This window comes from Ochotona curzoniae, unplaced genomic scaffold, assembly GCF_017591425.1.
Source record: "Ochotona curzoniae isolate NIBS_2020 unplaced genomic scaffold, NIBS_Ocur_1.0 scaffold_461, whole genome shotgun sequence".
NCBI lineage: Eukaryota > Metazoa > Chordata > Mammalia > Lagomorpha > Ochotonidae > Ochotona > Ochotona curzoniae.
The window spans coordinates 225,436-297,524 of NW_024467120.1; the positions used below are offsets into that span (position 1 = coordinate 225,436).

Sequence of the window (72,089 nt, forward strand, 5' to 3'; positions counted from 1 at the left end):
GAGGAACACACACATAATTAGAGCATCATTTACAATAAACACACAGCATCTCTTTCCTAAGGACCTCCTACAACCAAGCAGGTTCCTTTGAATCACTTTTTATCTATTTCTTCTTTTTTTAAATAATCTTACTTAGTTGATTCTGGTACGAAGGGTCAAGGGCTACAGGAAAGTGGGTAATACCATTGTTTCCACACTAATATCATTTTTCCCCCTGTATCTGGGGTCAAGGGAGAAAAAAAGGAAAGCCCCACCCAGACTCCCATCCATCCAAGGTCCCCCGTGTGAGGCATGCTCCGAGGATCCTGCTCAAGCAGTTTTGACAGTTCAACAGCTCCGATTTTTTGCAAATCTCACCATTCCAATTGCAAGGAATCCTATTCAGAATGCATTGGCTGACATAGTCTCCTCATGGTTGGGGTTCTGAGATCAGCAGTTCAGTTGGAGGGATCTCCAAAGAAACTTCATCTGAGATGATCCCAAACCTGATTCTTGTGTTAGTTTGCCAGTACAGGGTCCAGCACAGTCCGTCGCCCCAATCAGCCTATGCATATGCTGGTTGTACCAATTGTTGGGTCAGTTCTGTTCCCAGCCCTGTCTTCCACTATCTATTTCTTTCCTTCCCTCTACTTGGGTTTTGTCTTTTATTCTTCATGTTTTCATTTCATTTTATATCATCTTGCTTCATTTTATTTCATGTCCTCTCTCACAGTTGTGCTGCTACATGAGGCATCTTAACATAGTAGGTGAGTGAGCAAAAGTCCAAGACTAGCGTTGAGGCCTGTGGATGAGCATCCTCAGCAGGGCAATGGACCAAGGACACAGGACTGTGTGGTTTAAGAAAGCCGTGAGACAGTTACACACTGACATCTGTATGAGTCACCTTTTTTGCTTCCTGATCCTTAAGCATTGTGTGGTTATCATTAATGTGGAATGAAGCTATCCGTTATCCGTGTTTGTAGTGCATAAGCTGCTATAATTTTACTCTCCAGGCAGTTCAACACAAGATTCAGGCAGTAAGCTTTCTAGATGAACCTCCTTCCTCAAACACAGTGCTTCCCTCAAGCCACATGCTTCCATAGTTTTCATCTTGTATCTGCCTCATTTCTTATTGACTCAGTTGTGTGCTACATCCCCTCCAACCCTGGTCCTGCCTCGGTGGTCATGGTACCTACCTCAAACTATTCTCATTTATGCTGCATAAGTTAATACACTAGAAAACCTCCTGTTAATGTCCGTTTTTATTTTCTTAAATGCGTTTTTAAAACTTTCTCATTTGTTTTTACAGATAATGAATAATACTCTATCAGAAGTATTATCCCATACTTCTCAAATATTTTCTCTCATTCTCTTGGCTTAGGCTTCACATTGTTGATGGTTTTCTTTACAATCAATGCAGAAAAAAATTTCACTTCATTTACTCCCATTTGATTATTTGTTTTTATTGCTGGTACTTCCATTTTGTGTGTGTGGTTTTGCTTTGTTTTGTTTTTAATAAGCTTTTGACTATACTCATGTATTGTAGAGTATCTCCAAAGTTTTTGCTAGTACTATGGTGCAATCACATCATGGGTGTACATCCTTGATCCATTCAGAGTTGATATTGTCTAACGTTTAAGGTAGGGGTTTTCTTTTTATACTTTCCCAACAAATTGATTTTTTCCAGAATAAATTTTGAATACTTGGTCCTTTTTACATGGATAGAGTCTGGTTTCTAGTAAAGGAAAAAATCAGTTGGGAGTAGATATGTAGTTTCATTACTGGGATTTCTATTCTGCTCCATAGATTCTTAGGTTTGATTTTCTGCCAACACCAGGCTGTTTTGATTTCAACTGCCATTTAGTACTTCTTGAAGTCTAGTGTAATAATATATGCAGCTTCATTTTTGTTGCTTACAATTGCTTTAGATACTTAGGATCTATTGCAGTCACACATGAATTTTATCATCATTTTCTATTTCTGTAGCTTGGAAGAACATCATAGAATTTAAAGTAACATCTCATTGAATTTGCAAATTGCTTTAGGTCATGTGTGCATTTGGTGATATTATTTGAATCAATCCATACACCTGGTAATTTTTCCTTTATTTAAAATTGTCTTCTATTTCTTTCCTGATGGTTTTGTAATTTTCATGTTAGTGATCCCTCACATTCTTCACTAAATTTACCTCAAGGTATTTAATTTTTTTTTTTTTTTTTTTTTTTTTTTTGCAGCTGGTGTGAATGAGACTGATCCCCCACGTTCTTTCTCAGCATGTAATTGTTGGTACATACAAATTGCTATTTTCATATGTTGACTATTTTTTCCTGAACCTTTACCAAAATTTCTTATGAGTTCTCTCCTATGAGTCTCTTAGAGTTGTGGTTCCATTATGTACTGAATCATCTCACCTGCAAACAGGAATGGCCTTACTTCCTGTTTTCCTGTTTGTATCCTTCTGATTTGTTTTCTTGCCTGTGGGTCTGTTCATAAATTTCAGGTCTATATTGAATTGCAGAGGTGAGAGTGGTTATACTTGTCTGGACCTCTATCTTAGTGGAAATGTTTGCAACTTTCCCCAATTTCACTTGCTTGTGTTTTTTTTTTTATTTGAAGAATGTTCTTTATGCACTCAATTTGCTTATGAAGTTTTCATGAAACAATGGTATGTTTCACCAAATGGTTTCTTTTCACAGTTGTGATAATTATTTATTTTTCCACAAGTCATTAATATGACTTATGTATGTTGAAGCATACATGCATTCCAGTGATAAATTCCACTAGGTACAGATGAATGACATACTTTAAATGTATTTCCGATTTATTTTATCTAGCATTTTGTTGATGGCTTTTACATCTATGTTCATCAATACTATTGTTCTATAGTTTGCTTTTGTATCATATCTTGGCTGGGGGATGAAGCTGGCATCACAGAATGAGATTGGGAATTATCCATCTATTTGAATATGTTTTGATAATATAAGATTTGGAGTTAGTTCCTCTTGAAAAGATTGATAGATTCAACAGTGGAATTTGGCATTGTGGTTTTCTCTATCAGGAGATTCTTTTTTTTTTTCTTTTTTAATTTGTCCTGCCACACTTTTTAAAAATTTATATTTACTTCTTTTAAAATTTTTACCGTCATTCTATGATACAGTTCTATAGGCCCTGGGATCTCCCTATCCCATTCCCAAGTTCCCTCTTTCCCCACCAAATTCCCCTGTATTATTACTATCACGTAGTCCTTCATAAACAGTCACATGTTCATCATTGCAGGCATGGACAATGACAGAGTCCAGCATCGTATTGCCAAGATAACAGTTTCATTAATACTCCATGTTTAATGTGGAAGTAGAGATGCACACTGCACTGCATACTCACATCTGAACATGATAGTCTCTATTATACAGTCACCACACATCCCTTAAATGAAAGTACACAATAACATGAAGAAAAGAACATGAAGAAAAGTAGAAATTTACAATGCCTAAAGTGGCTGATGAAGTGGAGGTTCCACTCTGCCCGTCCGGCCTGCCAGTATCAGGAGATTCTTTATTAATGATTCCATCCCTATCCTAGCTATTATTCCATTTATATCTTCTATGTTACCAAGCCTCAATTTTAGTAAATTGTGTATGTCAATAGATGCATCTAATTCTTTTACATTTTTCAATCTATGTTTGTAGTAATTTCTGATGATTATTCATATACCTATTCTGTCTGCTATGATACTTAAAAATGTAACATAACTCAGAACCAGAATACAAAATGCAATTTGACAATGGTTATCAGAGTAAAAGATTCCAAAACTTATCACAGGGCAGCTATAATTTAAACAGCCTGGTACTGAGACTAGCCATAAAATTCAGTGAAACAGAATGAACAAAAGACTATCAAGAGGCAACAATCAAATGGAAGAAATATTTGTAAATTATGTAACTTACACAAAATTAATATGCAGTATTTCAGGTAGGATGGAGTTGGTCCAAAGAGAGGAGCAAGAAGCCTCTTCTGAGACTCCCATGTGGGTGCAGGTTCCCAAAGTTGTGGTACCTTTACTACCCATCACTGCTTTGCCATTAACAAGTAGGGAGCTGGATGGGAACTGTAGCAGCCAGGACAGGAACTGATGCCTTATTGAGACAGTGGTGTGTTCAAGGTAAAGGTTTAGTGACTGATCCATTGCATCATGTCTTTTTTTCTATGTTTACAAACCAAGCATTATATAAATCTATGCGTCTGAGATTACCTGCAGATAGTAACAACATCTGTTAGCCAACGTATTCATGATTGTTTTTTGTTATTTAATTAGTAGGCAATCTATACTGAGTGAATGACTCTATAATAACAAAGGCCTATTGTGCTGTTTCTCCATGGTCTTTATGGCTCCCAAACCTAGATGCCATTAATCCAAACATCTATCCAGACTGATGGTGGGACTTTTACCTGAGGCAAGCATGCTTCTAACATAATGTTTTTCCCATAAAATATTGTGAGAAGTTTGTGTTTGTCAATAAGGTGAGATCACTTACTAGAATGACTGCAAATCAGGGTTAGTGAAGCCTGTACAAAACTAGTGCTAAAGATAAGAAGTCCTCATATCAGTGGATTAATGAGCAAAGAAAATGTAATACAGATACACTGTGGAATATTATTCAGCCATTAAAAATGAAATTCTGTCCTTTACAACAAACTGATACAACTAGAAACCACTATACTTAATGAAATACACCAGTATTCAAGAGCAAATAGCAAGCATGTTTTCTCTCATCTGTGGTGACTAATACACAGAATATAAAACCACAATATACAGGAGCAAGATTGATACTTCAAGAATTATAGTTTATAGCCTTGTCTATGCTCTTGAGAAAAAACAGGGTTTTCTTGCTTTCCTATATTCTCACTGCATTATTTACTTAATGTAATGTTAATCTTCACATTTTTTATGATTGCTCAAAAATAGCTTTGTGACAGCACAAATGAGTATGACAGTTCTATTTTTATTTATATCATAATGGTGGCTAATCACAAACCAAATTATTATCACATCACAATGTTTTATGACAACAAAATGGCTGTTTCTGAGAGAAAGTGTTACTGCTGGCACAGTGTGTGCTTCATAGCCTCATGAATAATTTTCATGAGACTCTAGTAGTATTATGGTATCAAAATTTGCCATGATATAACAGCAGTATTTATTTATTTTTCTGTAATCAAATTTATTTTCTGTTTAAATTTCATTTGCTTTGTTTTAGTGTAATTTAAACCAGAGACTGCCAAGTAAACTAGGTATTTTGCGTTCACCACATATACCCTCAAATCTCAACAGTTGTTAGAAAACCATTAAAACTCAGGTGCTGGGCTGGTGCTTCCGTGTGTGCCCAGGTGCCCAACACGACAGATGCCAGTGAGAGTTAAGTTCACTACAAGGAGAGGGCTGGACTCCTTACTTCGCGAAATGAGCCATCATGCCCCTCATCCCCAGAGTGATGGTAATGGACCTAACTTACAGCGGGAGCTCGTCCCAAGGATACGCAGCTCGGGGAAGATGGACTGCCCAGCGGAGGACAACAGGGTCTCAGGATGTGGCAGTGACCCTGAGGTCTGAGGACAGAGTGGGAGGGATCTGACTACAGGGCAGGGCGTGTTGCAGGAACAGGGGAGGTTACAGGGGAAGGTCTCTGCCCTGAAGGCTTCAACGCCATTATTCTACTGAAGCTTCCAGGATAGACAGGATTAGACAGAACTGAGACAAAACGCAGACAGAGAAAGCTAATACAAATCTTACCTAGGTGTTCTACCTGCCTTAAAAAAAAAAAAAAAAAAGAAAGAAACAAAAAGAAAAAAGTGGCAGTGAGCAGTGGCTTCCAGCAAGCATCTGGGGCAGCTAGGGTGGCAGCCCAGGGGTGGAGGTGTGTCTAGGCAGGGTCCCTCTCTCCAAGCAGGACACCTCCCAGCTGCAGAGGGCTGCCACACACCCCATCCTGTGAGGACCCGGAGCATTTGCATAGTTTCCAAGGCACAGCTCCAGGACACATGTGTTTCAGGGACAAGACTCACCCAAGTGCCCTACTTCTAATGTTTCTGCACCATGACAATGAATTCCCTCCTTGATTTGTTTGCCTAGCAGGAGCCTGCCAATTGTCTAGTGTTAATGTAAATCACAAACTATTATCTCCGTTTTTGCTAGGTTTTGTGTACAAAAACACTTGAAATTTAAAATACAAAACTCCAATTAAAACTGGAAATTCTTTTTAAAAGGATTTCCCTCTTCAGGAAAACAAGTAAAAAGTGGCCTGTAACTTTACTCCTTACTTAATAGACTTTTTTTGTTTGTGTGTGTGTGTTGGTCACCAGCTTATAGGCCCACATCTGGGGACAGTCAGGCTTGTTGGCCAGTTCCTTTTTCCAGTTGGGTCCCAAAAGACCTCTTAGTCTTCACTGACTGGAATAAAGCCAATCTTCATCAGCTTTGTAGTCTGCTGGTTCAACTTGACTTAGATCTGCAATATCTATGTGGACAATTTCCACTACCTTCCATGTGTTTGGTTCTAAACCATGTACATTTTCTAATGTTCCCAAGTCTGGGTTGTGCCATGCTTCAATTTTAATGGAGAAATCATCTTCCATATATTCATTCGTTACAATATTTCTGTAGTAGGGGTAGGCATTCCAGACTTTTTTTGTGAAACGCCAAGGACCCTTCGGGAGCAATCATCTTCATGAAGGCAGGAACTTTGCTCTTCAGGTGGCAAATTTTGCGAGTGTACTGCCCCATTTCACCATCTTTCTCGTACGGCTCATTTCTTAGCACTTCAATTCCTTCTCCATCGCCAGTCTCATTATCCCTAGCTTCTGCCACAGAGTAAAGCTGTCGAACCTGATAGGCTCCAGTTCGCCTGTTGCGCAGTACTGGAAAGGGACTCCAACATCAGCATCAGAGAGTTTTTTCATATCAGGACTTCACCTCTAGATTTTAAACTAATTCTTTAATGAGCACCATCTTCCTGGAAACCCCACCCCCAACAGCTGCCGCTGCCACTGCTGCTGCTACAGCACAGCAGTATTTATGATATCAGAGTGGTGGTCGATCACATGCTGATTGCTTATTACATCAAAATGTTTTGTCACAAAAAAATGGTAGCCTATTACATAAAAATTTGATTACACCAATCAATGGTTTGTTGGTAATATCACAACTGATTACTAGCTCGTTTTTAAAATATTCATTTATCCTTCTATAGTCCAAAGTTAAACTGAGATGAGAAAGCAGAGATCTTCCATGTGTTGATTCACTTCCCGAATGGTGAGATTGGCCAGAACTGGACCAGACCAATGCCAGGAGCCAGGAGTTTCATCAGGTAATTGCTTTATCTGCTACACCACAATACCAGCCCTGATCATTTGCTCTTAAAGATAGTTTCATGATATCAGACTTGTTGGTTATAACATTAAAGTGGACTATGACAGAGAATTCTCAGATTTATGACATCACAATATATTTCGAAGGCTCCATGTGGCATCATGATATTTGATTGTATAATTTTATGATTGTGTCATCAGAATTCTGAGATTATAATGCCAGTATGCTGGTTTATTACAAATCAGATGAGTGTATCACCATCTTTTCTTTTCTTTTTAAAATTTCCTTTTATGACACAGTTTCAAAGGCTCTGGGATTCCCTCAACCACTCCAAAAAGCCCTCCCCCCATATTGAATTCCATCATATTGTTCATATTGTTACAGTAGTTCAGCTCATATCCAGTCATGATTCTTCATTGCAGGCATGGACTATAGAGAGTCCAGCATCTTATTGTCCACATAAATTCAGCAGTTTCATTGGGAGACCATCCCTGGTCTGAAAGCAGGGCTGGCAGAATATCATTCCCTCCAATAGTCACTATACAACTTCAGCAACAATTTGCAACATCATGAAGTTAATTGACATGGAGTTAAGTGACCAAAATGTTAGAGAATACAAGTTCTTCACCACATCCTGTGTCTACTTCATTGACTTTCCAATTTTAGTTCATACACATCTGGCTGTAATACACCTTAAAATGATTATAGGATACTATTCAGCTGTCTCGTGTCTATTGGCATTTTTATATTTAGCTGCTTATAGTATTCAAGCATGATTTTTACTGAACGTAGCAAGTTTCAGGATAGTCCAAACAGGCTTATAACTCAAACATGTCATATATTAACAATTGAGCAGCAGAAAAGTTTTAGGAGGAATGTGCAGAGAAATCTTGAATAACTTAGTGAGGAATAACTAATCTCTTTTTGTTCTACTTAGTAAGGTGTATGTGAGTCCAAGCTGACTGTTTCCTGTCTGGTTTTAAGCTTTTCTTATTGGTCTCGGTCTATATGATCTAACTTTGGGGACTCCAGAGAGACCCTGATAGTAATTGCAAGAGAGGGTGGGGATCAAATGTTGGAACTAAGTAAGGACCAGGGAAAGCTCCTCTTTCTACTCCCGGTGTTAAGTTGACTTTTCTTCTGTTTCTGAGGAATGCTCAGAGCTTCTGGCTATTGTTCTGATGACATTAGATCCTGTGAGGAAGGATCTGGTCATCTTCCATTCCATGTGGGAGATCCAATAGGGAATGGATGACCTCAGAGTTCATGGTCTACAAGGGCACACCAATTCCCTGTGGTGTCCTTGGCTGTTGGGATACAGTCCTTGGTGCCCATACTGATAGTTCTTAGTGAGGATCTGGGAGTCTCCAGGATTGGGATACAAGCCTCCTCATGTCCTCCACTTCACTCTGGGGTCCCACCCTACTCCGGGCATATGAACACCTGCTAAGAGGCTCTCAGGATCACTCTTGGATTCCCCCTGCATGTCTCTATAGTTTTTGCTAGTGTCTAATACAGATTTGAGTCTGTTGCCTTTTACTTACCAGTTACAATCTTGATAGGTTATACTTAACATCTTCCTCACACACTCTGACAAAGTGGAAGATTTCTCTGCTCTCCCGACCCATTATGGAATCACAGGATATTAAAAGCATATCATGCTTTTCACTTCTTTGATGTAGATCATAAGCAGTGTGTCTCTCACTGATTGTTGGTTCATATATATTATTCCATGTGACACAGACTGAGGTTGCAATAATACAATTCACAGGTACTGTTTTTTAGATTGACATCATTTCATCTTAAATTAAGGCAAACATATGGTATCTAACTTTTGGAATTGGCGCATTTTCCTTAGCATATTGGTTTAAAATTGGGCCTATTTGGCCACAAATAAATGCAGTTTTTTGAATAGCTGAGTATTATTCCATGGAGTATATGAACCATAGCTTTCTTATCTAATCTTCTGTTGCTGGGCATTTTGGTTGCTTCCATGTTTTTGCAATTATTGATTGCGCTGCTATGGACATAGGGGTGCAGCGTGTTTCCAACATTTTCTTCCAATAAGTTTGAAGGTTTCTGGATGTAGGTTTAGGTCTTTTATCCATTTAGATTTGATCTTAGTGTATGGTGAAAGATGTGGGTCTAACTTCTTGTTTATGCAGGCTACCAACCCGTTGTCCCAACAGCATTTATGGAAGAGACCTTCCCATTGCCTGGGACTGTCATTTTTTTTTTCCCAAAGATTATTTGGGGGTATCTATGTGGGTTCCCTTCAGTTGCTTCTATTTTACTCCATTGATTATACTTTCTGTCTTTGTGCCAGTACCAAGATGACTAATTACCACCACCCTGTAAGATGTCCAGAGGTCAGGAATTGTTGTCTCCCCTGTTAACTTCCTGTTCGTTAGGATGGTTGTAACTATTCATGGTATTTTTGTGTGTGTGCGTGTGTGTTTCCAGATGAATCCTTGTATCATTTTTTTCCAGTTCTATGAAGATTGTTTTGGGTAATTTGATTGAAATTATGTTGAATGTATATGTTGCTTTTGGTAGCATGGACATTTTGATGATACTGATTTTATATATCCAGGAACATGGTATGCATATCCATCTTTTGAAGTCTTCTTCAATTTCTATTTTATGGTTTTTTGTAGTTTTCTTCAAAGAGGTCTTCTACACTTTTAGTTCAATTTATTCCTAGACACTTCATTTTCTTCTCTGTTATGTTGAACGGTACCTTGCTGGTTAGATCTTTTTCCATCTTAGGGCTGTTTGCATACTCTATGGCTGTTGGGTTTTGTGCATTTATTTTGTACCCTGCCATTCTACCAAATTCTCGTATGAGTTCTAGCAGTCTCTTGATTCTTCTATGTATAGAATCAGGTCATCTGTGAATAGTCAAAGCTTGACTTCTTCGTTTCCCATTTGAATTCCTTTGATTTCTTTTTCTTGTCTTATGGCCTTTCTGAGCACTTCTAGTACTATGTTGAGTAGCAGTGGAGATAGTGGACACCTTTGTCTTATTCCATATCTCAGTGGAAAGGGTTCCAATATTTCTCCATTCAGTGTGATGCTGGTGTTGGGTTTTCATATGTTGCTTTGATTATGTTGTGGATTGTTCCTTCTATGCCTACCTTGGTTTGAGTTTTTAATATGAGATGGGTTTAAATTCTGTCAAAAGCTTTTTCTGCATCTATTGACACTTTTAAAAGATTTTCGTTCTTCAATTTTTCGATGTGGTGTATTACATTTATGGATTTATTAATGTTAATCCTACTTGATCCAGATGAATGATCTGTCTGATGTTTTTTTGATTTCTATTGGCGAGGATTTTGTTGAGAATCTTTGCATCAATGTTCATCGGGGATATTGGTCTACAGTTTTCCTTCTGTGTTAGTTCTCTATCTGGTTTTCGAATTAAGGTATGTTGGCTCCACAGAATGAGTTTGGAGGGGTCGCTTGCTTTTCTATTGCCTCAAAGAGTTTGTAGAGGATTGGGGTTAACTCTGCTAGGAATGTTTTGTAGAAATCTACAGTGAAACCATCTGGGGCTGGGCTTTTCTTTGTTGGAAGGTCTTTAATCATTGAATCAATCTGTAACCCCGGTATAGGCTTGTCCAGGTCTCCTGTTGCCTCTGGGCTAAATTTTGGTCCGTGGAGGGAGTCCAAAACCTTTCCATTTTCTGGTGGTCTTCTGATTTGTTGGAGTAGAGTTGTGTGTAGTAATTTCTAATTATTTTCTTATTGCTTGCAGTGTCTGTTGTTAGGCTGCCTTTTGCATCTTTGATGCTATTAAATCTCGTTTTTTTCTTTTTTTTTATTTCCTTGTCAATAAAGAGTGTGGGGTGTCTATTTTGTTTCTCTTCTCAAAAAAAAAAAAAAACAACATTGTGATATGTTTTGTGTATTTTTTGTTTATTTTGATTCCTATGTGGTTTATCTTTTCCCCTGTTTTGATGATTTTCTGGTTCCTATTGCATTTGTGCCATTTTGCTGCTGTTTTTTTCCAATTTCTGTAAGTGTGTGTTTTCAATTCCTGTAATTTGTATCTTTCTTGGGACTTGACATAAAATTAATTGCTATGAACTTACTGTGTAACACTGCTTTGGCAGTGTCCCACAGTTTTGGAATGTTGTATTTGAGTTTTCATAAAATTTTTTATCTTATTCTTAATTTCTTCTCTGACCCATTGTTTATTAAACAACATATTGTTCAACCTGCAAGTGTTTGCATACTTCCTGGGACATTTTGATTTATTGATTTCTAGTTTCACTCCTTCGTGGTCTAAGAAAGTGCATGATATAATTCCAATTTTTTGAAGTTAGTGAGACTTGCTTTGTGTCCTATCATGTGGTCGATTCTGGAGAAGGTGCCATGCACTCCTGTAAAAAATGTATATTCTGTGTTCATAGGATGGAAGGTTCTGTAAATGTCTACTCAGTCCATTTGTTCTATTATTTGTGTGAGTTCTGTAGGTTCTCTGTTGTGTTTCTGTTTTGTTTATCTTGTTTTGGTGTTAATGGTATGTTGAGGTATCCTAGAATGATTGTCTTTGTCTCCCCTTAAGTCTGTCAGTAATTGCTTCATGTAGCTGGGTGCACTTGTGTTCTGTGTGTAGATGTTTATAATAGTAATCACTTCCTGATGATGGCTCCCTTCAATAATATAAAATGTCCTTCTCTGTCACTTTCGATGTTTGTCACGTTGAAGTGTATATTATCTGAAATTAGAACAGGTACACCAATGTATTTTTCTCATACATTGGCGTGAAATATCTCTTTCCATCACTTCACTTTCAGTGTGTTAGCATCTTTTTTGGTTAGACGTGTCTCTTGCAGCAACAGATAATTTTGTCCTGCTTGTTAATCCATTCTGTTAATCTGTCTTTTGATTGATGATTTTAGGCCATATGTGTTTGAGTTAATTTTGAGAGGTTGCGATTTTGACTTGTATTGTGTGTGTGTGTTTGTGTGTGTTTTCGCGTGTTGGTATCTCTGTCTTTTCTTATGTGGCCTTTGGTGGGGATGTCTTCTAATTTGCCATCTTTGATTATGGATTGTTCTTTCTTTTCTTTCTTTCTTTCTTTCTTCCTTGCTTTGTTGCTTTCTTTCCTCCTTTCCTTCCTTCCTTCCCTCCTTCCTTTTTTCCCTTTTTTATTTCTGGATTTAAAACATTTCTAAGGAGATTTTTTTTTTTAGAACTGGTTTGATGCTGGCATAATCTTTTAGTTTCTCTCTGCTATGGAAGTAGTTAATTTCATTCTCAAACACAGGCAAGTTCTTTGCTGGCTACATTATTCTTGCTTGGCAGGTCTTTTCAGGATTTGGAAGATTTTACTCCATTCTCTCCTTGCTCGGAGGGTTTATTCTGAGAAGCCAGCATTGATTGTGACTGGTTTTCCTCTAAATGTAATCTTGTCTTCTCTTCGTAATTGTTTCATAATTCTTTCCTTGTATTCGTTGGAGGGGAACTTCAGCACAGCATATCTGAGTGAGGATCTCTTTTTGTCAAATTGGTTCTCTGTCCTTCCTGAATTCGGGCTGGATTCATGTTCCCAGTATTTTGGAAGTTCTCCTCTATAATTTCATTGAGCACCTATTCCACACCTGTCTCTCCACTCCTTCAAGAAGGCTTATGATTCTGGTATTTGACTTTTTCATGTTGTCTTCCATTTCCTTTATGGTCTTGTTGGGTTTGTTCAAGTTTTTCTCCAGGTGTTTGATGTTCTGTGTGTTTTCATTCTGGCTGTCTTCCATTTCAGAGATTCTGTCTTCTGCTGTATTCATTCTGTTAGTTAAGGTTTCAACTTTGTGCTGCAAATTAAGGATCTCATTTTGGAATAGTTTTGTTTTTGTGATGATGTCATTTTTGGATTCCTTGAGCTCCATCGTTCTTCATTGTCTCTGAAGAGTTTTATTATTATTTTTCTGACTTCCCTATCTGATTGTTTGTCAGTTTCTTCATCTGTCATCTCCACAATTGACCGCCAGCCATTTGGTGACTTTTCAGGGTGGCACTGGCTTCTTGCTCTTAATAATTTCTTTCCCTGTGACATGGCCCCTTGCCTTTGTGTTGTCTTGTTGCCTGTGGTATTTGTCTCTGCTGTGTTGCTGGGGTATTTGAGAAAAGAAAAAAAAAAAAAAAAATCAAAGTCAGCAATAACTCAGGGTACCCACAAGGTGGCAGCAGAGGCCTAGGCTTGGAAGTAAACTCTTCCAGAGTGCCACCTTGTGGGTGATTCGAGTTACTGTCGACCTTTATTTATTTATTTATTTTTTTCCTGGTGCCTGCTCTTTTGCTGGCAGAGCTTGGTTCTTGTCAGTCTTGTTCACTCCCGCAACTCTGTGACCCTGTGGGCATCTCAGTCGTGGGTGATATGAGAAGTAGGTGTTAGGTTTCCCTTTTTGTGAATTTCCTTGGACTCCGGATTGGTGCAGGCCAGTGTGGCAGGATTCTAATTCCCATGTTCACCTGGTGGCTTTGATTCTTTCTGCACAATGGCTTTCTCTCCTCCAGCCAGACTGCCTAACTCCACATCTGCCGCATAGCCCTCATTTCAGACACCCTTTGCCTTGTTTTTTTCCCCAGGGTTCAATCCCCCTCTTTGCTTGCTACGGGCGGTCACTTCCCTGTCTTAGCGACTCACTGAAATTCGTTCCCTGAATTTCGCTCACCGAATTTTGTTTGAGTCTCCGTAGCCCAAGGAGCCGTCCTTCACTCTCTCAGGTTGCAGCTCACACTGGTTCACGTCTGTTTCAGTGCTGGGTGCCGTCTTTCTCAGTCCTGGTGACCCTCGAGCATTTCCCCCGTGTTCCTTGGGATTCTCTTCCTCTTGCCCTCACTTCTGTCAACTCCCGTCCTCCACTTCCCTAACTCTTGGTCACATCAGTCTGCCACCGTCGGCCATCTTAACGTCTCAGCACATTTTCCTAACTACAATTGTGGTTTATGAACTCAAAAGTAATAATCTCATAATTCACAATGGATTGTATGATTCCATATTTGAGTATTACATCTCAATGGTAGTCTTATAACTAATTGATGATGACATCAAAATATTCTTATAAAATTAATGGTTTATGTATTCAAAGCTGAACATGACAGCATAGTGGTTGGTTTCTGACATTCCATTGATAATGATTATACAAGGGAAGTTTAGGGAAATCAGAAAAGGGTTTCTGTGATCATTGCGGAATGTTTATTACATAATAGTGGCTAATAATATAACATGACTATAACAGCACTATGGTGTTATGAAAATAAAATGAATTGTGGATCAGGAAAACTATTTTGTTGAAATTTCAGCTGATTTGTGACTTAACCAGGACAAATTTATAGCAGATTATGCTTTTTCTCGTACTACAATCTACTATGACCTGACAATGATGATTCATGAAATGGCAGTTAACAAAAAATTTTGATTATAACATCAATTGCTGTTTCATATTGTCTTGATTAGATCAACATTGGATCAAATTTATTATATCAGAATGTTAGTTTGTCTTGAAACATTGTCTACATTGCTATGATGCTTTTTGTGACAATAATGTTACGTTCAGGATACCAGAACTGTGTATTGTCTCACAATTGACTGTGACTTTTCAATGTTTCTTTTTCTGAAAATAAATGACTATTTCAGACATCAAAATTGATTAGGCAGACACAATATTGTTTTTGACATCACAGTTTGTTATTCTTGCAGAATGTTAGGTTTCTGAAGTCATAATGATTGTACGACTTCACATATTTTATGATAGAACAATGATAGCTTTGTGACAGCATGAATGATTTATGACAATTTTGTTGTTATTTTATATCATAATGGTGGCTAATCACAAACCAATTTTATTATGACATCACAATGTTTTATGACAATAAAATGGCTGTTTCTGACAGCAAAAGTGTTATCGATGGCACAGTGTTTGCTTCATTGGTTCACAATTGAGTTTGATGAGACTCTAGTAGCATTGCTGTGACATTACAGCAGTATTTATGATATCAGAGTGGTGGTTGATCACATGCCAACTGTTTATGACATCATAATGTTTTATGACAGAACACTTGTAGCTTATTGCATAGAAATTTGATTATACCAATTGATGGTTTGTTGGTAATATCACAAATGATTAATACCTCCTTTCAAAAATTATTTATTCTCCTGTCAGCCAGAGTTAGACTGAGAGGGAAAAACAGAGATCTTCCATGTTTTGATTTACTTTTCAAATGGAGATATTTGACAGAGGTGGTCTACACCAACCACAGGATCCAGGAGTTTATTCAGCTGATGGTTTTACCTGCTACAACACAATACCAGTCCTGATAATTTGCTCTTAAAGGTAGGTTCATGACATCACACTTGTTGGTTATAACATCAAAATGGATCAATACAGAAAGTCGTGGTGTTTATTTTGACGGCTCAATTTTGTAACACCGTGGTTAATAATAGCATAGTTCATTTATATCACAATGCTGAGTTATGACATCACAACTCAACATTATGTGGTGCTTGCCTAATATCAGAATTGTTTATGACAGCACAGTGGTTGATTTATGATATCACAATTGAGTATTATCTCTTAATGGTAGTTTTATGTTATCCCAATTGTTGATTTATGACTTTATAATTGATTGAGATGGCACATTTGGTTTGTTGCTTCACCATAAACTATAATATCACAATGGATGTTTTATGATGTCACAGCGAATTTTCATACTACCCAACTGTGACGCCAGACTTTCACTAAAATTTTAAAACATTGAAATTGTTATTTATTGCATAAAATTGATTATAATGGCACCATGCTAATTTTATGCTATTTCAACAAATTCTGATACCATGAAGGGACACTTTTGAAGACACAAGGGATTGTATGCATATAAATTGTAACTTCATTATGTAAGTTTATGATATAGGAATGGTGGCTTAATAATTCAATTGTGTTCATGATACTACAGTTTTCTTCAAATCATATTTTGTTTGTGATATTTCCATTATTCTTTATAATTCACAAGTGACTGTGACATCAGTGATTTGTCACTAACTGATGGATTATGAAATAAAAATTTTTCATAATAATATCATTTATGACCTAATATTGATGATGTCACAATGATAGGTGAGGCTACAATTGATTTAGGAATTTGCAATTTATTGATATCAAAATAGTGCATTTTTATACCAATTGTCATTTATTACTTACCATTTGGGTATGACTTCACAATGATTATTATAGCATGCATGGATATATCATATGTAGACAGAAAAGACTTTTTTTTTCGCTTCTTGCCAAGGAGCTACTGGTATATTATGAATGATTCCAGTGAGCCAGAGTAACAATTTTAAGTCATTACCCATAAGTACCAAATGATGGGAATAATAAATTAGGCTTACCATGACAAATATTTCATGGCCAAATGGGAGAGGTTTTTTTCCCTGGGTGTATAAACAAGTGTCACCTCAGAGAAACTTGCTACCTAATGCATCAATTAAACATGAATTGGTACACAAACATCTCTCTCATTTTTTTTTAACTTCCTTAGATAAAGACACAGACACGTTTCTATATTGTACCTCCAGGCATTTTCAGCAAGATAGGCACCAAATTTATGAGGGCAGAGCTAAGACTGGGGAAGATTATCCAGCTTCACTACCATTTAAAGTAGGGAATTTTAGGTTATATTGGCATACAAAGTGAGCTAATGAGGAACGCATGAATAGGAGAATGACGGTTACAGTTGTAAGTCATGACACAAGTAGGAGAACACCAGCCATTCTATAATAGAAGTCATGAGGATGGAGTTGTGGTGAAGTGAATTAAGCTGTCACTTGCATTGTTGGCTTCCATAGGGACACTGGCTTGGATCATTTCTGATGGAGAACTTTGTTAATGCAGCCGAGAAAGCAGCAGAACACAACGCAAGTGCTTGGGTCTCTGCACCAACGCTGGAGACTGAGATGATGTTCCTGGACCTGGCTTCATCTTGGCCCTTTCCAATCCATTGTGGGCCTTTGTGGAGTATGTCAGAGGATGGAACATACTCTAAGTATGCCTTTCAAATAAATAAAACTAATATTTTAAAAAGGGATAGAAGGGCTGGCATGAAAGCCTAGTGGCTAAATCCTTGCCTTGCACAGGCTGGGAACCCATAAGTATTCTGGTTCAGGTCCCAGCTGATCCACTTTTCTTCCAGATTGCTACCTGGGAAAGCAGCAGAGGATGGCCCAAAGCCTTGGGAAACCTCACATCTGGGAGACGTGTAAGAAGCTTCTAGCTCTTAACTTTGGATCAGCTCAGAGCCAGCTTTTTCACCCACATTGGGAGTGAACCATTACAATGGAAGATCTCTCCAGCTATCCATAAAATCTGACTTGTTCAATAAAAATAAATAAAACCATTTTTTTTTTGCAAAAGGGGGGGGTGGGCAATAGAAGGCATTGGTACCACAGCAATCCTCTCACTGGTATCAAAAGCATATGTAAGAGGGATATGTATCTGTGATAAAAGGAGGCACCAGAATCCATCTGGTTAGGTGCTATCCTGGATCTCAGAGTTGTGTCAAAAGTGAGCTGTCATTTTCAGGACCTGAAACTGTGGTTCAAGGTTTTGTTATTGAATGATTGATCATACCTTATGACTTATAATCTTATAAGTCATATTATGACATAATCATGATGAAATTGATGAGATTAATGAGACCTTAATGGTAGGCTTATGACATCAGAATCATACCACATATGAAATGAGCATGATATAAAATGTTTTGTTACAATACACTGGTTTCTTGCATCAAAATTTATTGTGATGGTACAATGGTTGGCTTATGATATCACAATTTTTTTAGGGTTACAATCGCTGGTTTATGACACCAGAATTGATTTTGTTGACACAAGGAATAGTCAGCACATTTATCATCACAATTAATCATGATACCATTAAGATAAGTTCATAATATAAGCATGTTTTCTGATGGCAGAATGATTGATCTATAACTTCAAAACTAACTATGACAGCTCAACTTTACATTGTAATAATTGTGATTTATCCTGAATCAATGGACTATGATCTTACAAAACTTATATCAAAAATTTTACAGCACAGTCATTGCTTCATTACATCACATGCTGTTATTAAATTACCCTAGAAAATTTATGTCAGAACTGTGGTTTAACCCAAATAAGTTGAGTATGACATCAAAAAGATTATATGAGATTCAGTGTTGGTTTATGAAACCAAACATTGATTTTGAAGGCACAGTTGTATATTTCTGTTATCACATTGATTATGGTGGAAAAAACAGCAAGTTTCTCATATCTGAAATGTGGTTTATCATGTACCATTGTTTTACAGCATAATGAGTTTTTTGAGAGTTAGAATAATGATCTGTAAACTCAACATTCATTATGACAGTAAAATGGTGGTTGTTGACATCAAATTAATTTTGATGGCATAATTACAAATTTATGAAACTAGATAAATCACTTATGGCATTATGAATCTTCATATGTCTATTATTCAACTATAATTTGACTTATGGCACCAAATTGATTATGATGGCAAAACGGTGAGTTTCAGACTTGAAAAATTAATGATGAAAGTATGATACCAGTTTTGTAACACCACAGTTACTGATGATATCACAATCTTCACTTGTGATATCAGACTTGTTTCTATCACATGCTAATTAATGACAGTTTTATTATTATTATTATTTTTATTGGAAAGGCGGATATACAGAGAGGGGAGACAGAGAGGAAGATCTTCCGTCCGATGATTCACTCCCCAAGTGAGCGCAATGGCCGATGCTATGCCAATCCAAAGCCAGGAGCCTCTTCCGGGTCTCCCACGAGGGTGCAGGGTCCCAAAGCTTTGGGCCGTCCTTGACTGCTTTCCTGGGCCACAGGCAGGGAGCTGGAAGGGAAGCAGGGCTGCCAGGATAGAACCGGCGCCCATATGGGATCCCAGGCGTGCAAGGCGAGGACCTTAACCACTTGCGCCAGCACGCTGGGCCCGACAGTTTTTTTTGACATTACAAAATTTAGTCATGTCATTAAAACTGAGTTACAATCATAATGGTAAGATTTAATTATTATGCTTTTATGATACAGTTCCATAGGTGCTCCATCCTCCACACCAAGATTCTTATCTCCCATTGATTTCACCTTTATTATTATCATGTAGAGTTCTTCATGAGTAGTCATAAGTACATCATTTTACTATTTATAAGTATCCTGTCATTTTTAGGTCAGGATTTTGTTTCTTTCATCTTCAGGCTACTACTCAATTATCCCAACAACATTTGTTGAAGAGAGCATATTTTTATTGTCATTTTATTAACTTTTTTCTGTTTTCTTATTAATTTCTTTAGTGGCACATAGGTCATACAGTACAGAATATTACTAAGTGAATAAAGAAAAGCTCCCAATCTCTCTCATTCAGTATGATGCTGATTTGGGGTTTTACATAAGTTGGAGCTTATGGAACTGTCATTGCTCCACCAGCAGCCAGGTGGGTAGGGGAGTTCACCCAGAGATCAGGTGATCTCACGCAAAGAACTGCCAACCCTACTGATATGTTTGACCTCAACTGGAGCAGAGATGGAGTAGCAGGCCCCAAGAAGATGATATAGGAACAGGGTGGATTTCACAGGGCAGACTCCTACCATTGCCACATCAGGTGCCATTTTATGTAGAGAGGCAAAGGTATGGATGGAATGGAAGGACAACAGCAAGCTGCACATGTGCTAAGCTGGGTGTGGTTTTATTTCCAGGTCAATATGTTACATTAAACCCCAGGAAAAATAGTACCAACTTGCATTTTACAGGTTCCATGCAAAACAGTTCGAGACAGTCTGCAAACATAATGGCCAGCAAATCCATAACTACACCTACACCACATTAGGCACCATTTTATGTAGTACAGCAAAGACTGTGGGACTGGAGGGATAGCAGTGAGCTGAGCATGCACTAAGCTTGCAGCAAACTCACAGCTCTTTGAAATGCTCATGTCCCATAGAAAACAATATGGATGTGGTATCGTATAGATTGAACTGAAAATATGTTGGAGTGATCCTCAGATCTAATACACCAAGATCAGGACCATGAAGAGCCAAGTTATTTAAAACACATGGAAACTCTCTAGTCCTGGGGACTGCTCAAACCAGAAGGGGCCGAAAGCCTGGACAAGCAATGGTGAAGTCACAGAAAGAGATCACAATAGGCTGAGAGTGGTGGGCCAAAAGCTGGTCAAATGAAGATTGTGGTGGAAACCTAGCACAAGAGTTCAGGCCTGAAATGCACTGGATGGAGTGGCGCAGGTGACTACAAATGAAGAAATGGGTACCAAACTCAATCAGTGGGTGACATAGCTTAGAAACCTGTCCTAAGTAGAAGCATAAGCTAACCAGAGGTGCAATGATTAACAGCAAAAGAAGAGACAGCAGCACAATCAATATTATTAATCTTTTGCCCAAAAAGGAGAAAAAGCCTTTACCAAAATCAGCATTAATTAATGCATACATTGAGGAATGGGGGCATTTTTTGAGAAGCACATATAAGAAATATAGGAATATATCTCACAAGAAACAGTAACACAAGAATGACATCTAGCAGAATTGTTAGAAATGAAGGAAAGAACTGAGCAACTTAAAAATTCACTTAATAATCTCAATAATAGAATGAGGCAGAAGAAAGTAGCTCAGATTTTGAACATATTTCTTGCCATAATGGATAAACAATAAAAATTGGAAATATGGCCCAGTATGGTGGCCTAGCTGCTAAAGTCCTTGCCTTGAACCTGCTGGGATCCCATATGGGCACTGGTTCTAATTCTGGCAGTTCCACTTCCCTTCCAGCTCCCTGCTTGCAGCCTGGGAGAGCAGTTGAGGTCTGCCCAATGCCTTGGGATCCTGCACCTGAATGGAAGACCTGGGGGAATTTCCTGGATCCTGACTTCAGATGAGCTGAGCACCAGCCATTGTAGTCACTTAGGGAGTGAATCATTGGATGGAAGATCTTCCTCTCTGATCCTTCTCTTCTATGTATTCTGACTTTACAATAAAGCTAAATAAATCTTAAAGGAAACATTGCAAGTGGAGCTTGGTGAAGCTAAAAAAAATTATTTAATGATTTTGTGATACTACTAAAAAACCAAATATAAGAGTTCTGGGAGTTCCAGAAGGTTCAGAAGGAGAATCTGGGTTTAAAAATATATTCAACAAAATAATAAATGAAAATGTCCCTAATCAGTAGAAGGAATTGGGAACCAGAATACATGAGGGGGAAAAGAACTCCCAACAGAGTTAAACAAAACAATCTTCATCATCACGCTATTGTCAGTTGAACATAAGCAACAGATGCTTCAATGTGCAAATGAACAAAATTCAAATCACATATAGAAGAATGACAATCAGTCTCACAGCTGACTGCTCACAGGAAACTCTACAGGCCAGAAGAGAATGAAGTGAGATACTCCATTCTAAAAGGAATAACTTATCAGCCAGGAATAACATACCCAGCAAAATTTCCTTTGTGTTTGAAAATGAAATAAAATTCTTTATCAGAAATAAAAGCTCAAAGAATCCACCTCTTCCAGAGTTGTTCTGAAAATAATACTTAAAGATATTTTTTTTTCTTGACAGAGAAAGGGAATAATCCCACCAAAGCCAACAGCAAATATGGAGCACATTCCAATAAAATAACAGAAGACTAAATCAAACAATGAACAATCCAACACTAAATTGAAAGGACCGGAATACAACCTGTCTATATTAATCCTGAATGTAAATGCATTAAATTCATCAATCAAACATCATAATTTATAAAATGGATTTTACAAACCCATCTATCTCTTGCCTATAAGAGACACATTTCACCAACAAAGATTGGCAAAAACTGGGGCTGGTGCATTAGCCTAGCGGTGGATGTCCTCTCCTTGCACATGTCAGGTTTCCATAGGAGAGCTGGTTCCAATCCCAGCAGCTGCACTGCGCATACAGCTTCCTGCTTATGGCCTGAGAAATCAATAGAGGATGGCCAACATCTTGGGATCTTGCATACACATGACAAACCCAAAAAGAGCTCCTGACTCTTGGCTTTAGATCAGAGCAGCTCTACCTATTGCAGCTGTTAGGGGAGTGTATCAATGGACACAAAACCTTCCTCTCTATTTAGCCTCCTTTCTGTTTATCTGAATTTCCCCTAAAATGAAATAATTACTTAAAAAATGATCATTGGAATCTGAAAAGGAAAAGATGTAAAATGTTATTCAATCATGATGTAACTGAAAAAAGAGGTAGCTTTTCCACTCTTATATGAAATAATATAGACATTGATCTTTAAGAGATTAAATGAGACAAACATCTACATAATGATCAGAGGTTCTATTCAGCAAGAAGTGATCACCGTAATAAATGTATATGCACCAAATGCCATGGCACCTAAAGAAACAAATACCAATGAATTTTAAGGGAGAAATAGACTCCATTACAACAATAATAGGGCAAGTAGATGTCCAAATTACAGCAGTTGACAGATTAATGAGACTGAAACTCAGCAAGAAAAACTAGAACTCACTCAACACTAGAGCTAATGGGCTTAATTAATATCTACAAAACCTTTCATTACAAACAGAATACACTTTGTTTTCTCTCAGAACATGGAACATTTTCAGGATTGACCATATTAAATGCCACAGAACAAGCTTCAGCAAGTTTAAAAAAAAAAGAACAACAACATCCAAAAGAACTGAAATTACAGCACGCATCTTTTCAAACCATCATGCTATAAAGCTTGAATACAAAAAGTCCAAATACCACAGAAGACATGTGAATATCTAGAGACTGAATAAGATGCTTTTATATTTTAAAAAAAAAAAGGGCATAACAGAGGGGAAATTTAAAAATGCTTGAAACAACTGAAGGCATCAACACAACATATCAAAACTTGTGGAACGTGATCAAGGCAATGTTCACCGAAAAGTTCATCTCAACCAATGCTTATGCTAATAAATTAGAAAAGCACCAAGTAAATGAGCGTACCATACATTTGAAGGAGCTAGAAAAGCAACAGCAAAGCAATCCCAAGATTATCAGGAAAAAGGAAATAACCAAAAAAAAAAAAAACCGGCAATAATGCAAAATAGAGATCAAAAAACAATGTGTAAGATCAATGTATCAAAGAGCTGGTTCTTTGAAAATGTCAACAAAATAGATACCCAACTAGCCCAAATAATAAAAAAAGAGGAGGGAGATGATACAATCAATAGAATCACAGACAAAAAAAAGGAAATGTAAAAACAGATTCCTTGGACATGTATGGAATTATGAACAAGTATTACAAACAACTATATGCCAATAAATCAGAAGGCTTTCAAGAGATGGATAGATATTTGTATACATGTGATCTACCAAAGTGAATCAAGAAGCAATAATGTAAATATACACAACAAGATTGACATTGAATAAGTAATTAAAGCCCTTCCAACCAAAAAAACACTTGAGCATATAGAATTACCACAGAATGCTCCCTATTATTTCAAAAAGAACTTACCCAAATTCTACACAAGCTATTCCAAACAATGAAACTTTAGGCAATCTTTCCAAACTCTTTCTCTGAAACCAATATCACTTTAATATCAAAGCCAGCTAGAGACACAACAGAAAAAGAAAACTACAGACAAATATCCCTGATGAATACAACTGCAAAGATTATCAACAATATTCTAGCAAACAGGTTGTAGTATAGACTTACATTTAGTCTGGAGGATGGCAGAGATTGGGGCAAGCAAGGACCCCAGGAACAGCATTTGAAGGTCTTCCATGCATAACGCCACTGTACTTGAAGGGTTGGATCATGAAACCCACCAGTGAGAATCAGAACAGGGAATGGGTAATGTGAGGCTTGTCCATGACACTAACCAGCACATGAGGGAATTAGGTCTGGGGCCAAATCTGTTGGGGAGCAAATTGTCCAACTCATGGGGAAGAGCAATTTCCACTGGCACATGAAGATCTGTGGTTGGCAACAGGTCTGGTAGCAGAGCTAAGGAAATGAACCACCTGGGTTAAGATTCTTGCTGGTGAGTATGGAGATCCAGAATGGGGATAGCAAGCTGGTCTGGACATGGCTGCAAGACCCTATTTCTTCAGCATCATCCCAGCTACACGATTGCATTTGTGAAATATCCCAGCATCTAGGTCTTCCCATCACCATTGTCTATGGAGTGCCACTTCTCACAGGAACAGGATTCCCTAGCACATCTAGTATGGAATAAATGCTGTAAATGTATTTCAGGTTACTTTGCGGTCTTGAAAAATTTGCTACAGAATTACTACAATGGCTCCTTTCCCTGCCTCCACCTCCTGTGACAGCGTCTCAGATACAACAGACTGGAAAGTACCAACAAGCTTTTTGGAATGATGTTATGAACTCCATTTTCAAAACCTTTGAAACGATGTTAAGTTATACCTGGAATACATGTAAACCATGGTACTAAGTGAATTATCACTTGGCTGAACTCTCAGAGTCTGAAGTGTGAGTCATTGTTTGCGCGGGACTTTTTCAACTCCCTGGATGACATCAGACAGCATTGGTCTTTCTTTGTCTCCTTGATCTCATATAACATTCTACCTGCCAGCATCATGCCTGCTTCTTCAGTGACAGAACGCCATGCTCTGTAGTGCTAAATTGTATGTAACTGTGCATCTGCAACACATTTTGTTTATTCATTTGTTTGCTCATGGAAGCTGAGGTCAATTCCATGGCTTGACTTTTTGGGAAAACACTTGCATTGACTGTGGGAGTGCAGACAGGTCTACATGCTGGCACTTGCCGGCAGAGAATCATCCAGTTCAGTCACCATGCTGGACCCAGGAGTTTTCATTTTACTTTCATGAGGGAGCATTATCCTGTGTGCTATAAAAACTGTTCTAATTTGCATTCCCACCTAACATGCCCAAGAATTCACATTCATTCATAGTAACAGAACTTGCTATAATTTCTCTTTTGATAATAGTGAATTTTATATGACATACTAGCATAAAAACAAAATAACGGTGGATATTATGGCATGGCTTGTTAAGATGACATTAGGGATGACTATCTCATGTACAAGTTCATGTTTTTGATCACTGGACACTTTGATTTGCTTTCTTGTTAATGTTTCTCAGAAGAAACATGTAATGCCTCAAGTACTTTTTTTTCTCCTAGGCATATGACTGAGTTGGATGGAATTTTGCGCTACTAGCACCGGTCTTTCCCACTTTGCCTGATATGGGCATTCAGTGAGTCAAATGGCATACTGAAGATAACACTCTTTCTCCCTGTCCTTTAGCCTTTCATATATATAATGCACAAATAACTACATAATAGGTATACATACATAAACACATAAAATTTAAACAAGCAGAAACATATACAAGAGTTAAGGAGACATGGTGTTTTTGTACTTTAAAGCATTTCTACCCTCCCCTGTCAAAGAGGTGTGAGAGACGTCAGAAAAGTGTTGATTATAACACCAAGACAATGGGAGTGCATTACCTAATTATATCAATTTTTACATATTTGTAAACTTTCAGCCAAAGTTTATAAATTTGACATCTCAGTCATTCAACAGTGTAAAAGCAAATTTCTTTTTCTTTAAAAAAGAAAATTTTTTAGTTTTTTTTCATGTAAGTGATAGGCAGAGCTTCGACCCAGGCAGAAGCTAGAAGCCAGATACTCGTTTGGATCTCCCACCTGGATGTCAGGGGCACCAGCACTTGGGCCATCATCTCCTGTCTCCGAGAATCCATTAGTAGAAAACCGTCCTACAAGCAGAGGAGCCAAGACCTGCATCAGCATGCTGATGGAAACTGCAGGCACACCGAGTGGTGGCTTCATGCACCATTTTAGACAAAATAATTCCGCACAATTTTCATTTGAGAATATTTTGTTCATTTGGGTGAAACTGGTGTCTGCTTTCTATCACAGGCTGATGTGCTCACTGGTAAGCTTCTTGGATCGTATGAGTCTTCTGAGTCTCTCATACATAAACTCCATGAGGGCTCTGTATTTGGTTTACTCACACTCACAGTTCTATTAATCACACAAATGACCAAAGAACATTGTCCATGTCTACTTTTATAGCAGATGCACACTTTTCACACAGACAGCATTTTGAGTAGACAGTTCATACAGCATTCAATCACACTTATGATGTCACCATCCAGACCAGAGCCTTTGGCCAGAGCTGCAATACCAGAGGCCTGGGGGCTGGTGCCGTTCTGCTGACCTCTTTGTTGTTCTGATTCTTGGGGCTCAGGGTCTCACTTCCTTAGCTTTCCTTAATCCTAGTGATGGGCCATATATATCAGGCTGTAGGCAGAGTTCTTTGGGTGTTGAGCAATTGAGAGCACACAACCAGTGATGACAGTGATTTGCCAACAGGCTCCCTGTCACAAAGCAGGGCAGCATGCAGAGAGATTTCAAACATCTGGCCTCTGTGTCTTCAAGAGATATTGGACTTGTCACTGCAGAACCCAGATGAGGAGTAGGAAAACAGCAGACCCTGTGTCTGAATCCTGCACCGGGGTTTGTCACTTTAAATCCAATCAACCATGTAGTCACATACATGCCTCTTGCATCAACGAGAACCTCAGTAAGGGCCACAATATTTCTTGCAGCCAGTGTTGGACCCTGGCACGTTTCTGCTCTGAGGACCAGGCAAGACTCCAGACTTACTCTCTGTAAGGAAGAGACAAGTTAAAGGTCAGAAAGAAACCTGGAAACCTGAGCATGGATTAGTGTGGGATAGGAGATAGTCGGGGCCAGCAAAGGAAAACCCTGCTGGTAGTGAAGGAGCCACCTTGGTGTTACAGGTGGTGATTGAGGGGACCCCTGATTTCGAGTTGTAGGAGGATGAGGACTGGCATTTTTGGCTATTAAAAAGAAAAACACCAATCATCCCCACAAAGTATCAAACCAATTACATCCCTCCTGTTAGGCAAGTAGAATAGCAACCACACGGGAGAAACCACACATATTAGCGATTCTCCTCTCAGTCTTTCTGTTAAGGGAATCTTGTGCACCAACTACACAGTCACATCGTATTAAAGGACATCCCAAACTTAACAGCCCTGCAGAAAAGAACTGTAAAGACTGAGGGAGCAGATCAGACTGGTCAAAACCATTGGAAAATACACACTCATGCACATGGGTGTGTTTTCGTCTGAAGGCACTGATGTTGTGCACATGTGCCTGTGACATATACCTGTGGAAGCTAATGGTGGAAAAATAGATTTCCTTTGGGAAAAACTAATAATCTTTGCAAAAACTTGACGTGCACTGCTTGAATAACCAGCGTAACATTTTAGAAAAGAAGATTTTAATTTTGACTGTCTAGGAGCTTGGGACTGGATATTTGGAATCAGGACAGGAAAGATGGAGATGTGGTCAAATGCCCTCTGTCAGCCCCTTAGGTGACCTGTGAGTCTTTCTGGGCAGCTCCAGCTTCACCAGCATGGTACAGGATGCAACCTCCGTATATCACTTTGACACATAGGATGGTGACCAAGGACAAGGAAAAAGCTTGTGCTGGCAGGACATGTGGTTTGTGGAGACTGTGAGTGTACAGATTTCACAAAATGTGAACCTGAGTGGTGTGGATGAGATCCTGATGAATTGAAGACTATGTCTAGACATGTACACACATTTGTTAGATGAATCCAAGAATGAGTACATAGCCAGTCTGAGGACAAAACCATGGCAAGACTTTGTATTATATCCAAACAAAAGCAAATGTTTATGTGAGTTTTGCTGTGTTAGACTGTACTGTAGCACAAATTCCACCATTTAAAATTTTAAGTATTCAAACGTATTGTGCACATTTAGAATGTGCAACTGTCACCCTTGTGTATTTGCAGAACATTCTCATTAGCCCAAACAAAATGTTCTGTTCATTAAATATTGCCTGCAAATCTTACTCTTATTTCAGTACCCTGTAATCTCTCCCCTACTGTTTCCTCCATGAATTTTCCTATTTTAGGCACCTTATGTAAATGAAATCGTGAAAACATTGTAATTTACAAAGCAAAACCTGGGTTTTGTTTCTTACCCTCAACTGAACTTCAGAATATAGCTTAAGTGCTCTAAATTGGTTTCATCTGTGGAATAAATAGGGATACTAAGAAGCTAAATCATAAAATTACAAAAACATTAGTAAAATTTTGGTGCACTGTGAGCATCAAGTACTGAAACATTATTGGTGTGTGTTAATCAGTGCAATGTTTTTTTCTTTTCTCTATAGAAACTGCTCTTGATGGCAAGTATATTGGTTCAGTGGGTGAGTTCTCGCCTTGCATGCATCAGGATCCAGGTTGGGGACTACTTCAGAGTCATATACATCTGGTTATTACTTGCCTTAACAATAGTAGCCACATTAAAAGACACTGGAGAGGAGAAGCCCTAGATATTGGGCGATTCAACAAATATTATCAAGCAGTTCTGAAGGTGCTGAAGATGTGAGCGCACACTCTCATAAAATGGCTAGAAAGCTTGGAAGTCTCAGTAAAACGGGAAGATAAGAAGACTAAGTAGGGGTCCAGAACAACAGCCTAGTGGCTAAGGTCCTTGCCTTCCATGTGCTGGGATGGCATATGGGCCCTAGGTTATATCCGGGCTATTCCACTTCACCTCTAGCTCCCTGCTTGTAGCCCGGGAAAGAATTCAAGATTGTCTCAAAGGCCTTGGAATCCTATACCCAAATGGGAGATGCAGAAATAGCTCCTGGCTGCTGGTTCAAATCAGCTCAGCTCTGTGGCCACTTGGGCAGTGAACCAGCAGACAGAAGGCTTTTCTCTGTATTTCCTCTTCTCTCTCTAAATTAGCTTTTACAGTAAAAAGTAAGTCTTTACAAACATATTTTAAAACATTGAGCAATGAAATTGATACCAAAACAAACCAACAGGCAAAAGGAGACAAAACCTGATATGGACAGAGCCAGTGAACTTGAATAGAAAACAGTGACCAGTTACAAATAAATAAAAAACAAACATGAGTTTTTACAATTGAACAGAACCTCAGAAATCAATGGAAAAATATAACAAAACATCGAAACTTCTCATCTTTGGAAAAGCAGCAGAAGAGAGGCAAGAGTGGTGAAAATTATTTCCAAGGATTCATGAGTAAAAATGTTTCTATGTTTACCAAGAACATAGCATCCTGTGTACTCAAGACTTGAAACAAACTTCAAGCAAGGTAAACTCATAGAAATTACACATATCACAACAAAAGGGCTAAGGAGAAAGCACTTGAATAGATCTTGAAAACAGCCAGAAAACAATCAGACCTTTTCCAGCACCTACACTTTTCCAGCATCTGCTTTTTGGTGCTCTCAACTTGCCCTTGCCTTTTTCCTCTCAATGAATTGATCCTCACTCAAGGGAAGACAGTCAGTTTTTGAATGATTTTGTTTCCACCTAGCTCTAGGCATCCCTAAAACTGGATAACATGATCCAGATGAATAAGAAAGAATGGATAGCACACAGCAGCTGGTGAAGTATCTCAAGTGATAAAGCAAAGTTATCATATGGGAGGTGGAGGGTGTCGATGCCCACATTAACCACAGTGCTTTCCTTTTTAAAAAAAAAAAAAAAAAAAAAAAAAAAAAAAAAGCTCACCAGCTTGAATAAATTGAGGAGGCACCCATATGAATGAACTTTTAAGTTTTTAGAAAACCAAAGAGAGAATAACAAAGAGTTGGAGATGGCCTCACACAAGCACATCACAGAGGGCACATTTTATGCCTCTTCTTTCTTACTTCAGAATAACAGGAAAAAGTATAGGACACACTAGATTGTTCTTTTGTTTCCTGGCTCTTTGAGTAGCTAGGTCAACTTCACCCAGTCCTGTAGACCTAGCTTTCTGGTCATGGAGCAGAAAAGCAAAGCACTAAGCAGCAAGTGGTCCCACGGAAACTGACAGAGTGCAGCCAGAAAAAGGAACTCCATGTGAACTCCTGGGGCTGATCCTGCCCTGTGAACATATGTTTCTGATCCAGCACAACACACTTCAGACTCTGAGAGTTCAGCCAAGTGATAATTCTCTTAGTACCGCAGTTTGCATGTATTCCAGGTATAACCTAACATCATTGCAAAGGTTTTCAAAATGGAGTTCATAACATCATTCCAAAAAAGCTTGTTGGTATTTTCCAGTCTGGCATATCTGAGAGGTGGAGGCAGGGAAAGGAGTCATTGTAGTAATTCTGTAGCAAATTTTTCAAGACCTCATAGTAACCTGAAATACATTTAGAGCATTTATTCCATACTAGATGTGCTAGGGAATCCTGTTCCTGTGAGAAGTGGCACTCCATAGACAACGGTGATGAAAAGACCTAGATGCTGGGATATTTCACAAATGCAATCGAGTAGCTGAGATGATGCTGAAGAAATGGGGTCTTGCTTTGTTGAAATGGCTAGAAAATGAGGAAGCCTCAGCAGAGGAATGGAAGGCAGATGGAGGACCAAGCAGTACTTTTGATTGAAAACAAAATTAAACCAGATCAAACAAACCCAAACAATCAAAAGCACTTGTTGGTCTCAGTGCTCAACTTGAAAGGTGATAGAGGAACTCAGTGAACAGTGAACTTAAATAGAAAACAATCACAAATACAGAAAGAAATAGCAAACTGGTTCTTCAAACTGAGCAGACGTTCTAGGTTAATAGGAAAGACAGACTAAAATTCACACCTTTTTTGGATCAGATGGAGAGAAAAAATGGTATTGGGTTAAATTATTTGAAGAATCAATGACTAAAACTTTCTAGTTCTGAGGAAAGAATATCTTATGATTTGAGAATTTAAGTTTTCTTAGTAATAAAATGAAAGAAATTTAACATGTGACATGTTAACAATTCAGCTTCTAGAGTAAAATGAGGAGGATAATTTTAATGATGGTGTTTTTGTGTCAGAAAGCACTGAGATACCAAAAGAAATGTAATGACATTCTTAAATGTTGTAAGAAAAGAGCTGTCCAGCCAGAATTTACTTGCAGGATAATTTTATGACATCCCAGTGGTTGATTTAGTTTATCATAATTGATTAAGGTGGCACATTTACTTGATTGCTTCACAATAAATTATAATATCGCAATGGGTGTTTTATGTGTCACTATGAATTTTCATATTACCCAATTGACAATGGCACTAGTTTTTTAGGTTTATATCAGAATGATCATCAATATCAAACAAGTGACTTAGACCTCATATGATTTCATGAAAATCTAATGCTGGTATCAGAAAAAAAATACTGTACTAGCTTTGAGATTCCACAGGGTAATAGTTAATTTCAAAATTCCATATTCCACCCAGAGGAAGATTTGTAAAATCAGATGGGTGGTTTGTCACAAATCAATTGAGTCTGAAATCAAATTGTTTTATCCAAATTCCATTGTTATTTATAAGTTTATAATTGAATATATCACAATATCATGTTTACAAGGTGACCATGGAATATATGATTACACAATTATCATATCATAGTATTATGTTTACACTATTAATATGGTGAGTAAAAACAATGAAGTAATTATGAAATAATGTTTTATGGCAACACAACAGTAGCATATGAAATCAAAACTCGTTATTTTGGCACAACAGTCTATCATACTGCAGTTGATTATGAAGGCACAGTGATAGGTTTACAACATCACAATTGATCAAGGCATCACTGTAGTATGTTGATATCAGAATGATTGTTTTTCACAAAGCATTTATGACATCACTAAAAGTCTAAATACATTAAAATTGTGATTTATGGTATGAAATTGATTATAATTGATTATAATGTCACCATGCCAATTTTATGCAATTCCAACAAATTATGACATGTAATTATCATATCATGATGGGACACTTTGGAAGAAATGTTTTTGAAGAAATTGTAACATCACTATAAGTTTATGATATCAGAATGGTGGCTTAATACTTCAATTGTGTTCATGATATCACAGTTTACTGTGAATAATATTTGGTTTATAATATTTCCATTAATCTTTATAACATCACAAGTGACTGTGACATCACAGTGGTTTGCCAAAATTTGATGGATTATGAAATAAAAATTCTCATAATAGTAGTCATTTATTATTTAATTGATGATATCACAGTCATAGATGTTATAATTGATTTATGAATTTGCAATTTATCATATCAAAATAGCACATTTATACCAAATTGTGATTTATCACTTACCAATTGGTTATGATTTCACAATGACTATTGCAGCATACATGGATATATCATATATAGATATAAAGATAGTTTTTCCCTTCTTGCTAAGGAGCTTCCGGTATATGAAGGACTGATTCCAATAAGCCAGAATAACAATTTCAAGGTAGTAGCTCATAGTACCAAATGATAGGAAGAACAGACAAGTCTTTCCATGAGAAATATTTCTTGGCCAGATGGGAGAGGCTCCTCTCCCTGGGAGTATAACCAAGTGTCATCTCACAGAAACATATTACTTAATTTATCATTTAATGACATGAATTGGTATATAAACCAATCACTCTCTTTTTTTCTTCATTAGATGAAGACATAAGCATGATGCTAAACGGTACCTACAGACATTTTCAGCAAATATAGGCACCAAATTTATGAGGGCAGAGCCAAGACTGGATAAAATTATCCATCTAGGCTACCATTTAGAGTAGGAAACCTTCGATTAAATAGGCATACAATGTGAGCTTATGAGGAAAGACGAATACTAGAGCTATAGCTACAGTTATAAGTCAGGACATGACCAGGAAATGAATACTAGTCATTCTATAATACAAGTCATGAGGATGGAGTTGTGGTGTAGTGAATTAAGCTCACTTGCATTTTTGGCTTCCACATGGGCACTGGTTTGGATTGCTTTGGTGCCACTTTTGATTGAGCATTTTGCTAATGCAGCTGAGAAAGCAGCAGAAGACAGCACAAGTGCTTGGGTCTCTGCATCAATGCTGGAGACTGAAATAATGCTCCTGGACCTGGCTTCAGCCTGGCCATTTCCAATCCATTATAGACTTTTGGGTAGTGTGTCAGAGGATGCAAGATACTCTCAGTATGCCTTTCTATATTTATATATATATATATATAAGTCTCTCTTTCTCTCTCTTTATATATATGCTTGTATTTATGTATCTATAGATATATACATAGATATATAAATACAGATATAGACATATTTATTTTAATTTCTTTTTCAATTATTATCATCATTCTGTGATAGTTACATAGGCCCCATGATATTCCCTGCCCCCACCCCCAAACAATTCCCTTATATTGTTACTTTAGCATAGCTCCTAAGTATGCCTTTCAAATAAATAAAGTAAATATTTATTTAAAAAAGGGATAGTAGGGCTGGTGTGGAAGCCTAGTGGCTAATCCTTGCCTTCCATGAGCTAGGATCCCATATGGGCCCTGTTTCATGCCTACTTCCTTTCTAGCTTGCTGCTTGTGACCTGGGAAAGCAGCAGAAGATGGCCCGGAGTCTTGGGAACCCTCATGCATGTGGGAGACACAGAAGAAGCTTCTGGCTCCTGTCTTTGAATCAGCTCAGCTCTAGCTGTTTCAGCCACTAAGGGAGAGAACCATTAGAATGAAAGATCTTTTTGTCTCTATCTCTCCATAAAATCTGACTATTTCAATAAAAATAAAGAAAAACTTTTTTTTTTAACAAAAAAGTGGTTGGGGGATACATGTCTTATCTAAGAAGGGAATGCATCTGTGATTAAATGAAAAAGGCACTAGAATTCATCTACCGGTTTGGAGGTGTCCTGGACCTCAGAGTTGTGTCAGAAGTGAGTTGTCATTTTCAGGACCTGATATTGTGGCTCAAGGTTTTGTTATTGAATGATGGATCCATATGTTATGACCTATAATCTTGCTAAGGTTTCTTTTAGAGGGTTTTTAATGAAACTTCAAATATTAAAGGATTTAATCAGGAAGGCATTTCCTGTACCAGAGTGGGTATAGATTTTGGAGTTTGGCCCATGTTTAGTAGGTCAAATAGTCAACCGAGGCTGATGGAACTCAGCTCTTTTTCAGGTTGGCACAAGACTCATTGCTTCTTACCTGACATGAAGGTTCAATGGCTAAATCTTCACCTTTGAAGAGCCAAGATTGCATATGGGTCCCTGTTTGTGCTGCTATTGCTCCATTTCACACCAAGCTCCTTGCTTGCAGACAGGAACAACAGCAGAGTTTGGCTCAAAGCCTTGGAACCTTGTGCCAAATTTGGGAGACCTGGAAACAGCACCTGGCTCTTGGCCCCTGGCTCCTCACTTTGGATTGCTTCAGCTCCAGCCATAGGGGCTATTTGGGGCGTAACCTAGTGGACAAAAGACTTTTCACCCTGTCTCTCCTTTACTCTGTATATCTGCCTTTCCAATAAAAACAAACATTAAAGAAAAAAGACGTCTTATATTTCAGGGCAGCATGATGGCTCAACTAGATAATCTGCGTGTAAGTGCTGGCTGCTCTTTCAACTCTGGGCAGACCCACTTCCAATCCAATCTCCTGACCTAGCAAAGTATTGGATGATGACTCAAGTACATGGGCTCATGCACACACTTGGGAGTCGTAGAGGAAAGCTCCTGCCTTTGAATCAGCTCAGGTCAGACAGGTGTGAACATTTGGGGAGTAAAACGATGGTATGTTTTCTGCATCTTCGTTCTTAAATCTGTATTTTCAACTAACCCTGTTACTGGATCTTTTTATTACGTATTTATCTTTGCAAAATAATGCTAGACTGTCTACTACTATCTGTACCTGCAATGTCGGGATACACTTAAATAGCAGAAAGATGAACTTTTAACTGCATAGGAAGGACCATACTATTGTGATTATATAAGGGGAAATAGTGGAAATTGAAGAGCGGGTAAGGGAAATCGCAGAGATTATGGAGTTATATTGTACAATTAATATATATATGTAATATTTGATGAGATAGATGAAATCAATAAGATCTTCATGGTAGGCTTATGACATCAGAATCACACCATATTGTTGTGGGCTAAGGACTTGATAAGCACTCTTTGGCCTGAGCAGGAACAGGAACTCGGCTTGTGTCTAAAAACACCTAGGCTAATTGGATTCATCTCTATCCAATTTCTTGGCTAAATTAGGACTTGAGGAATGAGTACATAAGGAGAAATGAAGGAGCAATACAGAAAGAATTTGCAGAGACTTCTACCATCACTGGTCTCCTGTCAGTGTTTCATTGCCAGACCCTCTCCCTGTTCATGTTACTGGCTCTGCTGCTTACAACACCACACATGAATTGCACATGATATGAAAATGTGTCATAGAATACAATGGTGATTCTTGGCATCAAAATTTATTGTGATAGCACAATGGTTGTCTCATATGATATCACAATTTTGTATAGCATAACAATGGCTGGTTTATGACATTGCAAACTGATTTTGATGGCACAGTAGTATATTTATGTCACCATGCTGATAATGATGGCAAAAATAGTATGATTCTGATATCAGCAATTTGGTTTATCATGTACTATTTTATTACGATACCACAATGATGCTTTTTTGGATTAAAATAATGGTCTATAAACTCAACATTGATTATGACATTAAAACGGTAGTTTTGACATTAAATTAACTTTGATAGTATGATGACAAATTTATGAAACTAGAATGATGGTAAATGATATATCAATTGCTTATGACATTAAAATTCTCCATGTCTATTATTCAATTATAATTTGGGTTATGACATCAAAATTAATTATGATGGCAAAATGGTGAGATTCTGAGTTGAAAACCAATCATGAAATTACAATATCAGTTTTATAACAACACAGTTATTGATGATATCACAATGCTTGATTTGTGATATCAGACTTGTGGCTTATCACATGCTAATTAGTAATGGCGTCATATTTTTGACATTAAAAAATGTAGTCATGACATTAAAACTGACTTACAATCATAATGATTAGATATAATTAGTATTGTTTTATGATACAGTTCCATAGGCTCTTGAATTTCCTCTCCTCCCCAAGATTCCATTTTCCCATTGATATCCGCTGTATTATGACTATGTAGTGTCCTTCATGAGCAATCATAAGTCCAATGTTTTTCTCTTTAAGTGTATCCTGATATTTTAGGTATATACAATGGCAGACAGAACAGCCTCCTATTTTTAAGATACATATAATGGTTTCATGGGGAGTCCACCATTGATTTGGAAATAGTGATGTATACTACATTGCATCTCCACATGTGGATATGATAGTATCTATTACACACTTACTATACATTCTCTTAAATAAACAGTCAAAGAACAAAATCAACAACTCTTAAAAAATAGAGTATTTATGGCAACATTAAGATAAACAACATGATACAGAATGATATATGTGTCTCTGAAGAAATAAAAAAGAAAGTAAAAAACCTTCTTGAAGAAAATGATGCTACTTTATGAACTATGTACCACTAAAGAAATTAATAAGATAAAAAAAAGTTTTTGAAGAAATGAGAAGAAAAACAAAAAGGTTAATAGCTATAAAATGTAACAAAACCATGTTAAAAGGGACATTCATAACATCAGGTGTTTAAAAGCAATCAAAATATCTTAAATAAATGATCTAATGCATATCAAGGACTTAATAAAAAAAGGAATAATGAACAGGAAACAAAAAGTGATAAAATTCGGGCCTGGTGGTGTAACCTAGTGGCTAAAGTCCTCGCACTGAACGCGCCAGGATCCCATATGGGCGCTGGTTCTATCCCGGCAGCCCCATTTCCCATCCAGTTCCCCGCATGTGGCCTGGGAAAGCAGTCCAGGATAGCTCAAAGCCTAGGGACCAGCACCCACATGGGATACTTGGAGGAAGTTTCTGGCTCCTAGCTCCAGATTGGCACAGTATCAGACATTGCATTCACTTGGGGAGTGAATCTTCGGACGGAAGATCTTCTCTGTCTCTCCTTCTTTCTGTATATCTGATTTTGTAATAAAAATAAATGAATAATTCTTTAAAAAAAAGAAGTGATAAAATGCAATAAAAATAAATTGAATTGAAATTACAAACTATAAATTGAATAAAGACAAGGCAATTTTAAAAAAAGCTGAGTGAAACAGTCTTTTATTCATATTAGCAATGAAAAGTAAAATAATCAATTACAATTAGAGATAAAAAATAAATGACTCAAATTCCTGCTCTTCACATGAATCAAGACACTATTGGTCCAAGCACTGGGAGAAACTGTAATATTTTGTTGTCTAAGTATTTTTTTTTTGAGTCAACTTTTATTCTGTAATGTCAAAGCATTCTGTTGATTTTCTTTGATTCCTGATACTCTGGGCTGCATTACGTCCTTCAATTCTGAGATTTACTTTCTTATTCTTTTTAAAATATTTTCTATGGATGTCATCTTTAATTAGTGCACACATAGGATATTTGTCTTTCTGAGATTGGTTCATTTTATTTAGCATAATGGTCTCCAGTTGGGACCATTTGATTGCAAATGGTAAAATTTCATTCTATTTGATAGCTGAGTGGTATTCCAGAGAATAGATGCACCCTAGTTTCTTTATCTAGTCTTCCTTTACTGGGCATCTATGCTATGTCCTTGTTTTTACAATTGTTGATTTACTGCATTGACTATAGCAGTGCCTGTTGCTTTCTTGTTTGTGTATACCAGTTCTTTTGGATATATTCCAGGAGTAGGAGTGTTAGGTCATATGGTAAGTGAATATTCAGTTGCCAGAATATTCTCCATACTGATTTCCATGGTGTCTACATGACTCTACAGTGCACCAGCAGTGAAGTATGGCACCTTTTAAGCACAATCTCACCAGTAGATGTTGGTAGATTTCTCTATGTCTGCCATTCTCACTGCAGTTGAATGGAACTTCAGGGTGGTTTTTAGTTTTATTTAGCTCATTGTTAGGGAGCTTGAGCATTTTGTTCGTATATCTGTTAGCGATTTGGATTTGTTTCTTTGAAAAGTGTCCGCTCATTGCTAAACCCATTTTAGAACTGATTGTTTATCTTGTCACTGTGTTTCTAGAATTCTTGTTATATCCTGGATATTAGCCCCCTATCTGTTGTGTAGAGTGCAACGATTTTATCCCACAATGTTGGTTGCTTTTTTACTTTGTTGATTGCTTCCTTTGTTGTGCATAAAGATTTTAGTTTGATGTAATCCCACTTGTTTATGTTTGACTTATCTACCTGTGGTTTTGATGATTTTTCTAGGAAGTCTTTGCCTATGCCTATATCTTCTATAATATTTTCTGCATTTTCGTTTAATACTTTGATTGTGTCTGGGTGTAGGCTTATATTCTTTATCCATTTAGATTTGATCTTCTTGTACAGTGAAATGTCAGGGTCTCTTTTCTTTCATCCTAGGACTGATATCTTATTGTCCCAACAACATTTGTTGAAGAGAGCATATTTTTTTCTAAAGCTTTCTTGTCAAAAATTAAATGACTACACATGTGTGGGTTGTCTTCTTGTTCTATCCTGCTACATTGATCTTCTGCTCTGTTTCTAAACCACTGCCAGGCCTTTTTTGAGTGCCACCACCCTATAATATGTCCGAAGGTCTGAGATTTTGATCCTTCCAGCTAGATTCCTATTCTTCTAGATAGCTTAGGCTATTTGTGGTCTTTTACATTTCCATATGGAAGTTTGTATCAGTTTTTCTAACTCTATGAACAGTGTTCTTGCTATTTTCTTTGGAATTGCACTGAATTGGTTTATTGTTTTTGGAAATAAGGACACCTTTTTGATTTTGACTCGGTATCCTGGAACGTGGTATGTTTCCTCATGTTTTAAGTTCTTATATTTCTTTTTCACTGTTTTTCATTTTACTCATAGAAAGTTTCCACGTATTCAAGTAGGTTTATGCCAAAGTATTTAAGTGTATTTTCTGTTACTTTCAGAGTGATCATATGGGTAGTTCTTTATCACCCTGGGGTTCTATTGCCCTTGATTTGTATTCATCTATCCCCACCTTGTCGTACTCTCCTATAAGTTTTAGCACTATATCTATTGGGTCTCTTGGTTCTCTTATGTTTAGATCATGTGATCTGCAAACAGGGATTGTTTGTTTCTCTTTTCTGATTTGAATTTCTTTTACTTGCCTAACAGCTGTATTGAGAACTTCCAGAACCGTGATAAACAATACTGTGATAAACAGGAAAGTGGACGTACTTTCATCATTCCAGATCTTATTGGGAAAGCTTCCAATTTTTCTGATGCAGTATGATGCTGATTGGGTACTAAATAAGCTGGGGCTTATGTAACTGTCTTTGCTCCATCAGCAACCAGGTTGGAAGGGGAGTTCACCCATAGATCAGGTGAACCCAGACCAAAAAAAAAAAAAAAAAAAAAACTGCCCATTCTGCTGATTCATTTGGCCCAACATTGGAGCAGAGATGGAGCAGCAAGAAAATGATAAGGCAACAGGGTGGATTTCACTGGCTAGACGCCTACCAGTGCCACATCAGATGCCATTTTGTGTAGTGAGGCAAAGGCTATGAGAATGGAAGGACAACAGCAATGGGAGTAATCTTATTTCCAGGTAGGCATATTACCGTGAGCCTACAGGAAAAAGAGTACCAACTTGCACTTTACAGGTTTCATGCAAAATAGGCCCAGGTGGTTCCGGGACATAATGGTCAGCAACTTCATAACTACATCTATTCCACATTAGGAACCAATTTATATAGTACAGCAAAGGCTGTGAAAGTGGAGGGATAGAGGTGAGCTGCACATGAGCTAAGTTTGCAGCAAACTCACTTATGGCTCTACGCAGTTTACAGTTCCCACAAGGAAAGCAGTGCAGATGTGATATCTTATTGGCTGAACCCAAAATATTTCTGAGTGGCCCTCAGACCTAATGGACAGCAGGTTACAGCAAGCTCAGCACCATCAACAACCCAGGTATTTAAAGACACCTGGAGACTCCCTCATCCTGGGAACTGCTTGGACAGGAAATGAGAGAAAGGCTGTACAGGCAACAGTGTAGCCACAGCATGGGATCTCATGAGGCAGAAGGTGGTAGGCTAGAAGCTGGAGATATGGAGATTGTGGTGGAAAACTAGAACAAGAGCCAGGTCTGAAACTCAATGGAAGAATTGGCACAACTGACTGCAAATGAAGAATTGGGTACCCATTGTAAGCAGTGAGTGACACAGAATAGAAACCTGCCCCAAGGAGAAGAATCTGCTAACCAGAAGTGCAATGACTAAGATCAAAAGAGGAGATAGCTGCACAATCAATATTACTAATGCCTTCAAGCAAAAAAAGAAAAAAAAAAAGAAAATCATTGCCAGACTTAGCCATAACTGATGGATACATTGAGGAAAAGGGGGAATAAAAAATTTTAAAAATGTGTTATAAAGCTTCTTATCAACAACAGAAGCTCACACAAGAAATATAGAAATATATCTCACAAGAAATAGTAGCACTGAAACAAAATCAAGCAGAATTATTAGAAATGAAGGACAAAATAGAGCAAATTAAAAATTTGGTGGGCGATCTCAATAATGGAATGAGGTAAAAGAAAGACTCTCATAATTTGTAGCTATTTCTTGCCACAATGGAGAAACAATAAAAAACTTGGAAGCAGAACTTTGAGAAGCTGAAAAAAGTATTGAAAAATTAAGAGACACTATTCAAAGACCAAATATAAGATTTATGGGAATTCCAGAAGGTGCAGAAGGAGAACTTGGGTTTAAAAATGTATTCAATGCAATAACAAATGAAAACTTCCTTAATATGGAGAAAGAATTGCAAAATAGAATACAGGAAGAGCAACAAACTCCCAACAGAGTTGACTAAAAGTGATCTTCACCATGAAGCAAGCTGCCTTCAATCAAAAACAAGCAACAGACCCTTAAATGTGCTTCATAAAAAGATCAATTGACATATAGAGTAATGGCAATCAGACTCACAGCCAGCCTCTCACAGGAACCTCTACAGGCCAGAAGAGAATTGAGTGAGATACTCCAGATTCTAAAAAGAATAACTTGTTAGCCAGGAATAACTTACCCAACAAAGCTTTCCTTTGTCTTCAAAAATGAAATAAAATTCTTCTGCAGTAAAGGAAATCTCAGAGAATTCACCTCTTCCAGAGCTCCCCTAAAAATGATACTTAAAGATGTTCTCCTGACAATAAAATAACAGCATCAAATTTAAATGACAGCAGAAGATTAAGCCAAACAATGACTAAACCATTACTGAAATGATAAAAACAGATTACTACCTCACTATATTAACACTGATGAAAATTGGTTAAACTCATCAATCAAACATCATAGATTTGTAGAATGAATTTAAACAATCCATCTATCTTTTGCCTACATGAGACACATCTCAATTGGTGGAAACTGGGCCTGGAGCAATAGTTTAGCAGCTAAAGTCCTTACATTGCACACTCCAGGTTCCCAAAGGGGTACCAATTCTAGTCCTGGCAGCCCTGCCTCCCATCCAGCTCCCTGCTTATTCCCTGTGAAAGCAATAGAGGATGGCTTAATGCCATGACCCTGCACCCACATGACAAACCCAAAAGAGGATCCTGGCTCCTGGCTTCAGATCGGGAAAGCTAAAGCACTTGCAGATGCTAAGGGAGAGAATTAATGGACATGTTAAAAAATTATAAAAGCACCAAGTAAATGAGCCAACTATTCATTTGAAGGAGCTAGGAAACCAACAGCAAAACAATCTCAAGATTATCAGGGAAAAGAAAATAAGAAAACAAAAGGGGTGGTGGATAATACAAAATTGGGATAAAAAAACAATACTTCGTTGGTGTTCTTGTTTATGTGGGCCAATCTTACTGGTGTTAAGTGGTACCTCATCAATGTTTTAATTTGGATTTCCCTTATTGCTAGGGAGCTGGAACATTTTTTCATATGTTTGTTTGCCATTTGGACTTGTTCCTTTGTGAAATGTTTGCCCATTTCCCGTGCCCATTTCTTGAGTGGTTTGTTTGTTTTGGTTTTTTGGTTGTTTTGAAGTTCTTTGTATATCCTGGAAATTAGCCCCCTATCGCCTATATCGTGTGCAAAGATCTTCTCCCACTCTGTGGGTTGCTTTTTTACTTTGTTGATTGTTTCCCTTGCTGTACAGAAGCTTCTTAGTTTGATGAGGTCCCATTTGTTTATTCTGTTCTCAACTGCTATTGCTTTTGGTGTCCTTCTTAGAAAGTCGGGACCTACTCCTAGGTCTTGCAGGGTATTTCCTACATTTTCTTGCAAGAGTTTGAAGGTTTCTGGATGTAGGTTTAGGTCTTTTATCCATGTAGATTGGATCTTAGTGTATGGTGATAGATGTGGGTCTATTTTTTTGTTTCTACAGGCTATCAGCCAGTTGTCCCAACAACATTTACTAAAGAGGCCTTCCCACTTGCTTGAGCTGTCATTGGTCTTTTTGTCAAAGATTAATTGGCTGTATTTGTGTGGGTTCCATTTTGGTGCTTCTATTCTATTCCATTGATCTTCCTTTCTGTCTTTGTGCCAGTACCAGGCTGTTTTGATAACCACTGCTCTATAGTATGTCCAGAGGAACGACGCTTGCTGGCGAGGATGCGGGGAAAAGGGAACCCTACTCCACTGCTGGTGGAGCTGCAAATTGGTACAGCCTTTATGGAAATCAGTCTGGAGAACACTCAAACAACTCAAAATCTGCATACCATATGACCCAGCAATAGCACTCCTAGGAATATATCCAAAACACCTGTTTTACGACAAACCAACATGCATCCCTATGTTCATTGCAGCACAATCAGTAACTGCAAAAACATGGAAGCAACCGAAATGCCCATCAGCAGAAGATTGGATAAGAAAGCTTTGGTTCATCTACTCCATGGAATACTACTCAGCTATTAAAAAAAACAAAATGCAGTTCTTTGTGGCTAAATGGGCACAACTGGAAACTATAATGCTAAGGGAAATGAGCGAATCACAAAAGATTAGATACCACATGTTTGCATTGATTTAACCTGTAATTTTTTGTTTGGTTGTTTGTTATTTTTTGAACCTGTCATTGATACTGTCTCAACCCAGATGTTTCGAAGAATGGAACTTGCATTATTTTTAACATATTGTTTACCCAATACTGTGTCAATTAATTCCATAATGTTGTATATTGATACTGAGGCCTTGTTGGGGCTTTTAACTGACTGGATCTTTACTTTGTTAGACCTATCTTCAGACCATAGAAGGTCTCCCCAAGAGGCCACTGAACTTATCTGGACAATAAGACGCTGAACTTTATGCTAGGCATGTGTTTGCAAGCAATGAATCTCAACTGAACTTGAACTATGGTTATGCAACAAGGTGGAGGAATCCACCATGGGGGGAGGGGTATGGGAGGGGTGGGGGGAATCCCCAGCGCCTATAAAACTGTACTACATAATACAATGTAAGCAACAATAAATAAAAAAAAAACACAATACTTAAGATCAATGAAACAATGAACTAGTTCTTTGAAACTATGAACAAAACAGATATCCAAACCTGCCCAAATAATTGGAAAAAAAGGAAGGAAATGTACAGATGATACAGACAAAAGAGAAATGTAAAAACGGATTCCTTGGACATACACAGAACTATTAACTAGTACATACAATCATATACAAACAAATCAGAAGACTTCAAGAGAAGGATAGATTTGAGGATACATGTGATCTACTGAAACTGAATCATGAGGCAATAATTAAATATGTCTATAAAAAGAACTGAGGTTGAATCAGCAAGTACAAGCACTATAGAAGTCAGTATGGAGAGTGCCAAGAGAACTGAACATTGACCTGCTGTATGACTCAGGTATCCCACTTGTGGAAATATATCCAAAAGAAATGAAATCTGCATATGAGAAAGGGATCTGTAATTCTATATTTATAGTAGCAAAATCTACAATAGCAAGAACATGGAAATAACCTAGATGCCAATCGAAAGAAGAGTGGATAAAGAAATAATGCTATAGAATCAAATTTTAACATTTGCAAATAAATTACTTCAACTAGAGACTATTTTGCTCAGTGAAATAAATCAATCCCAAAAGAACAAATATCATATGTTCTTTCCCATATAAGGCAACCTCCTTGCAAAATACAAGTTCAACTGACCTTTCAATAACTTTTTTTCCTACACCTGATGGCTTTTGATATTTTTGTTTGCATAGAACATTTTTTTCCCTTATTAAATTCCTCACTGAATCATAATCATGCAGTACATCATTTTCTTCAAGAAGTTTTGTGATTTTTCCTTTTCATTTCTTCAGAGATACATAGATCATTCTGTACCATGTTATTTAACTTAAGGTTGTCATAAATTTTCTATTGCTCTTCTGGTTGTTGTTTGCTTTATGGCTTTTCATTTAAAGGAATGAATAGTAACTGTGTAAAAGAGGCAATCATATCTAGATTTGAAGGTAAAATACAGTATACATCTCTACTTCCAAATCAAAGAAGCACCCCTAATGAAACTGTTGAATGTATCTTGACAACAGCATGCTGAGCTCTGTGCCACTGTCCATACATAAAATGTCAGGATATACTTAAATAACAGAACGATAGACTTATATGACAATTTATGAGTATCTATACAGTTGTAGCAATATAGGGGAAATCAGTGTGTGTGGGGGGGGGGGGTGGGCGGAGATTTGTGGTGTGAAAGAGGAAATCCCAGAGCCTATGAAACTAGTATAAAATTTTAAAAAGGGAGAAAAAAACATGGGGCAGTTGGGCTTTGAAACAACAATATATGAGATGCTGACACTGTAGCACTGCAAGCTAAGTGTCAGTGTGAGTTCTTCCCCAAAGTGCAGGGGGGCCATAGCACAACTCCAGGCATCACTTAAGTTTTTGTGTAAGAACTTCTCTCATCCTGCATCTCCATCTCCAGGACTACTCTTGGTGGTACTATGATCCTGGAGTAGCTTGATCTCTCCTGTGTCAGCTAGAGGGCTCTGCCTACATCACTCTGCTACAGAATGGTTACTGTCAGTTCACAATGTCTGGAAGAACTGGCCTTCCCCCTGAAAAATCTAGGTATAAAGAGCACACTGCATCCTGAAGCGCTCTGACAATTGGTACTATCAGCACTACATTCCTCAGAGTCATTGGCACAGAATCTACAGGACTAAGGGGAGAATGTGCTGTTTCAACCAATCACTGTTAGTGCACAACCCTCAGCATGTCCCTTATTCACTCTGTGGCAGTTAGGTAAAGTCTCCTTAATATCTGCAAAGGTTGTGATCTGGCTTTCTGGTGCTAAAAGCCCTGGTGTTACTCAGGCCCACACTGCCAAAACTTGCAGAAGTGCTATGCACATCATAGCCTGAAGGCCACAGCTGTCAGTGCAAGTGGGCCAGCACTGCTCTTCTTTATCTGTCAGGACAAGAGGAATGGGGCCTGTGTCCTATGGCATCAAAAGGTTTATATATTTGTAACTATATACATGACTTCAAACATATAAATTCCTATAGTATATGAATATTTACATAATATGTCCACATTGTGAGGGTTAGTTATATATATAATATATTACAATATATAAACATATGTAAAATATATTAAAAGATAATGGTTATATAAATATGCAATTCATTAATATATAAAATATATTATTATATATAAACATATATACCATATTGCAGTATTATTGTATACATTACATTATATTACATATGAATATATCGTATATATTTAGCATATACTGTATATATACTATATAGTATGGTCTATGTATAAACAAGTTCATATATCAATATATTAATATGTTTATTATATTTTATATGAATATATTTTATATATTATGTTATGAACATGTAATATGTAAGAAATGTTTATATACAACATATAAATATTGCATAAATATTGTATTATATATACAATGTATAAACATATCTATACTTAAATATAGAATGCATACTATTTAATTATTAAATATTTAATATGTGTGATCCATAATGATACATATGCTATATTATATTATATATATTTAAATACATTGATATATAGCAAATATTTATGTTTGTAGACATTTTTAATATTGTATATGCATGTTTATATATTCATATATATCAATATGTATGTACTGTCAATTACTTTAGAACTGTCTAAATAATTTATATGTAATATATATTAAAGTTCTACAGTAATTGACACCCAACACCCTAGAGACTAAGAAATATATCTCTGGGATGTCCTGCCCACTCCCATAATTTCACTGCCTGCATATACTGCTGCAGACCAGGTAAGCGTGGTTCTTACAGACAGTGCAGACATTGACCAGCAGGGAAGATATGTCAGGATTTACATCGTGAGGGTCAAGTCTAACCAACACCCATTCAACAATCCAAGTCTCACCCCTCATGCACACATCTTTTCCAGTGAAACTCTATTAAAAATAATTCTTGCAGAAGTACTGTTGTCATTGCAAGGATATGAGAAATATGAGAAAACAAAATCGTATGACACGTCTAAGAGCTAATTGTTCTCCAGATATACACAGTAATCTGTAAGAAATCTAGGAAAGTCCTGAAAAAAGAATTTAGAATAATGATCGTAAGACAAATGAGATGCTACAGACTACAGAGAAGCAATGGAAGACGTGATGAACTGGAACCACAGTAGCCAGACCCAAGCCATCACTGTGATGGGGAATGGGAGCATCCCGAGCTGCAGCTTAACCATCTGTACCACACTGCCTGCCCATGGAATTCTAATCTTAACACACCTTTCTAGGCAATTCCCAAGTCCTGTCCTTCCTTCTTGTAATGAACCTTGTTCATAAAACTGCAATTCTGATGGTCCTGTTACTGTTATTCTTCTTAAAATTTGGTCTTTAACTTTTAAATCCATTCTTATCTTCTTCTGTAGGATACAACTAGTAATTTTATTTGTATCTATCCACTAGGTACACTAGACCTAATTCCTGCTTTTATTATTAAATACATCTAAATTATCACAAATAATACAGAAATCCAGGATTAGAATCAAGAAACGTGAGTTTGTCCTTCTTTTCTGCCAACTATGTAAGTCTCTATTGACTGTTACTTTCAGGCATCTCATCTGAATAAACAAATTGTGTCCAAACACATGTTGGAGTGATATAAAGTATTTCATTCATTTCCAAGATGCTTTAAAATCAGCAGCAGCTTAATGAGGAGCACCATACTGTATGCTCATATAATCCTTATTTTAATAATATATATATATATATATGTTTAAGTAATTCCTAAAATTTAGTGTGCTTCTTTCCTGTAACTAACCTTTACCTGACCTGTCATAACACATCTATTATGACAATCCTGTCTGTCTTCTTAAAACTTGGCCTTCCCCTTTCTAAAAATAATGAGATTCATTTATTTTTATTGGATTTGCAGGGAGATGAGACAGAGAGAAAGATATTCCACCCACTTGTTGACTCCCCAAGTGGTCACAATGGTCAGAGCTGAGTCAACCTGAAACCAGGAACCAGGAGATACTTCCAGGTCTCCTATATGGGTGCTGGGTTCCAAGGCTTTGGGTCAAACTCTACTGCTTTCCAAGCTACAAGCAGGGAGCTGAAAGAGAAGGGGAGCCTTCAGAATATGACCTGAGATCCGGTTGGATGCAAGGCATGGACTTTACTCACTAGGCTTTCATGCCAGTCCCAGTATTTTCCTCTTAAATTTATTCTTATAATCTGCAGGACACAACCTTTCTTGTTATCTTCCAATTGGTTACACTAGACCCATTTCCTGTTTCTGCTATTAACACACATCTAAATGATGACAAGTAATACAGAGTTCTGTGATAGAATTAAGGAATCTGAGTTCATACTTCATTTCTATCAATGAGTATGCCTAAATAAACCACTATAGACTCTTAATTCCATCAGTAACATTGGAACAACAATATGAATGGCGTGTTAAACACATGTTGGTGTAACAGAAGGCATTTAATTAAGTAGTTTCCAAATGCATTAAAATTCCCGAATCACATGTACTTTTCATTGTGTTTACAGAAAAGTGGGAAATATTTCAGCTAAAATAAGAAAAAAAATCAGGATAGAAGACACAAGAATATTTGAAACAAATAGAAAAATCAAGAAGACATCATGAGATTTTGCAAAAATGCATTAGAAAAAATAGTCCGTCAGAGTAAGGCTGGGGTAGTATCTATACTACAAAACGGAAAAAACCGGGCCCGGAGCAGTGGCACAGTGGTTAAGGTCCTCACCTTGCACGCCCGGGATCCCATATGGGCGCCGGTTCTATCCTGGTAGCCCTGCTTCCCTTCCAGCTCCCTGCCTGTGGCCCGGGAAAGCAGTCGAGGACGGCCCAAGGCTTTGGGACTCTGCACCCACGTGGGAGACCCAGAAGAGGCTCCTGGCTTCGGATCAGCATAGCATCAGCCATTGCGCTCACTTGGGGAGTGAATCATCGGACGGAAGATCTTCCTCTCTGTCTCTCCTCTCTGTATATCCGGCTTTCCAATAAAAAAATAATAAAAATAAATCTTAAAAAAAAAAAAACGGAAAAATCAGCAAGTGGCCGAATCACTGAGAACCACAATATAACTACATGCAATCTGGAATGAACACAAACTGTATGTGAATATTCCTAACCTTCAGCAAACTAGCTCCTCTCTATGTCTTACCTAATACTGTTCCTGTCTCTCCTTGCTTATCATCTGTGAATCTTGCACACACATCACAGGTTTGCAGCAAAAGTTTTCATGTTTGAAAGGTACAAGTTGTCACTATACTTGTGAAACACAAGAAGAAAATGTATAAAGCAGAGTTCACACCTAACTGACTTTCAGAATTTATCTGTTTAGACATTTACGTTGATCCAGCACTGCCCATGTCATTACAAATCTAGCGGAAGGAGCAAAAGTATGTATTTGGAGCCAAGGTGACCACCAAGTCATGGGTCAGATACTTGTTTACTCTGGAATTGTGGGCCAATGAATCCACTATCCTGAACCATGTCTGCTTAATTAGTAATTATGATAATGTATCCTTTTTGAAACTGCTGGAGGGGCCCGGCAGCATGGCCTAGCAGCTAAAGTCCTTGCCTTGAACGTGCCCAGAATCCCATATGGGTGCGGGTTCTAATCCTGGCAGCTCCACTTCCCATCCAGCTCCCTGCTTGTGGCCTGGGAAAGCAGTCAAGGATGGCCCAAGTCTTTGGGACCCTGCAGCCATGTGGGAGACTTGGAAGAAGTTCCTGGCTCTTGGCTTCAGATCAGCATAGCATCAGCCGTTGCATTCACTTGGTGAGTGAATCATCGGACGGAAGATTTTCCTCTGTTTCTCCTCTTCACTTTATATCTGACTTTCTAATAAAAAAAAAAAATCTTAAAAAAATAAAAAAGTGCTGTAATAACCATCAGAAATCACCATTAAGCATTAAGGCTGTCTAAATCAGATTTCATGAATCAATGCATAGTTTCTTATCTCTGCTTTCCTTCACAAGATAGCCTTTGAAAATATTCTGAAAACTTGGGTTAGAGATTTTTCATTGGGGTTCACTATGGAAAACAGATCACTTAAGAGAATGAGCACATTATGGTGCTTGCTCGGGGAAACAGTGACATGAACATTCCACAATCTAAGAAAAAGGTGCCACTCAACACAAAAAGGCCTTTGGAGAAACACTGAATGTAAGAGAAGAAAGAAATGACTTTGATTCACAACATTATATGAAATTGACAGTTATTTCCCAGAAAATAGTATCTTCCAGCAGAAAAGACAAACACAATTTTCAAATGACAACACACCATGCAGGTCTAGGCTAACACATGGGATCCATGTGAGATTTTTACTATTTTTTTTCTCATTGTATTAAAAGGGGGCGAGATTTTCTGTCCACTGTTTCACCCCCAAATGTCTGTGGGCAGTGTGGGCTGAACTCAATGGATCTCCCGCATGGATGGCAGAGATACAGGACTTGAATCTTCATGCTGCTTCTCTGGCTTCTCACAAGCAGATTCAGCACTCCCGTGTTCCAGGAGACATCACAGTGGCTATGCCTAACACCAACCCCAGGAGGTTTTGCTAGTTTGAGAATTTAGCCATAAAATGCTTCTCTTGGCAACCTCTTGCTTGGATTAAAATTATTGATCACAAATTGCGTTTTTCTTGTACTTCTCTTTTTGTGTATTTTAATGCTTTATTCCACCAACAACTTCTTTTATAATGAAAACTACCTAATTTGCTCCAGTCAATCTACATTTCAGTTGTAATTAATTCAGCTTTCTTATTAATATGAATAATATGAGATATAACCAGTATCAAGTCCTAGGCTTTTATTATTATTATTATTATTATTCATTGGTTTCTGGATTTTCTATTAAGCTCCATAATTTATGCTTTCAGCAAGCAATGAAGGATTACTTTGTGAAACTTGGTAGCACATTTTCAGATTTATAATGGCAAATCTTTGTGCAGTATTTCCAATTAATGTTCTCAAAATAGTAAAGGAAAAAATGGTAAACAAAAAATTGTGAAAATTGATATCCATATCTTATTTATGTAAAATGGACAAACATACAAACAGCTGACACAGAGCCATCTGAGGGCCAACGTCCCCAGTCACAGGAGTGTCCGTGTCTGTGTTAGCACCCAACCCTGCAATACCTGGTCCAGGTCCCAGTCCGCAAAACCTGGTCTCGTCCCCAGGGTTTCCGTCTCTTCTTGTGAGCATCAGGAGCTGCTGCTTTCTGCCTTCCTGCCCTCATTGTCCGCCATGTGCTTCTTCCAGAGAGCCTCATCCGGGAGGCTGCCCCTGCTGTGTGATTTCATCCCATTCGACATCCTCAGGCTCATTGGAGTTAAAGACACACTCGCCCTTGTTTAAAGGGGAGGCAAAACCTTCATGGTCGAGTCTTCCAGCGGTTCTCCCAAACTGGTGAACCCAAGGCCAGCCAGCCTTGCAGAAGAGCTAACGGTCTCACCTGGACATCCCAAAAGAAACACCCAGCCACACCCAGCGTTCTGACCTCACAATGACTGTTGCCAAGCAACTGTTAAACGCATGCGCATTGCTGTGTCTGTAGTAGGTGAGTTGCTGTGCATGCGCAGATGAGTACTGTGACCTAGGATAACTGCCCCTTGTTTGTAAGGCTCACGATTCTCAGCGACTGATTGATTTCAAATGATAGGGACTAGGCTGACTCTCTGGGACATCTTTTGAAAGGATTGCCCTGCAATTTCAGGAAGCTGAAGAACTTTTCCAGATCGTTCCATATCCTTTTGAGTTTTAGTTGATTTCCAAAACATTTGAAGAGCTACCACACAACTGTGGTTCTGTTGTTCTAGATGCTGCATCCGTGTGTTATTACTCAGTGCGTGGCCATGAGTAAGCATCTCTGTAGGCTGCCTACTCCTCTCATTCAGCCCAGTTTCCTTTACATTCATTTTGGCTGTAAATCACTGCCTCCCTCTTTCCACTATGCACAATGAACCTTTGTCAACCCATGCTTTATTTTGAGCATCATGTCATTTACTCCTACTTTCTAAAACGATGGTTTATTTGACCTGCAGAGTTTATTTTTGGCACTAAGTCTTGAATGGAAAACCATGAAATCTGCCAGTAGGCAGGGGATGGTGCTGTATTTGGAGCTCAAATGCATTTTGTTAGAATTAATTTTGCTGTTTCATCCTATCTGGATCTGATGACCTCTGCTTGAAGTAATTACTCTTCATGGTAACAGAGAATGGGAGCATTGTTTGATAGGACAGAGCTGGAGGGTGAGTGGGTTAAAGTTTTAAAGAGACTTATCCTAAGTCAGCCCATAACCACAGTATTTCAGACAGAAAAGGAAAGGGTACATTCTGAGGCTGAGGATTGCAGAAATATTGAATTTAACTTGAGACAGTGGCAGCATGTTCATCCTCATGAGCAGGGACCCTTGGCAGTCACACAAGTGCCCGCAACCTAGCACCTGACCCAGCAAACAGGAACAGGCCATAACCTACCTAGCACGGTTACCTACTGTGAACTCAGCTTCCTCATGTTGCAGTGATGAGACGGGAGCAAGAGAGATCCAGCAGCTGCTAACACCTGCTATTTCCTTGCAGTAAAGCCCATTGCTGACCAGACCCTGTCCCTGCATACTGCCCTGTCTAGGTTCAGTTAAAGTGCAGTCCTGGCTGTGACCCTCTCTACTATCAGTTTTGGTGGGGGTCCACCATGTCCCCTGTCCTACAATTCAGGATCAGCATTGGGAGCAGTGGCCTAATAAGCTGCTCCTGCCACTTCACATGAAAGCCAGGGATGGGAACAGGCTTCGCCAGGCTAGGCTGTAGTATTTAGTGACCCATGCTCTCCTGTCAAATTGCCCCCAGCTTGGAATTTTGCACATGGTAATAGGTGCTGTGGCCTAGCCCGGCATGGCCCACCTTGCTCACCCTTTGTAAGTTCTTGTGGGCTTTCTGTTCAGCAGACCCAGAGACCTCTGAAGGGTGAGGTGACAGTGTTCCTCTTCAGCAGAAACACTGAGAGAAGTCACAAGGTTATGCAGGAGAATGGGACAGGGAAAAGTGAAGTCCTGACAGTACGTCCAGCTGACAATACTGTGATTGGCTGAGAGATCTGTCTATCTCTCTGGGCCCTCCGATGAATTTTGCATTCAGGAAGCACAGGAAGCTATGTCCCAGGGCAAACTTGTTACCTGCTGGAAAGCAGAATGGATGTAAGATTTGACTTCCCGGAGATGTTTACAAATGTAGTCCTAACAGAGTGGTGAAGAAATAGTAGAGTGCAGCCAATGGTTCTAGTTCCATGCCCAGTGAACAGGCCATGTGTGGGTCTCAGTTAGCCAAGGACACAGTGTGCCATCTGCCTATGGCCTCTCACATGGCCTAGATAAGCATAGATCCAGGGTCAATCTCCCACAATAACCAGTACTGGCTTCGTCTTGTCTACTCCAGTCCCAGCTCATGCCTGCAGGTGCTGAGGGTCAGCTCAAACAAGGCACCTTTTAGTCCTAATCCTCATGTGTTTTAGCCCAAGCTGGTCTGGTCTTTAACCCACCCTGGCTATTGCACATATCATCAGGGTGCTGGAGACTGGCCCAACTCAATCTGCTCCAAGACCTGGCCCATATTTTTATCTGTATCCAGCCTCAATTCAGTTCTTGTACTCACCAATGTGAGCTGAATCTTAACAGCTCTCAGTTATAGATGTCAATCAAACTGGTGAGAGCTCAAGGAAGAAAGACATGGCCTTTCTCTAGTACCAGCTGTCACTATGGTGGGTGCTACAGCCCAGCACTGCCTGGTCTACCCCCTGACCTGTCTCTCTTGGGGAAATGATGTGTGCCATAACCTAGCCCGGTATGTCCTGCACCCACTTCGCTCTTGTGAGTGCCAGTGGGTGCTGTGGCCTAGCCCAAAGTAACACTCTGCTGTGTCCAGCCAACACACAGACTGAGGGACACTTGAAGCCTTGTTCAGCCTCATTCATGCTGGCCCTCCCACCCATCAATGGAAATTGCAGCCCAGCAGGAGATCTCCCTTAGATTCCTTATGGGGCCCAATCCTAACCTTGGATCTTTTTTTTTTTTTCCTTTGGTGACACAGTTTCATAGGCTGTGGGATTCCCCCAATCTCCTCATGCACTTCTCCCATGTTGGACTCCTGCACATTGTTGCAGTAGTACAGTACATATCCTGTCATTATCCCTCATTGTGAGCAATGTACCTTGCATAGAGTCCAGCATCTTATTGTCCAGAAAATTTAAAGGTTTCTTGGGGAAACCAGACCTGGTCTGAAAATAGAGCTTGCATAATATCATTTCCTCCAATGAAAAGTCACAACACAACATCAACAACAATGTACAACATTATGGTGTTAATTGGAATGGTATTGAGTGACTAATATCTTAGAAAATGCAAATTCTTAACCACATCCCCTGTGACTACTTCATTGACATCTCAATTGTAGTTTTTTCACAACTGGCTGCTATACACCTTAAATTGGTAATAAGGTATTATTCAGCTGTCTCGTTTCTATCTTAATTTTTTTTTATTTAGCAGTTTATAGTATTTAAGCATAATTTTTACTGAACTTGGAGAATTTTAGGATAGTTCAAGCAGGCTTACAACTCTAACAAAGTGAATGTTAACGATTGGAGCACAGAAGACTATTACGAGTCGTGAGCAGAGACATTTTCAATACGTTAGTGAGGAGGAACTAATCTTTGTGTCCTATCTAGTAAGGTATATGTGAGTCCACACTGACCATTTCCCATTTGGTTCTAAGCTTTCCTTATTGGTCTCTGACTATCTAACATAGTTTTGGTGGGGCTGGACCTATGGAGCGACTCTGATGATCATTGCAAGAGAGGGTAGGGATCCAAAGTTGGAACTAAGTAAGGACCAGAGAGAGCTCCCCTCCCGAGTCCTGAAGGAAGTTGACTGTTCCATTTCTGAGGACTGCTCAGGGTTCCTGACTGTTGTTCCGATGATGTTAGAACCCGTGAGGAAGGATCTGGGCTTCTTGCATCCCATGTGGGAGTTTTGAAAAGGAGTGGATGACCTCAGAGTTCTGGGCCTGCAAGGGCATTCCATTTCCCAGTAGTCTCCTTGGCAGTTGGGATATAGCCCTTGGTGCCTGTGCTAATAGTCCTAGGTGAGGATTTGGGAATCTCCAGGGTTGCAATACAAGCCTCCTCCTGTCCTCATGCTCCAATCTGGGGTCCCCCCGCTCTGTACACATGACTTCCTATTATGCAGCTGTCAGGATCACTCCTGATTCCCACTGTATGCATTTATAGTTTTGCTAATGTCTAATACAGATTCAATTCTGATATCTATAATTTACCTGTTATATTCTGGTTAGGTCATATTTAACATCTTCTTCATATATTCTAAGAAGGTAGAAAATTTCTCTGCTCTCCTGGCCCATTATGGAATAATATAAGGTATTAAAAGCAAATTCTGTTTTTCAGTTCTTTGATGTAGATCATAAGCAGTCTGATTCACACTGATTTTTGGTTCATTGGTTACTTCACAATATCTTGTTGCATGTGATACAGGCTATTTGAAGTTGAAATAATATTACAATTTACAGATACTTTTTCATATGGACATCATTTTAAATTATATTAAGGCAAACATGCGGTATCTAACCTTTTGTGATTGGCTCATTTCCCTTAGCATAATGATTTCCAGTTGGGCCCATTTGGCCACAATAAAAAATGCATTTTGGTTTTTTGTTTTGTTTTGTTTTGTTTAATAGCTGAGTAGTATTTCATGGAGTAAATGAACCAAAGCTTTTTAATCCAGTCTTTCAGTTGTTTCCAAGTTTTTGCAATTATTGATTGTGCTGCTATGAACATAAGGTGCATGTTGGTTTCTGGAGTAGCAGGTGTTTTGAATATATTCCTAGAAGTACTATTCCTGGATCACATGGTATGCAGATTTTTAGTTGTTCGAGTGTTCTCCGTACTGAATGCCATAGAGGCTGTAGCAACCTGCAGTCCCACCAAGAGTGGAATAGAGTTCCCTTTTCCCCACATCCTTACCAGCAAGTGTTGCTGGTAGTTTCTGTCTGTGAACCATTCTTACTGGCATTAGGTGGTACCTCACTGATGTCTTAATTTGGATTTCCCTTATTGCCAGAGAGCTTGAGCATTTTTTCATGTGTTCGTTTGCCATTTGGGTTTGTTCCTTTGTGAAATGTCTGTCCATTTCCCATGCCCATTTCTTGAGTGGTTTGTTTGTTTTGGTTTCTCTGCAGATCTTTGTATATTCTGGAGATTAGCCCTCTATCATCTATGTAGTGTGCAAAGATCTTTTCCCATTCTGTGGGTTGCTTTTTATTTTGTTGATTCTTTCCTTTGTTGAAGAGAAGCTTCTTAGTTTGATGTAGTCCCATTTGTTTATTTTGGTCTTGATTGCTATTGATTTTGGTGTTCTTTTTAGGAAGTCAGGGCCTACACCTAAATCTTGCAGTGTGTTTTCAACATTTTCTTCCAAAGTTTCAAGGTTTCTGGATGTAGGTTTAGGACTTTTATCCATTAGATTTGATCTTAGTGTATGGTGAGAGATTTGGGTCTAACTTCTTGTTTCTGCAGGCTATCAGCCAGTTGTCCCAACAGCATTTATTGAAGAGACCTTCCCATTTCCCTGGGCTTTTTTTTCAAAGATTATTTGGGTGTATCTATGTGGATTTCCTTCTGTTGCTTCTATTCTGCTCCATTGATTATACTTTCTGTCTTTGTGCCATTACCAGACTGTATTGATAACTACCACCCTGTAAGATGTAGAGGTGAGGAATCATGATCCACCCTGTTAACTTCCTGTTCTTCAAGATGGTCTAGATATTCATGTTTTTTGTGTTTCCGGATGAATCCTTGTATCATTCTTTGCAGTTCTATGAAGAATGTTTTGTGTAATTTGTTTTGGATTCTGTTGAATATGTTCAATATTGCTTTTGGTAGTATGAACATTTTAATGATTTTGATTTTACCTGTCCAGAAACTTGGTATGCATCTCAATTTTTTAAGGTTTTTTTCAATTTGTTCCTTAAGTTTTTTTTTGTAGTTTTCTTCAAAGTGCTATCCTACATTTTTAGTTAGGTTTATTCCTAGATACTTCATTTTCTTCTCTGCTATTTTGAACGGTACCTTGCTGGTTAGATCTTTTTCCATCTTGGGGCTGTTTGCATACACTATGGCTGTTGGTTTTTGTGCATTTATTTTGTACCCTGCCATTCTACCAAATTCTCGTATGAGTTCTAGCAGTCTCTGTATTGAATCCCTTGGTTCTTCTATGTATAGAATCAGGTCATCTGTGAATAGTCAAAGCTTGACTTCTTTGTTTCCCATTAGGAATCCTTTGATTTCTTTTCCTCGTCTTATGGCCTCTGTGAGTACATCTAGTACTATGTTGAGTAGCAGTGGTGATAGTACACATCATTTTGTGTTTCAGATCTCAGTGGAAATGGTTGCAATTTTTCTCCATTCAGTGTGATGCTGGCACTGGGTTTTCAAATATTGCTTTGATTATGTTGTGGATTGTTCCTTCTATGCCTACCTTGGTTAGAGTTGTTAGCATGAGATGGTTTGGGATTTTGTCGAGAGTTTTTTCTGCATCTATTAATACTATTATATGATTTTTGATCTTCAGGTTTTGGAAGTATTGTATTACATTTATAGATTTGTGAATGTTGAAAAATCCTTGCATTCCCAGGGATGAATCCTACTTGATCCGGATGAAAGATCTGTCTGATTTTTTCCCTTTTTTATTTTGTTGGCTAGAAATTTCTTGAGGATCTTATCATCAATGTTCAACATGGATATTGGTCTGTAGTTTTACTTCTCTGTTAATTCTCTCTGGTTTTGGGAGTAAGCTGATGTTGGCTCCATAGAATGAGTTTGGAAGGGTTGCTCGTTTTTCTATTGTTTCAAAGAGTTTGTAGAGAATTTGGGTTAGGTCTGTTTGGAATGATTTTTAGAATTTAGCAATGAAACCATCTTGGGCTGCTCCTTTTTTTGTTGGGAGATCTTTAATTATTGAATCACTCTCTCCCTTGGTTATAGGTTTGTTTAGATCTTCTGTTGCCACTAGGTTAAGTTTGGGTACATGAAGAGATTCCAAGAATCTTTACATTTCCTAGTAGTCTTCTGATTTGGTGGAGTAGAGTTGTTTGCAGTAATATTCTAAATGGGTTCTTAATGCTTGCAGTATCTGTTGCTAGGTTGTCTTTTTCATCTTTGATGCTATTAATTCTTATTTTCTATCTCTCTCTCTCTTTTTTTTTTTTTTTTTTGCTTTGTTGGTTGGGCCAGTGGGGTGTCTGCCATGTTTCTCTTTTCATAAAAACAACTTTTTGATTTGTTGATTTTATGTATTTTTTGTTTGTTTTGATCAATTTGGTTTATCTCCTCCCTTGCTTTGATTATTTCTTGGTTCCTATTGTTTATGGGGTTGTTTTGCTGCTGTTTTTGCAATTTCTTTAAGTGTGTATTTAATTCCTGTATTCGGTGTCTTTCTTAAGCCTTGGCATAAGCAACAATTGTTATGAAGTTACCACATAAGACTGCTTTGGCGATGTACGACAGTTTTGGAATGTTGTATTTGAGTTTTCATTGGTTTCCACAAAATTTGATGTCATCCTTAATTTCTTCTCTGACCCATTGTTCATTAAACAACATATTGTTCAACCTCCAAGAGTTTGTATATTTCCTGTGGCATTTTGATTTATTGATTTCCAGTTTTACTCCATGGTGGTCTGAGAAAGTGTATGATACAAATCCAAATTTTTAACATTAGCGAGACTTTTTTGTGTCCTATCATGCATTGCTGGAAAAAAATGTACATTCTATGTTCATAGGATGGAAGGTTCTGTAAATGTTTACTAAGTCCATTTGTTCTATTGTCTGTGTGAGTTCTGTTGTTTCTCTATTGAGTTTCTATATTGTTGATCTGTCTTTTGGTGTTAATGGTGTGTTGATGTCTCCTAGAACGATTGTATTTGCATCTATGTCTTAACTCTGTCAGTAATTAATGTACCTGGGTGCACTTGTGTTCGGTGTGTAGATGTCTATAATGGTAATCATTTCCTAATGTGTGGTTCCCTTCAATACTGTAAAGTGCCCATATCTGTCCTTTACATGTTTGTCACCTTGAAGTCTATACCATTTGAAATTAGAACCACTACACTAGCCTATTTTTCTCATCCATTGGCGTGAAATCTTTTTCCATCCCTTCACTTTCAGTTTCTCAGCTTCTTTTTTGGTTTTTGGTCAGATGTGTCTCTTATAGGGAACAGATAATTGGGTCATGCTTGTTCATCTGTTCTGTTAATCTATGTCTTTTGATTGACTAATTTATGCCATTTTTGCCAATTCTCAATTCTTCATGGAAATTTTTGAAAAGTAAATATGCAATGGTTTCAGTATAAATTCTGAAGGATGACTGAAATGTAAACAACAGTGCATTTTGCTATCAGCCACCTGGTGTCTATTCACGTGAGATTCTGCATTTTGATAATTCTCAAATTTACTATCAATGTAGTAGATAATAGGCTGTCAGCTATTTTTGTTATTCATTGCATCTCCAAAATGAGGGGTATCAACTACTGTCAGCAACACTTGAATATTGCATTGTTTGAATAAAATTTTGTATTGCTTCACTTGTCCAATTTTGTTATCGTTATTGTGTGAGAAGGACTTGAATCTGCTGAACACTAAAAAGCTTGAAGCAATCATGAGTTTTCCAGTTCAGATTTATGTACTACTACAGGAGTGACTTTAAACCCTCTCTTTTGCTAATTTTCTGTGCATCTACTTTGACAGTTGGCAGAACACACAGAGCTTTCAAGGTTCTTTGTTGAGCTACTCTGCAGGAAATGCATTTCCATCATTTCAATGTTCTAGATTTCAACAAAACAAATACGCAGAGGAATAATACAAAGAAACAATTTAAGAATTGTAGGGACAGATTCAGCCCAAACAGGTGAAAGCAATCCATCACAATGTAGTCATGGGTCTGCGGTTGACACTGTTCCACTCAGCAGCTGTAATTCACACTCAAATTCATTCCCAGGTGTGATGTCTCTATTTTTGATTCATCTAAACCCCAACAGTATTATTATTTTTTCCCTTACATCCAAATATATGTAATTTTTCATGCTTTTCCATTTTTTAAATTTTTAACTTTAATAACATAAGTTGAGAACGTGGAATGCAAATGAAAAATTTCACCCTCTAGACATTTGTTTGGGCTTTAATGCAATTTTGTTTTAATTTTTGTTAACATAAATTTTGAAATTCATCTTCTGTCCCTGTTTCCTTATTTTTGCTTTTCATCCTTAAATTCTTTGCTTAAACTGAGGCCATTTTGTTAGTGAATAGTTTGAATCTGAATCAATTAATACTTTGTTCTATGTTAAGTGTCACCATGATATAAACATGGATATTCAGAACAAAGAACACAATTTCAAAGAATCTGCATTGCAAAACCGACTTTAAACATTAAAGAGAGGTTTCCTGCTTACGCTTTTTCCCATTAATTTATATCGTTGGTTATAATAAATGTTATAATAAATAACCTTTATAATAATAACTAGTATTATATACTTCTGGGTACCAAGTCAGCTGACAGTCCCAAACCATTTCAAACCAAGTTAACCAGTGTCTCAGGGCTGTCTTGTAGCTCTAATGGGAAACATATCCATTTGGAACCCTTCTCATCCATTCTAAACAACCAAATAGAAAAATGTTGGAGATCTTCCCAGCACTGGCCTAGTTTAGATTTTCTTTCACCACACACAGCATGAGGGATGCAGTGCCTGTGCATAGTGCTTGTTCCTGGGCTCCTCTGCCCAAGGAAGATCTTGACTCTTTCCTGCCAGAGGTCCTTATGGAATGGTCCTGGGACAAATGATTGGTTAGGTCCATCATATCTGCCATGATGTTAGTTGTTTTCTGGAAGGAAACATGAGTAAATCATTAGACAATTGTGGCAGGAAGAATGATACAATATCAAACATGTATCAAATGTGGATACAGGGCCGGGTGCAACAGTGTAGCCCTTAAGGACCTCGCCTTAAACAGGCAGGGAGCCAGTATGGGCGCTGGTTCTAATCCCAGCAACCCTGCTTCCCATCCAGGTCCCTGCCTGTGGGCTGGGAATGCCATCGAGGACAGCCCAAGACTTTGGGACCCTGTACCCACGTGGGAGACCAGGAGGAGGTTCCTGGCTTTAGATTGGCTCAGCTCCAGCCATTGCGGCAGCTTGGGGAGTGAACCACCAGATGGAAGATGTTCCTCTCTGTCTCTCCCTTTGTATATGTGCCTTTCCAATTAAAAAAAATAAATAAATCTTTATAAAAATGTGGATACAAATTCTGTTAAAATTATGTAGCACCTTTAACAACGTGCCACATATAATACAAATGATATTATCGAATACAAAGATCCAGATGCCAACCCAGTTCATCACTGAACCCTTGAGGTTGCCAACCACCCTAGACTGATTCAAAAGTGTCACAATGTGATAATGGCCACAGCAAAATCCTCTTCAGGCTATGCTTGATGAGAATCACTTAAGAGGAAGAGAAAGCCTAAAACTAACAAAATGTAACACTAGACTGCCAAAATTGAGATTCAATGGAAATGTACATTTAAAAGAAGTGGTACATAATTTGTCCCCTTCTTTGTGAATTTATAAAGTTGTGAAGATGAGTGGGCCAGTTAGCCTTCATCTTCTCTAAAACGAATCCCGGGGATTTCTTCTTCTTCTTCTTCTTCTTCTTCTTCTTCTTCTTCTTCTTCTTCTTCTTCTTCTTCTTTCTTTATCTCTTATAATTTTAAAATCCTTATATCCAGAACAGCCCCAAAGATCACCTGCAACTTTAAACAATGACCAAGCATAACACGTGGGTCTCCTGTAAGGTTTCAGACTCTGGATTGGGCAAAGAGTCAGCAAATCTAGGGCAGTGTCTTGTTTACACATTCTTAAGACATTTTTTAGCCCATTTGTCCTCAGCAATCAGCTGACAAACCAATGCACCATGCATGGTTTCTGTGAATTTTTAAATATGTATATGAGATTTTCACATAGATGGTATTAAAGTTACTCTTGTCTGTGATCAGCTTCCCTCCCATTCTGAATAAAAGCTTTAGAAATCTGTCCTTGTATGGAAGCTATGCTCATCTGTATCATTGCTTTCACTAGAAAAAGATGTAATTGCAGGAGGCACTTTATTTATGATACTAATTATACACTTTTTATTCATCAATACATTTATTCATTAATACCTTTATTTGAAAGAAGAGAATTAAATTAAAGTTCCCACCTCTAGCTTTACTCTCCAATTGCCTTCATTAGAAGGAGATTATAGAGCATGACAGAATAGTTGTTAAAGTCCTCACCTTGAATGAATCAGGATCCCATATGGATGCCAGTTCTAAACCCGGGGGCTCCAGTTCCCATTCAGCTCCCTGCTTGTGGCCTGGGAAAGCAGTCGAGGATGTCCTAAAGCTTTGGGACTCTACACCCATATGGGAGACCTAGAAGAGGCTCCTGGATTTGGATTGGCTCAATTCTCTTCATTACGGCCGCTTGGGGAGTGAACCACCAGACAGAAGATCATCATCTCTGTCGCTCCTCTCTGTACATCTGCCTTTCAAATAAAAATAAATAAATCTTAAATTAAAAAGGAGATAATAGAGAAATGGTGATCTTAGCTGATGCCTGGATGCCTGCATCCCTTATATGTTCCAATGAAAGTCCCTGCTGCTCTGCTTCTGAACAGGTCCCTCCCATGGGTCAAAGAAAACAACCAAAGATGGCCCAAATTCTTGCACTCCTGCCTCCTGTGTGAAAGACCTGGGTGGTATTTCTGGCTTCTGGATTTGTTGCAGCAGTTTGCAGAGGGAACCACCATGTGGAACATGTTTTTCTCTGTGCCACTTTGCTCCTCAAATAAATAATAAAAAAGAAACAAAACTTTTAATAACGGAAACTGAGTGAAATAACAAAACAGTCTCTTTTGTAGTGTTTACTCCATCATTAAACATTTATGTTTATCTTGTCACATGGAATAAACAAATCTGAGAAGTCCTGATGCTTAGCCTTGTTCTGTGTCTATTCTGAGAACTGCAGGGCCGATGTAGTTGGGACACAGCCACGCACTGGTGTTTGGAGTGGCGCAAAACATACAGAGGGACTGTAAGAATTAACCAATAATCTGTGAAGGAGCAATCCATCCATTCACAGCCCCAAGCAGTTGTGGATGATCTGAGTGGTAAACGAGATCCTGACAGCAAATGCCACAAGGCTGGGCAGCTCAGAAGAGGCACCAGGCCATTTCCTCTTGAACAGCTTCATTTTTTCCTCTACTTACGGGGCTTAGTTGCCAGAAGTACAGCTGCTCCTGTGGTGGGAACAATGTCTACCGAAGTGAGGTCTCAGTTGTGCCCACCCAATACAGCACATTCCTTTGCAGCAGGGTTAGCCGTTGAGGAGGGAGGAAATGGGAGGGAATGAGAGCAGTGCTCTCAACATAGTCATCACTGTAGGGACATCTAGGGTGAACCCGGCTGCTGCCTCCTCCTTGTTGTCTTCTGCACAGATATATAGAGGTCATTTCTAAAAAAGTGTTGGGTCCCTGGGACCCATGTGAAATCCAATAAATGAGGCCACACCCTCACTCATTGAGGACTCGAGCATAACAGCAGAATTTGAATGTTCAGAGCTAGTGGCATTATGAATCATGGTCAGTGAACATTGAAAAGATAAGTAAACAAATAAGGACGCTGAGAAGGGCAGACAACTAGAGATTTGAATTCGGGATTCTCTGCATGCTGCCAGTATATAGGTCAAGAAACAGCTCCACCACACGAGATGCCCTACCTTCCTTAACATAACTCCCCAAAACAGCCAATAATTCTGCACTGAGTGGCCATGTATACCAATGTTAAGCACCTTTCAAGTGTTTAGAAAGTATATTTTAAGGTACCTTTAACATAGCCTATTAGGAAAAGCTCCTGAGCTTTGGTTGTAGTGGGAAGGATGAGATCACAATCAAGTCCAAGGGACCTGGACCCTCTGAGACCTGCTCATCATCAAGCTGCCTTCTGCTCATTAGAGCAAATTAAGTATAATTAGAATCAAGATGTTTCTGGACTTGACAATCAAGGCCAGAGCAGGGAGAGGGCAGAGTTGGCCCCAGGGACCCACAGCATGTAGAAGGAGCCAAACTCATCACATTAACATGTTGACAGCAGTGACAGCATGTCTGAGTGCATGGACTCAACCAAGGATAAACAGTTCTGGCTGTGCGTCTCTGCCACAGCTCCTGCCAGTCTTGCAGACTGCTCAGGTGAGTGAGACTGAGTATGTGTGTGTGCTGGGGTAGCTGCCTTTGCTCTGGAAGAGACATTGTTCCAGACAGGTTTATTCAGGACCAGGTAGGGAGAGGGCAGCATCTCAGATTTTTCCTCTTCTCTTGGATAAGGAATGCAAAAGCAGCCAGGGAGAGGGTGGCTATCACTTCCCAATGCATGCCGCATCAACTGCTTGTGTGGCTTTGGAGGGGGACTATGTGCAGCGGAGCCATTGATTCCCCCAGCTTGAGGCTGCTCCAATTCCCAGATGTGAGGGAAGCCGGGAGGGAGGCAGCAGTGGGCTGTCAGCCTGTGTGGGGGTTCCCGCTCCCACAGACTCACGGCTTTTGTGCACTTTGCAGCTCAGGGACTTTTGTTGTGGTTTTATTTTCACTTTATTTGTTTTTTATTTTGGGTGTCCTAGTGCCCTTCCGTTGTTTCAGCATGGGATCCTTTAACTTTATTTGGTATCCCAGGATTTTTGACATTCATTTTTTTGTCATTCCTTTAAATTACATACTGAAAACACAGTATAATTCTTCGATGTCATGAAACACAGACAAAAACACCCTTAACACATGCCCTTGCTCCTCACTGCAGACTAATCCAGGACAAAACACTTCCCAATTTTAACAATGTTTGGTCTCATAGAGACAATGTGCAGACAGACATTCGCGAGGCTAGGCACTGATCTTCAGAGTGGCTCATTGTAATCCAGTTTTCTGACACTCTGCACTGTCACGCCATCCAGACGTTATTGCTGTGAGTTTCCAATTTTAAAGCATTTATGGAAACTATGAGGAGGAAGATAGTATAGAAGATGCAACTTTGGCTCATGTTTCATTCATCTAAAGATGCAGAAGCAGAGCCCAACAGAGCCCAAGGGGAGGAAGCACAGGGCCCCAGATGAAGGAACAGGCACCAGCCAGACCAAATCTGCAAAACCAGGCTCAGGCAAGGGTGCTGCACTGACATCACTGACATTAGTTACTTTCTCAGAATCTCAAGGGGCCTGGGCTCTCAGCCTTACCAGGAGGAAAATTCTTGGAAACACTCATACATTTGAAATGACAAATCTTGGGGTTGTATTTATGAAGAGAGTCTTATTTGTATTGTCAAACATGTTTGCTTGGTTTCCAACTGAAGCAGATGCTTGACCATTACTTTAAAAGCTGAATGGTCTAATGGCCTTCAGACAGTTTAAACCAAAAGCCCTTCAAATCAGAAGCACATGTTCTGCTGTTACAGACAGAGCCTGAAATTTTAATCCCAGTGAGGCATGTGGCCTGCTTTCCTCTTCTCTTGCCTCCCTGCAGCTGGAAAGACAGGATGCTGTTAGGCACAGCTGAGTCTCTCAGGCAGTTTGCAAGGTCTTCTCCAATGTGCCTGCTGGGTACTTGCAGCTGCAGTTCCTTCCAGGCATGCCTTCTCTCTCACTCAGCAAGATGACATTTTTTTTTAGAAAAAGATTTATTATTTCTATTACAAAGTTAGATATACAGAGAGGAAGATCTTCATCCCAAGATTCACTCCCAATGTGAGCACAACGGCTGGTGATGTGCAGATCCAAAGCCAGGAGCCAGGAATTTCTTCCAGGTCTCCCACACGGGTGCAGGGTCCCAAGGCTTTGGGCCGTCCTCAACTGCTTTCCATGCCACAAGCAGGGAGCTGGATGGGAAGTGGAGCTGCCGGGATTATAACCAGCACCCATATGGAATCCTGGCGCATTCAAGGCAAGGACCTTAGCAACTAAGATATGCTGCAGGGCCCAAGGCCACTTTTGAAGCCTGCACAGGATATAGGCAGTGAACCCTCACCAGGGATGCATTCAGCACAGTGGACCCCCAGGTCCCTGCTGCACTACAGTGTCACAGTGTGGACCCTTAGCATGGTGAGTGCATTTCCTTCTAGATACATCTATTTCCTCAGGTGCAAATGGCCTGACCAGCATCTTGTGCAACATGGCTCTTGCACTCCTAGACTTGCAATTATGACAAGAGACCCTCTTCATTCCTCCCTGTGACTAAATCAGGAAAAAAAAAACTTACCATAACTACTTCTACTCTTAAAAACCTATAAATCAAAGTCCTTTGAACACTGAAAAATCTGAAATTAGATTGTAAACTCACAGGATCCAAGAACTGTAAAACTGAGTCTGCTCAAAAGGAAATCAGAAAATTGGCACCTATCTTTGTGCCTGTATACTTTTTTATGATGGTATTTTGATTACATATTACATATTTTCCTGTCTTAAATGCCTCAAACTGGGAGACAAGATCAAATGGTTTAATCAGGAACAATGTGATGTTTGAAAGTCTGGGCATCATGTGGAATGACGAAATCTGGTTAATTAACATGCACATTACCTATGGTATTTCCTTCTGTTTTGAGATTTTGCTACATGAAGTAGTCACAAATATTTGCAATATTTGACCACCAGTACAAAGAGCCAAGAGACAGATAAAAGGTTAAACCTAGTAGCTGCCATTTGATGTAGTAATGAAGATGCTGCACTCCAATAGGCAGGAGGGAGTAGTTAAGGAGTTGAGTTCTTGCCACACATGGGGAGATCCAGATTGAATATCTAGGTCACAGGCCACCCTGAGATGTTGTAGGCATTTGTAGAGTGCAGATGGGGAGTATCTCTCTCTCTGTCTCTCTCCATGTTTCTCTTCCTCTCTCTGCCCATAACAAAAACCAAAGATATATACATTCACAATTATATTCCAGTGAAGTTAGAGGAAATATCTCCCAAATGATAACTTTTCATTTTATGATTTGTTTATTTTATTCAATGGCAGAGTCACAGAAACACACATACAGAGAAAGAGAGAACAAGAGAGAGAGAATTCCTTTTCTCTCCAAGTGGTAACAAGAGCCAGAGCTGGGCTAAGCCAAAGCTCCTCCAGGTCTCCAATGAATGCAGGAGTCCAAGTACTTCCATCAGCTCCTAACATTGTCCAAGGCAGTTGTAGGCAGATGAATAGGAAGTGGAACATGTCAGACTCAAATTGGTGCCTATATTGTACATCGCCTTTCCTGACAGTGGCTTAACTTGCTATGCCACTATACTGACCAGCCATGAAAGAAAGTTCAAAGACAATTAAATTTGTGTTCACATTTTTAAAGGAAAAAATTTGGTTTAAACAGAGACAACACCATAGTCCAATGTTTGAAACAAAATAGTGCATTTTAAAGCAATAAGCAATTCCCTGTGCTTGAAGCACAAACCCCAAGAGAATCATTGCACATGTGTATGTCAGTTCTCTATCCTGAGCAGCAAGCTGAGAGAGTTAGGGATTTAAGAGATCCCAACGCAGGAGCTGCCATCCACCAGTCATGGGTACCCAGTGGGGCAAAGTGAACCACCTCTGTTCTTTCCCTGGGTGCTCCTGTTAGGCAACTCTATGCTTCAGCTTTCATTAATTTTTCCCTTTCACTCCTTTCTACTAGTCATATTGAGCACTTGTAGAAACTCATGAAGCCTTTGCTTTTGCATGCACCAGCTGTTAGAGGTTTTGGAATTCATCAAAGACATATAAACAGATCCGTGTAAAGAGAGTAAAGGTCAGGATGCTGTGTATCTGTGGTTGTGCCAATGACTTCAGCTGGTGATGTGTAAGGCACCACCAAATTCCAGCCCATCTGTAGTAGGAAGAGACACTGGGGTTCCTAACAAATGTACCTTTAACTGTGATGGTCATGCGTTTTCTAGGACATGGGGTTCTTGGCTTCACAGAGAAAGGGAGTCTCCTCAAATAGCTGCTTCCCTAATTGCCTTGGACTTCATCTCTGTCATTCACTTGTGCATGCAAAGACAGCAGCTCACACTCACTTGATTATCAGTAGATCAACTTACATCAAATATCATTTTTTCCATCACAGAGCCAGTTCACTTAGAGCATAGATGTAAAATGAAATATCTTAGAAGTTTCACAGTCAAGTGGTAGAAGAACAGTGAAAAAGATGCAGCAATGGCACAGTCCAGCAGGTTCAGTGAGAGTTTCTTATGCAAGAGGAATAGAATAGCTATCTTGTTGACAGACAGGTGTCAGTTGTGCGAAAAGTCTGTGGCAACAGGTAAGAGAAGTTTGGTAAAAAATATGTCCATGCCCCCATGGTGAGGTGAATGCTTATATATAATTCATTGAAAGTATTCAGTGCACTTTAGTAGTGCAATGTACATTGGATATGAAAGTAAGGCGACTGCAGATGACAATTTAAGATGAAAACAGTAGAAATGTGCTTGAACTAATGGGGAGATATAAGTTCAAATAAACTGATTTCTGTTTTGAATCTCACTATGGCAACAAATAGATGGAAAAACCTGGAGTGAGAATGAAAGTATTTCACCAATCATAGCATAGACATTAAGATAGCATTTTTGAGTGAGAAGGTGACAAGATGAGACAATGTTCAGAGAGAACACCAACAGGCTGTAGGTACTGTCTAGGTGGCCTTGAACAGATTCTGAATATGAGACTTGGATTGGCATGAATATAGAGGGTGTTACAGGTCAAGAACTGTATATACAGGTGGTTCTGACATGCAGTTCCAGATTAGAAATGTATCCATTTCCTCCAGTAACCCAGATAGCAGGCAGAGGGCAATGAGGTCTTCAATGTCAGAAATAATTCACTCAGGATATCTGGCAAGGACGAGAGAAAGAGAGAGAGAGAGAGAGAGAGAGAGAGAGAGATTTCCATGAGAGACTAATGGGGTATTTTCTTTGGACAACTCTGCAGAGAAGGTGTGAGCCATGAAGCACCTGCAGACTACAATCAGGATACTCTGGGAAGCAAGCTGACATCACAAAACACTCTGATTAGAGGACTCACAGTACTGACAGCAGGGCAGAGCTGAATGAATATGACGGGGGAAGAGATGGCATGCAGTATTACAGGGCATGGGCTGATCATGCCTCCAGAAATGTGTGAAGAGAAGCAGGATTGGCACATATATGAATGTGCAGCTACAAGGAAGGTGATGTTGGTGGGATCAAGAATGTCTAGGCATGTGAATTTCAGGGTAACCAACTTCTATAAATCAGGATGACAAAAAGTGATGATGACACACAGAGCAGAGATCACTGAGATTAAGATAGTAGCTCAACCATGTGCATTTATGTACTACAGTGTTCTTGCTGTTCTTCCACTTTTCCAGTTCTATGAAACCAGAGAAGCATGTGACCTTTGTTCATTTGTCTTTCCCCAAAGGTTTTCCTGCTCTGGTCCACGAAGGTGCAAGATGATCTGGAGTAGCTTCATCCAGAGAGCAATCTTCCTTTTTCTTACTGGACTTGGCATTGGAGGGAATTTGTTTCTGCTTGTGAAACATGTGCACATGATTGTCATAGCTCCTGGGAAAAAGGCTACAGATGCTATTCTCATCCACCTGGCTTTAAGTAACATTATGACACTTTGTGCCAGAGTAATCTCAGTTACATTATCAGCTTTTCTTCTCAGTAACTTCCTAGGCAATATTATATGTAAAATTGTGATTTACCTCAACAGGGTGGCTCGAAGTCTCTCCATCTGCACCACCTGCTTCCTCAGTGTAGTCCAGGCCATCACCATCAGTCCCATGAATACCTTGTGGAGAAAGTTCAAACCACAAACTGCATGCCAGGTTCTTCCCCACCTCCTTCTCTTCTGGGTCTTTAGCTTTCTCATAAGTTCTAACTTGCTCCACTACATCACAGCAGTCAACAGCACGAATGAGTCTCAATTTAGAACATACATTGGATTATGTTACATGCTGCCAGCTCCACAAATGGTCAGATGGCTCTTCCTCTGCCTCATGACTCTCCGGGACCTCACCTTTCAGACTCTCATGGGCTGCAGCAGTGGGTACATGGCTCTCTATTTGTACAAACATCACAAGCATGTCCTCTATCTCCAGAGCTCCAGATATGCCAAATATCCCAGGCCAGAGATCAGAGCCACTCAGATTACTCTCATTCTCATGACCTGTTTTCTGTTCTTCTATTGGACAGATTTCATTTTGTCCTTCTACATAGGAATCACATTGTCAGAAGAATCAGCAACATTAAATACTAAAATGCTTCTTGAAGTTGGTTATACCAGCCTCAGCCCCTTTATCCTGATCAGCAGGGATGCCAAACAGGTGAAATGCTGGTTTATTCACTGAGAATTCAGGAAAATATTTTCCATACTAACTTCCACAGTAACAAAATTATCACTTCATGATTTTTTAATACAGCAAAACCTCTGTGATACCCAAGTTAAAAAGGTTATAAAAATAGTGTCCTTGCATGCAAGCACAAGACAGAATCAGATCTGATCAGAGAAAACCTTGGAGAGGAAATTTCAGATATTCATGAAAGCTTGACTGCAGGAAGGATGTGATATTCAGTTAATCATTATAATCACTAAGCGGGCAATAAAATTAGGAATATATGTATACTTTGACTCAGAAATCATGTTTTGTTTAGAAAAAAGAATTATGTCTATTCTCACATGAGAAGTGATGCATGTCCTCAGGGTCAGTGTCTTTTTAAATAATAACAAGCAGCAGCACACACACCCATCAGGATGAGACTGGGTCCAGTGCATCTTGCTGCATCACAGAGTGGAGTGACTTTAGGGGGATGGGAAGTTCTCCATGTACCAACATGCACAAGCTCCCCTGAGAGGAAGCATTTACAGATCAAATCACAAAATCACTCATTGATGTGCCTCTGTTTATACAGAAAAACAAGAAAGATGACTTGCATATTTCTGAAAGACACCATATGTGTGGCAGTGCATGACCCAAAGGGCAAATGAAATTTTATTTTCTGTTCACAAAATTTTCCATGAGTCATTCTTTTTTAATTTTGTTAAAATCTTGTTTTTAGAAGTATTTGCATATTTGAAAGGGATGCATGTCCATGTGGACCTCAAATTAGGGTAAGGGAGATCAAGACATAGAAGATTAGAAGATGGAAGATGATGGAAGATGGGACAACTGTTTCAGTTCTTTTTTTTTTTTTTTTCCTTCTGGCTGTGAATTTGCATCAGTACCTGAGAATATGGAATGATCTTTTATGATGCTTCAGAGACTCTGGTTTGCAGAGAATGCTTTGAGGGTGTTACTTGAGTGTATTGATACTTCTGAGATATTGCCAGTTTCATTGCTGCAGGGTTGAGCAAACCTTTCCAAGATCTATTAACTTATTGCATCTACAGACGAAAACACCTGCTGCAAAGCTTGGCCAGGAGAATGGTTTATTCTTTTCTGATTTCCATCTTCTGAAATGGCAGGTATTGTGCCCTGCTGGTTTAGATAAACTGCCTGTCGTGACTCCTAAGGCATCTGGGTATGATGTCTACTGCACAGGCATAAGCAGTTGAGGAGGCACAGCCTTGATATGTGCACTCCAATGTTGGACAATGTATATTGTGATTTTCGCTGTGGCTTGGATTTGAGTCCAGAAATCGAAGTGGAGTCCCCCCAAGAAATTTGGCTACAGGTGACTTCAGACCTGACCTATGGGTTCCAGCTAGTGCAAGGTCCACCAGTTGTACCAACCAACACACATACAGGTGGATGTATCTGCCCAATCAGCTCTTCCCCTGCCCCATCTCATGTGAAATGATAGAGGCTACGGCATAGCCCAGTCTAGCCCATTCAACCATAGTCCTAGTCTTCATGCATATCAGTGGGTGCCTCAGCTCCATCAAGATGACTCCTAGCTACCCCCAACAAGCCCATCCATCACCCAGTTTTCTGTATGCATGAGGCCCAAAGCTGGCCTGGTTCACCTCCAGAACCAGCCCACACAGCAACCAACAAGTGCTATAGCTCTGGCCAGATCTGCCTATCCCCAATTCCAGTTGTCACATTCACAAGTGGAAGCAGCAGCCTAGCAGGGGAGTTCCCAAAGTTCCCCTACCAGGCCTGCTCCCAACCCT

The 72,089-nt window shown here is 38.8% G+C and overlaps 1 protein-coding gene and 1 pseudogene across 1 annotated transcript; one reads left to right on the plus strand and one right to left on the minus strand.

Moving 5' to 3' along the window:
* Positions 1–6,294: 6,294 nt before the first annotated feature.
* LOC121147733 lies at positions 6,295–51,070 on the minus strand (annotated as a pseudogene).
* Positions 51,071–69,420: 18,350 nt separating this feature from the next.
* LOC121147734 (putative vomeronasal receptor-like protein 4) lies at positions 69,421–70,323 on the plus strand. The gene has a single exon (XM_040967642.1). The coding sequence runs from the start codon at positions 69,421–69,423 to the stop codon at positions 70,321–70,323; it is 903 nt and encodes a 300-aa protein (XP_040823576.1).
* Positions 70,324–72,089: the final 1,766 nt, after the last annotated feature.

Bases quoted from the DNA above. Each gene is read 5' to 3' on its own strand.
- LOC121147734 (XM_040967642.1), top strand. From the start codon at position 69,421: ATGATCTGGAGTAGCTTCATCCAGAGAGCAATCTTCCTTTTTCTTACT.